Raw genomic sequence first — 72,089 nt, 5'->3', positions numbered from 1 at the left:
CAGTTACTAACTGTTTGCCTTGAACCACCAAGTCAACATATAGGCCAATATATTTCCAGTTTCACTACAAAATAGTTTTATTATTCAGATCTTACTTTCATTTTACAGAACTTTTTTGTTGTTTATTCATTCAGTCGCTTCTGACTCTTCATGACTTTATGGACCAGCTCACGCCAGAGCTTCCTGTCGGTCGTCAACACCCCCAGCTCCTCCAGGGATGAGTCCATCATCTCTATAATATCATCCATCCATCTTGCCCTTGGTCGGCCCCTCTTCCTTTTGCTTTCCACTCTCCCTAGCATGAGCATCTTCTCCAGGGTGTCCTGTCTTCTCATTATGTGGCCAAAGTACTTCAGTTTTTACAGAACTTACAAAAATGCTTTACTACTGACTTGTCTAGTTCATTTTCTCCATGTTACACAATGGCAAATCTTTCACAACTGGCTATTATATTTAGATTATGATTACGACCAAAGAGTTCTATAAAAACAGAAAGAGATAAATGAAACCTCTGCAAACTAAATGTACAATCCATATCCCTGTAACATCATGGAGTAGCTCTTCATGGTAGGTATAGATCTATCCATGGGACAAGAAAATCCCATTCTTCTAAAAGCAAGTAAGTCCATCTTTAGTGCTTTCCTTGGGGCTGCATCTAGTTCAATGTCTTATCTGTGGTTTCCTGAGATTTGGTATTTGCCTTGACCTGAGAAAGTAGACAAAAACAGACAAAGATCTAAACAAAAGTATTCAACATGCCAGATAGCCAAGCAAAAATATAATGTGCATAGAAAGCAGTGGATTTTCTGTGGGTGGCATTTTATTTATTGTTAGTTACTGTTAACCTGATCTGGGAGTCTGGACACTGAATGGCTTCATCTTTTTCATCCCTTGTTTTCTGACTTTCAAACACCAGGTCTCTACTGAATAACTGTATTTGCAGCTTATGTTGCTGAAACTAAGAATTTGCAGGTCAGTCTAATCTGATCTGTGTCAGTGCTGCATATTTTTCCATTCTGCAAAAGAAAAAAGAAAAAAAAATCTGCCTTTGTTGTTCTGTTTCTTAATACACAAAGTATTGTACTTTTGTTTCCTAATACAGAACTTGGTGTTGAAATTTAATTAATGGATACTTTTTAATGCAGTTTCCTTTTGAATATGATTTTCTTAGTAGGCAACTTGCCCAAACTTTTTTAAAAATTGCATCTTTCCCATGTATATGTTCCACTAAGTGACTTTTTGAATGAAGAATGATAGATACTAACAAACTTCATTAACTGAAGTTCCATCCATCTATCCATCCATCCATTCATACTATGAGAGATTCTATTTTGACAAATTATACAATTTTGCTCACACCGAATTTGTGACAGATTTTCTTTTACATGACCAGTTTAACCATATCGTAAGTGTCAATTCTTGACTCACAAAAGGCAAATCATGACTTGAAGTACCAACATTAGTCTTCTAAAGCTCAATTTGTAGTAGTTTTGATCTGGGGAAAAGTCATTTAAAGACTGGTCTATAGATTGCATGAATTGTAATGCATAGAGCAGAGCCAACATTTCTTAAAATAGAATTTTCTAAGAAAACTTCTCAGTTTTAACTTTGCTTTCCTTACATCACCCTGCAACACAAAGAAAGAAGTTGAGCTTGTGACATGTGCATTCTCTACAATCGTTTTGCCGTAGGCACCATTCCTAAAAGACTTTTGAATGATGATAGATCTAGGGCATTAAGAAAGATGCAAAAGATATCAACAGAGTTGCCGCTGCCCAGGTCTATTGGAAATTCACTGGGTGACTTTGAGCTAAGCATTCCCTTTCACCCTAACTTAACCCACAGGTTGTTATATCTGGCATATCCCAACATAAGCCATTTTGATCTCTTGGATGAAAAGTGGCACATACATCACACAGATAAAGTATCAGCAATAAAATTAACCTGGGGAGTGGGGAGAAAGAGAAAACAAAGTGTGCTGCCAACACTTAAGAAAGAACTGGCAGATTTCTCTTTCTGAAGAAATGCAATGGAATTGTTTCCTCCATTCATAAATATAGTGAATAATTTAAAGACACCATTGCACACAGCTCTGTATTGTTATGCTAAATATTTATTTAGTATGAATGCCCTATATTTAATTATCTGGTTTGTGTTGGTCTTGGTGTTTTAATTGCTTTATTTTCTGCATTGCATAATGCACTGAATAACTTATAATGTATGGGTCAAATTAGCAGTATGCATACATTGTTGCAAATTGGACTGCTACTGTAAAGCTACGGCATCCAGTGAGCAATTAGACAGATGGGAAAATGTCAGAGCTCCTCTTTGATAAAATTTCTTCATATAATGTTTTCAGTCAATTGATGAGAACATTCCGTTCAGACAGATCCTACATTCTACTGAGAGCTTCCTGAGAAGTAGTGAACAGATACATCTCCAGGTTTCACTTAACTGCATATTTTTCACAACAAATTAAATATTACTTCCTGCTGACTAGAGGAGTAGTAAATGTATTCAGTACTGAAAGCAATCTAGTAAGAATTCAACATGATTCTCCAATGAGAGTCTCATAATAGACATGACATTGTGTTAATAATGTCCATGCCAAGCCATAGCTTGCAGATATCTTGAAGAGTTGCAGGAATGAAGCCTTCATTTTACACCTTAAAACTCATTTCTTTTCCAGGAATCAGTAACTTCATGCAGGAAAAGATATATGTTTCAAAAGTAGATGTTACAGAATAACAACACTAGTTGAAATGTTTGGATGGAGACAGTATCAATTCGTTTCAGGACACTGCTACCAGAATCCTTAAGAGAACCTATATATTTGGTTTCTCTTTACTTGGAGCATAGGTCCTTAAAGGCCAAGCTAAGACCTGAATCCAAAGGACTAGACTTCTCATAGATATGGGATAAAGAGGCCAGGAAAGTTGGTTGTCATGGCACTGGAAGAATGTTACATCTGAAGAATGTTAACAAGACTTCTCAGGGCTTTTAGGTTTAAATGGAACTTGAGTTAGTTTGGGAACTATAAGGTCATGGAGCTACGTTCACTAAGAAAATGGGGTCCTAGAGGTAAAGTGGACATACAGTACCTGCCAACATTTCTTTAAGATTGGTTTCTTTGGATTTCATACTCTTATTGGAATGTCTCAACAACATTGACTGTAGTGTTTTAGTTTAAAAATAAACAGGATAAGGTCATTGTAGGACGGTGGCAGTTTCTCACTTGATTCCTAATTTACTTATTTTTAAAAGCTGCCACAAAACCATCCACTGGGGACACAAGTCATCCCCAATGAAGATCTAATCTCCCTTCCATACTCTCCTGGATGTTCATACTTAAAACTTTCCATAGCTAGCGGGCAAACTAGGGACATGGTGGACAGCTGGCAGACTTCCTCCAATCTGCAGAAGGTCAGAATTGCACTAATGCATGTATCACTGTAAATTGTGTTGTCGTAAGTTTCTCTACCACAAGTTCTCTCTCCAAAGATGAACATTTTTTACAAAGTTTCTTCACATTTAGGACACCAAACCATATCTGTGCCTGATCATATGGAAAATCGCTGATGAGCATATACTGACACACAGCGTTTTTCTGTGCAGTTGTTGGGGAACCTAAGCAATTGTGTTTCTCCTGTCACACAAATAAGATGTCCAGAAAATTAATTAATGTGTTGGACCCAGGGCAATGGTAAGTCAAGCAATGAGATTTGTCTTTGTGTGTGTGACCCATGTATTTCAAAGGGAACACTCATTAATTTTTACTCATCTCTATTGCTGAATCTTGATACTTAATTAGTAGCTATTAGCAAAGAACTTTGAGAACAATGTCTGCTTACTTTAAAAAATATTTATCTAAGAGAATTCATATAAGCATCTATACTATTTTTAATCTAAATTAGAATGTTTTCCCTAAAATTTATCTAGTCTTATCACTGTGGAAAATTGAACTACTGAAATGGTTCCCCTTCAGAAATATTTTCAAAGATGTAATCTGCTCTTTCTAGATCATTGTCAGAATTCCAGTTGTTGAAATATAACATGTAGTATGAAACAATCCTCTAAATCTAATATTATAGAAAGAAAATATGCCTTGACACTTTTTTGGCTCATTTGTAATGGATCAAGAGACTACTGCATTGTGGAAAAATTTACGTCATTCAGTGAAAACCTCCAAACACAGGTGTGTGGGTTATATTCATGGCAGAAAGAAAATGGGATAAATAATAATAAAGGAATACATGTCACTATAATTTTTTAAACTTCTTTTTCTATGATTCTTAAGGTATTAAAAGAACCTGTACATTAAATTCGTTTTGGGGCTCTTTTTACACATGATCCATTTAAATCTCTGTGTTGTTTTTCCGAAGAAAAGAATAATTCAAGTAGGAAGTACTGCCCATTGGCTTTGGTGAATAGAGATTGAGAATGCACATTATGTGCAAATATAAGCTATGCTTTTTTGAACTTTTTGCTACATATGTCTGGGCATTTGTCCCATTCATTAATTCTAAATGCGTTTACTGGGGCTCTGCCATTGACATACAGTTGTTTGCATATTCTGATCATTACTAGTCTCAATAAATAGATGGACATGAAACTTCCCCATGTGTTGAACAATGGTACAAAGATGTGGGCATCTAGGGAAGGCCTATGGTATGCCTCAGCCATGCTTCTATGTATTGTAGTTTATGACAGAAAGTCTTATTTTCCCTCTACAAAGTTGGTTACCATAGAGAGGGCTCTAGATATATATTTAAGTGCATGCAGCTAAGAAACGATGCCCAGGGTACCATTCATTCACAGAAGCTTTTCTTGGTATCTATTAGGTACTCTGCCCCATCTAACTTTAATATTTTGGGTTAAAATCATTAAAATAAATAAATAAATAAATAAATAAATAAATAAATAAATAAATAAATATATACATACATACATACATACATACATACATACATACATACACACATACATACAGTAAAAGCAGATTTCCAGGTAACAGCATCCTTTTCTTTACAACAATGCTTCAGTAGAAAAATAAAATAGTGATGGCTATCACTTATTGCTTTGCTTGGAAGCTTGTCCCCTTCCATGGTGGAAAAGTGAGGGTGGGGTAGAAAAGACCATGAAACTTCATAGTGAGGGTAGTGTAGAAAAGACTGAGAAACTTCAGTGTGTGGTGGGGATAACAGCATAATTTGCTTTCTGGGAAATTGTTATATCCCCCATGGCAGGCATTTGTGACAGTGCTAATGAGATATCTCCAAATTGGCTCAGTGGATTGTCTACATCTGATGTTTATGCACACATAACTGTGAGTCATTGCAGACAGCCAGGGAGATGACCTTGGAGAAATAATCCATTGGCCATTAGGGAAACCCCAGGTACAATAGAAACACGTGTTAAGTCCAGAAAGTCAGGACATTGTTACAAAAAGTCTCAGAATAGCTCTCACCCCACTCTCTCCCCAGCTACTCCCTGGGGTATAGGAGGCAGGAAAGAAAGACTTTTAAGTTTCTGTTATTATAGCCTATCTCAATAAAATATAATTCTAATCTTCCTGTGGAATCTGTTTTTTGATCTGGTCTATCTTGAAGGGCTGACAGTCATTATAGCATGAGCATGTGAAAGGCCATTTGTCATACTGTCTAAACTCAGGGATGACAGATAAGTGTCTCTGCCATAGAAAGTGGTGTCTAAGGGCTAATCATTATGCTTGATGGGGCTAGAAGGTAGCCATGCAGCTCCACAATCATTCCCATCTCCTCATATCATATTCCTAGTGAATAATCTATAAGACTCATCTTCTAACATATATGATATAAAAGGCAACCTATGAGTATAAAAATGTTCCAGTAAAATTTTAAATCAAATTTTATGTTTTCTCTGCTTTTTTAATATAAGTACCTCTCATTTTGACAAAGGAATTAAAGCAGAATCCATGGGGAAGTTCATGTATAATACAAGGTGTAACTTTTTAATGGTGCATATTAAAGCTTCATAAAGAAGTACATCCTACTTTCCTCACTAGGGGATGAAGTCAGTGATTTTTTCTTCTTCCTTTTGCAAATAGAAAGTGTTACGTACTAAGTCTGATTCAACTATTTTTTCTTTAAAGTTCTCACAATAGCATAATATACCAATCATCATGTCACTTCCATTTATCAATTAATCTGAGTGATTGCCTTTTCAGTGTGGATTCATCACCAAGCTGCAGTTGGAAACCATTGTGTGTCCTGATAAATGAACCTTGACTACAGTTTTTTTAAAGAAGGAGACAGCTATAATTATGAAAACACCTTGTATTCAGAATAATTGCTGGTAGAACATGGTTTCTTTGGGAGCAAATCACTGAATATTAAGAAAAATTGTGAGAAACAGTTTTGGCTATTCCCATACCATACCACACACACACACACACAGAGAGAGAGTGATCAGTTCTTTATTTTGTTTTCCTTTAAAATAGCTACTTCTGCCACAAGTATTTTCAGAAGGCCATTAAGTGACGATCTGGGCTGCATAGATTGATTATCCCCTATAATATTATCCTTCTTTTATAAAAGATGTAATTCTTACATAAAAATACACATGGTATGGTTAAACTAGTGTGGAAGACACTTTTCTCCCTTCAAAATCATCAAATGGAGATTAAAAGAAAGAGGTACCTTTTTTTATTTTACTTATCAGAAGTAGATTTCCAGTTTGGCCAACTATCTATGTCCTTTTATTTGTCATTTTAAAAAAAACCTACATGTCAGACTTTGAAAAGAGCATTTTCCTTCTTTGTCCTTCCCTGGAGCTGTCTGGTGGACATTCTGAGTCACATGAGAGTCCCACCAGTGGGGAACTCTTTAAAGATACAGATACTGCTTTAAGCATGCTAGCTGTTTCCAATAGAAAAAAAGGAAGAAAGAGGATTTTGCCTACCTTTTGATCTTCTACTGTGACCTAAAGGGCAACCACTAGCAGGAGTTTTCACAGTGATAGTCACTGGTTTCAAAATTGCAGGAGCAACTAAATGTTCAATACCCCATCCCTTTTAACATGTATCACACACCTTGCATGCATGTAAAAAGATTCCAGCCTTCAATAGTCCTGTTGTGCCTGCCATTTTGAAGCCAGTGATTGTCACTGCAAAATCCCTGGCCACGAGTCAGTCTTCATTCTGGCTATGGTTTGTCTTACTGAAAATCCTATTCACGAAATTTCATTCTCATCAGGACTTCAGCTAAACTTCCTTTTCATCCCTAAAACTGCTGAAGTTTTTCTTTAACTTTCCACTGAATGCTGGGTTAGATAAGCCTTTGCTATAATACAACAAAATTCTTCCATTCTTAATTTTCTCTTGCAAAACAATCCCAAACTATAATATTTTATTGCAAAAGGCCATTGTTACTGAACTAATATTGGCCAGCAGCTATGAGGATGTGGCAGGGATTATTGTCTAATGTGACCAAACCTTTTTTAAAACTTTTATTTTGTTTTTATTTTTCTCGCAGATTATTCCATGTTGTCTTTTGGTTCTTTGCTATTGTTGTATTCTAAGTTATAATGGATTTCATGTGTATATGCTGGTCTATAACTATAATAAATTATTTCTTTCTTACTAGCCAATGTGCAGGGTCCACTGGAGTTGGGTGGCCAATAAATTAATATCATCATCATCATCATCATCATCATCATCATCATCATCATCTATGGGTTTTACAAAGGTGTATAATAAAATTTTCATGTTGAAACAGTTAACTAAGAGGCAGATAGATTGATTGTGATGATTATATGAAATTCTGTTTGCTCAATTCATAATATTGTACTTTTCTCTCTTGGTCATTTCAAATAACAAAAGTATCCATGTATTCCAGCTATTATGGAATACCAGGAAGCATGGTTTAGTAGTCTCAATCTAGTCACACTAAATCCAACTCAGAAAATGGCTTTATTAAAAATCTCAACTACCAGACTGATATAAGATTTGTTCCATATTTTTCTTATCTGTAGAAGCTCCATGGATTATGTAAATTCTAGCATGTTAAAAGTGCCCTACCCTGGTTTTTTCTAGATAGGAATTCATTTAGCTTTCTCAGGCCAGCTTCACCTAAAAATGGAAGCTGTTCTAACTAGTCGATTATTTCAAAGCTATATGTCCCATGGATTTAAAAATACTCTTCTTCTACCCCCACAACTACCAAGCATCATAGAATTGTTTTTTATAAAATACATGCACTATTTTATTTTATTTATTTATTTCTCACATTTCTGCACCACCCATCTCGCAAGCATAAAAAACATAAAGCATAAAATAACAAAAGATAAAAATCATAAAAACAAGTACATCATAAAAATAAAAATATAAATATAAGATAGAAAATATAGAAAATATTTAAATTTATATAAAATATAAATTCCTTGGGGCCACATCACAGTGCCAGCCACCCCCATGATTGACTATTCCCCCTTCCACTCAAAGCAAGGTGGCAAAACCAGGTTTTCACACCCCTTCAGAAGACCGGTGCATGGATGCATGCCTCACTTTTGGAGGTAACATGTTCCACAGGGCAGGGGCCACAGCAGAGAAGGCCTCCTTTCTTGTCCCAGCCAACCAAAAATCTCTCATGGACAGGTTCTGTAGCATGCCCTCTCTACCTGACTGGGTAGGATGGGTCGATGCAATGGGAGTGAGGGAGTCCCTCAGGTAACCTGGACCCATGCCATGTAGGGCTTTAAAGGTGATAACCAACACCTTGAATTGGACTCAGAAGCAAACTGGCACCCAATGCAGCTCATGTGCCATCCTTACAGCTCCTAAAACTGCTTGCATTCTGAACCAGCTGTAGATTCTGGATGCTGTTCAATGGTAGCCCCAGTGTAGAGCTCATTGCAATAGTCTATACGGGAGATGACTAGGGCATGAGTGACTGACCGGAAGGCTTCCCAATCCAGGAACGGCATAACTGGTGCACAACATGAAGTTGTTCAAAGGCTCCCCTGGCCACGGCTGTCACCTGCTCTTTGAGCAGGAGTCATGTGTCCAGGAGAACTCCCACGTTCTGTACCAGATCTGTCTGGGACTGTGCAACCCTATCCAGCACCAAAGATGGTAAGTTCCTTGATGCCAAGGAGCCCCCAACCCACAGCCACTTCATATTAACGGGGTTCAGCTGATGCTATTGTTCCCCATCCAGACCCCTACAGCATCCAGGCACCAAGAAAGGGTGGTCACAGCATCACTTAAGTCACCCAGGATGGAGATGTATAATTGGGTATCATCAGCATATTGATGATACATCATCCTGTGGCGATGGATGATCTCACCCAGCGGTTTCATGTAGATGTTAAAAAGAAGCATAGAGAGTACAGAACTCTGCAGCACCCCTCAAAGGAGGGGCTGCAGGCCAGATCTCTTGCTCCCTATCAACACCAATTGGGACCGGCCCTGAAGGAAGGAGGTGAACCAGCGCAAAACCACACCACCCACCCCCAACTCCTTGCGCTGACCCAAAAGGATACCAAGGTTGATGGTGCAAAATCTGCTGGGAGGTCAAGAAGAGCAAGGATAGATGCACTGCCCCCATCCCACTCCCACTAATACAAACATTTTTACTTCCTTTCTTCTCTGAGGCACAGTGCTGAAATAATAGTGATGGCTTTTGTGACAATTTTTACTTAAAAGAAAGCAAGAATATCCTAGCATGTAACTGGTATTGCATTAAATTCCAGAAATTTTTCAAAAAACATATATTGCAGGTGATAATTCTTTCAAAAAGAACTAAGCATTTCTTTTGCCATAGGGCAAAGATGGAGAACCTGTAGACCTGCAGATGATGCTGAGCTACAGCTTCTATTATTATTTAGCACTGGCTTTGTTGACTGGATTTACTTAGAGTTAATATTCAGCAGCATCTGAAGTATTCCTGGTTGCCCACCCATGCTAGATGCTGTAAGGAAGAGGAAATGTTTGCAGATCTAGACTGTATGATAAATGGAATCTTGTAAAAAATTATCTACAGTGATTCCCTTTGACAAACACATCCTTTGTAAATGGAAAGAAAGGTACATTCATTCGGAGTCTGAACAATAAATTCAACCTCCCTGGAGCCTTGGAGGAAGGCCAGCAATTGATGCTGTTTAAACTTGTTCCTAGTGGTCTGATTGAAATTCCACACATAGACTGTTCCACAGCTAAACATACAAAAAAGCAGAGTATTACACCCTTCTTTGCTAGACTGCAAAAAAATTGAGAGAGACCATTAAAGGAATCTGCCCGTTGGACTTTTTTTTTTATTTACACTAAATAAAATGACTTCTATTAATTATCTTTTTTAAAATAAAGCTTTATTAAGTTTGTCAACAAATACATAAAACTACAAGAAATAAAATAAAGTATACAAGACAAAAAGAACTAAAAAGCGTGAAAATACAGAAAAATACTAGTACATATTGCATAATATATACATACTAACTTCCAACTTTCTACAAGAAAGATATGAATAATATCAGTCTGTTACTGTAGTTCAAACTGAAATAAGCATTACTTCAATAAAACATTTCCATTTTCAATATAACATTTCCTCTAAAACACAATTTTCCCCTTGAAATGGATACATACATACATACATATATAAACATTTTTATAACATAAAAATTTCCCCCCTTAATAGACAGATAAACAAATCTTATCCTTCTTCATTACAATTTTACTCCTAACCAAAGCATTTATATAGTTAAACATTATATCTCCACCATTACATATTTAAATAATAATGTTATTAATATCCTTTTACCCAAGGTAAATTCATTATCCCAAAAGCAAAAACATCTGTCTAAACCTTTAAAAGACCATCCTAATAAACACAATTAAACAGTTAACCCACTTCAAAGTAAACTAAGTCATTTATACTGTATATGTCAATGTTACACACAAGGCTTTTTGCTTGCAACCTTCAACTTGCCTTGTAAAGTCCAACTCATCTTCAAGGACCTTCTGTCCCTTGAGGCTTAAATCTTGTCTTTGGTCTCGATATTCCCAGAGTGCAGCCGTTTCCGTTCCTTTTACACCCAAAGCTGTCCTTCTTCAAAATTAACATTCCAGGGATGAATCTTCTTCCCTTCACTTTTTGGCTTTGGGACGTTACTCCTTATTTTTTTCTTTGAGACTGGGACCTTAATTTCCAAATAACTTTCTAAGAGATGGTCCAAAGCATAAGTAACCTTGAGGTACAGCTCCTTAAAAATATCTTTAAAATCTTACATATCCCTCCACAGAACATTATGGCACCCTCTAGTGCCTCAGGATATTAGACAAAAGTCTGTCTTTCAGAAAGAAAGTGTTAATCAGCAGAGGTGGAAAAATAAAAGTAAACAAAGCCGTTTCTCAGGGGAAAGCAGATAGATCAAAGCTCAGCTCTGCAAATTCAATGAAGTGGGTAATTCTTTTGTAATCCATCAGACTTTGAAAAAAGTAACAGTAAACAGGCAAAGTCTTTAAATCCAACAATATAATTTAAAAAGAAAAAAGATATAGATATATAGATATAGATATAGATATAGATATAGATATAGATATAGATATAGATATAGATATATAAATAAGCCAAATTAACAAATCAGTAAGTTCCAAAAGTAATGAAAACCACCAAGAGATTCTGCATTTCTTTGTGGCAAAGAGCCTCTCCTTAATAATGATTTTAAAAGAAAAAAAATGGTGTTTTAGAAATGGGGTGGGCAGCTTTTGAGTCCATTTAAGGCTTCAACATGGCTTAGAAAATAATAGCAATCCCTGCTTCCCAGCTGCTAGCTTACCACTCGATCGTGAAACACTGTTTTGCAGTCTTCTGGCTGCTTCCAGCCATCCAGAGGACAAATGGGGTAATTCCTGGGGTTCTCCCTAATCCAGAGAACACTTCTGGGTTCTAGAAAATCCTGCCTGAGCCCAAAAATGTCCATATTGCTGGATCAACTGTGGAGTTAGTGGAGACACGTCTCACATTGACAATCCCCCCACTGGAAGTGCCTATTAATTATCTTGAAGCGCATAATGATGGGATTTTGTCTAAAGGAATAAGCATGCCCTCCGATGACTAGATGATGTTGTCCAATTTGATTTTTATATGCTGACTTTGACACTGAGATGAGACATGGCTTGCTTCAACCATGTTTGTTCAATCAATTGCAGTGACTGCATTCACACATAACAATTAGTCAAAACCAAATAAAGTGTTTTATGGCTTAGTGTGCTATATAAAATAGTCACTGACCTATGTAGTTCGCCAAATCAGATTAGTTTCCCATTCTGCTATTGTGTCACCACATTTTAATTCTGCTGCTTTGCTTTGTTGTGCTTTACTTTGCCTTGTCTTGCCCGGCAATAGATGCACAAACCCCAGTTAGCCTCAGAAAGAATTACGTATATATATTTGCTGGCAGCTATATTTTCAAACCCAAAGCTTCTTTAATGAAGGCTGTTCTGTGCAAACAGAATCATTTACCCCAGGCATTATCTATCTCATGAGGGTGGGGGAATCAAAAAAAGTCAAGAGGGCAGCTGTGACTATGAGATTAAAGGCCCACCCCTTTTTTACAAGCATTACACATGCTATGGATGTCAAAAAGGGGTAGGATTTCATCTGCATGGTTGTAGTGCCATCTTGACTTTCTTGTCTTCACTCTGTAGATGCTCAGATTTGCAATGGATTCACAGCAGATAAAGCTATATGTTTCTCTCTCTTCATTCTCCTTATGTTTTCTTTAGCGCTGAACTGAGGAACAATCCAAACTTGGCATGCATGTCCTTATACCTCGATTATCTTAATAACAACAATGTACATAGAACCAACACGTGATTTTTTTTTTCATTTTCCCTCCTAACGGAATGTACCAACTACCATCTGTTTTATGAGCATTAGATTCTATTTCAGTGACCCTTACAATTGTGATTAAAGTGTGTGACTGTGTTTTACACCTAAGATAGATACATGAGGAAGATCCAGTGACACAATTTCAGAACAGTCAGAGCCAAACATTTAAAAAAAAAAGTGTGGAAGAAAACAATGGGAACCTGACCTTCAAGTAGAGGGTGGATATCGTTTTCATCTCAGGTGAGTAGTAATTCTTCTTTCTCAGCAAATCGTCACTATATTCCTTTGGGAATCCCTGTATTTATTATTGTGACAACTGTATGGCTAGTGAGAATATGTTTTATTTTTACTTTGAAGGTGTCTTTACATAAGCCACTGTTTCTCTGGTGCTAGAGCCCATAGGGAATTATGCTGCAGCTCTCACCGAACCTGACTGAAGTTACAAAAATACTGTTTGAAATTCATTGGCAGTCTTGTTCCTCTTCGCTCTTTCATTTAGAATGTGAATCTTACAGGACAACTAATTAGGACATTTAAATAGTTTCCGGGCAATTTTGCATCATGATTAATCAGATTGCGAGCTACACTATCACAATGGCCTCGCATAGGAAAAGTATTTTTAAGACTTTTCTTGGTTTGCGCACTTTTTAAATCATTTTATTACTTATGAATCTGTTATTCCCACCCCACCCCCCCATTAGTTTAAGAGCCATTACACCAGGAGAGAAATGGGAGTGTACTTTTTATTTTTTTGCATTAACTGTAGCATTGGAGAAACTTCTACTCTTCTTTAGCTCCCCAACAGGTTTGTTTTATCTTTTGGTATCAAAGAATACAAGCAGGAACCGATTTATTTATTTGCTGAATTCAGCCTTGCAGTAGCTGACTTGGCTTCCCTTCCACCCGTCACTACACACTGACAACATTGTCAGAAAGGAAGGGGAGGAAAGTGCTGAAAGGATAAAGTCTTTCTTGTTATCCCATGCCTTTTTAAAAATTAAAAATAAAGCATTGTCACAAACAGCAATAAAGCTACTATATTAATCCAAGCCATGTTTTTTTCTTCTTTTAAACACAGGAGCTTTATTAAAACTGCTGATTACTGTTATTTGCAGAAATAGAGGTCACCCAGCATTTCAGTAAACAAGCTCAGAAATGTAGTAATTGTACCTGCAGAGCAAAGGGCATGCATGGTATTGTTTGGGGAAAGCATTTCTACATCTGAGGTAGAAAAAGGAAATCAATATTAAAAGCACAGTTGATGGCTGAAAAAGGTCAGATCTCAATTTTTGAAGACGGTTTTTTTAAAAATGTTTAAAACAAGGTCTGTGCCAATTTTATTTTACTGACAGCTTTTTCTTTCTTACTGCCTGGACTCTATCCTTAATGGTAATTTGACTGGTAGCTATTAGAGATTTGATTGTTCGTTGTTCATTATCTTCAGGAACAAGACATGAACATCATAAACTGGCCATGGATCAGCATTTTAGTGCTAAATGGCATTCATGGTTCAAGGATGATTACTATGACTAACTTAAGACTGATCAGTCATTTGACTGACTTGTATTGTTTCATAAACAGAGCCAGAAACAAGGCAATGAAAAATCTAAACTTGGACTGCCAGAGATGGACAACCTGGTGTCAGCTCCTTGAGGTAGAAAAGGTCAGGAAACAGATCCTGCAAGGAATATTGTAACTGTACTGCATTGTTGTAGGGCAAGGATTCTCAGCAGTTCTGTACCTTGGACCCCTTTGAGAGTTTGGTTAAACCTATGGACCCCTTTTTAGGAAAAAAATGTATTTAAATGCGTAAAATAAATATACAGATATAGATTACAAAGGAAACCAATTATGCTTAAAGACAATTATTAAAATATTTTAAAACAATACGTAACAAAAAATGCATGTACTGCTTTATTAATCAAATTACAAGACAAGCTAAATTTCAGCTGGAGGTACATAAAAATAAAGGTGAGGTGATATTTTTTCCCATCCAAATATATGGGCTCCCTGAAATCTTTCCACAGATCCTCTGGGGCTCATGGACCCCAGGGTAAGAACTGTTGTAGAATATAATAACAGAATCTTGAAAGCCTGCTTAGTTTCCCTCCGGCCTATCCTATACTTTGTGGAATCAATGTGGGATTATTTTTATACTCTTATTTACACTTATCACTTTCCCAGGTCTGAGATTTGATTTAATCTGTTAATAGTTTTCACAATCCTCTTCTACCTCAGCCTCTCTACCTTTGGCCTGAAAGTTATATGTACTTGTAACCTCTGAGCAACCAAGCTCACGGAGAGATTGTGGCGATTTTTGGTAACATAATTTTTTGCTTTGGAGATGGGGGAGAAAGTGGGGTAAGATAGATGATTTGTCTCCACACTTTACCAACCAACTGTGGTCTTTTGGAGCCACAGAGCAGGTCTTTTGTCCTCTAAACTAGTTAGTGCACATCTGTGCAGGTAAGTTGATGCCTGTAAAAATTGATGAAGGATTTGTTTACTGCCAATCCAATTAATTTCTATTTGTGGAATGGATAAGGATGTCATCTTGCCTTGACCTCAAGGAAAAAAACATTTCAGTGATATTTATTCCTTATAGGTCTTGTCATTCTCATTTTGTTTTCCTCTTCTATCATGTTTGATTTTTAATCAGTTGAGTAGTTTCTAGAATCTTCTAAGAACATCTGCTTTGTCTTCTACTGGAAACAAATGGCTTGCTCAGAAGAAATAAAAACAGTGATATGAATAGCTGCTATTAAATGGTGGCAGCTGGGTTCTTGTGACTACAGGAGACACAAAAGTATAGTTTAGCAACATAAATACAAATCAACACACATGATATAATCTCAAGTTTTGGGTTCTTGCAGAGCAGCTCCCATCAAAGCCAGCCAGTACTGTCAAAATAAAAGGAAACAACGTGTTAAAATATTTATAGGATCTCATGGTGCATCCTGAACCATAAAAGCAAGATGAAAGAAGAGAGCCCAGTAAAATAAATAATTATTTAAAACTCACAGTAATAAACAAGTAGGCCTGGCAGGGATAAATGCATGGTCAGTCTGTGGACAGGGACGGGATGGGCCCTGAGATGAAAGCAAGAAGCTAGATCTTCATCTGGTGCTAAAAGGCAGATAATGTCAGCACCTGTCCAGTCTCTTGGAGAAGGGCAAAGCAAAGTTGGACTGCCATAAGAGAGAAAAGGCCTTCCCTTTGCTTCTCAGCCCTGAATACTGAAAAGCCCCAGCCCCTACCACATGACCATAGCCTATCTGAGAAAGGTTAGGCTTCTTGTTTGCATTTTCTATGGTTCTTTGGCAGGATTCCTTTTCCTTGTTTAGGGTAAGTGGCCCAAAGATCAGAGGTGTGACAGGACTGTCATATTCACCAGAAATCCAAAGTTTCCTCATGATTTCTGTTTCTACTATATAAGCTTCCAGTAGCTTAACTTTTATACTTAGCTCTTTTAAGTTAGTTTTTACCATCCAAACACCCACATCCCTGAACTCTGTTCATCAACTTTATTAATGTTCCTCATGAAAGATCAGCTTCTGGAACATTCACAGATAAAATATATGAAGGCAAAGGAAACCTATTCATTTAAGAAGTCAAAACCAATGAACACAGCACATTTCTTGTCATATTTGCTCTGCTCTATTGGTCTCCATTTTTTAAAGGTGAATTGGATATTGACTATATATCTTAGTCAACAATCTCTCTCTCTCTCTCTCTCACCTGCCCCCCCCCTAGATATAGATATATAGATTCCATATGTCTTTGCTATAGGGTATTATTATTCTCTGAGAATATGTGAAGACAAGTGTTGCATGACCAGAATAGGTCTATTAGAAGTTATGTGATGCTCTATCAACTATAATATTTGTTTTCAAGTAAGAGATAAAACTTGCATGCAATTGCATATGATACCCATTGTTAAATAAGTGTTTTAATTGCAGCATTACCCCACATGAACAAGGTTTGCTTTGAGGAAATTCAGCCCTCTGTGTTATGTAATAACAAAGGATATTATTATTAAATCATTCCAACTGAAGAAAGTTAAGTTTATATTTTCAGTGAGTGCACAGAAACAAAATCTGAATTATGACAATATTTGAATACAGTTGTAACAATAATTGAAAACAACAGTAATGCCAGAATTCTTTGATGTATTTTCTATTTTGTTTTGAATGTATCAATTAATATTTCAGTGGGACCTGACCATAGTTGTACTGGAAAGCCAGGAATTTACTTTGTTCTCCTTGGATGACCAAGAAATGGAGACACTATCAGGAGGATGCAGGAATTGATTGATTGATTGAACTTATATGGCCACACATTTCACTTGCATGTGACCCTGGGTACCATACCAATTAAACTCAATCTAACAATCATCAAATTCAACCATTAAGACCAATTAAAACCAATTAAAAACTACAATTAAAAACTAGTATCAGCTAGTAGATAGTATCAGATACTATATTAGATAATATCAGCTCTCAGTTTTCCTGAAACATAGGAATGGAAGAGGACTGGAAAGAGCATCTTCAGCTATAGATGCCTCAAAAGCCATTGACGCACAGGCATTTTGGTATGGATGGGCCCCTTTTAGAAGCAATTATATGAATCAGTCCTTGATTGATGCCATCTTGCTTGGGGCAGGAAGGGGGGTAGTCAATCTCGGGGGTGGCTAGCACCTTAAGGTGATCCTCATATATTTATGAATTGAATTAGAATGTTTAACTGCCATCTTGATGAAATGTTTTATTCTGTATTTTATATTTATATTTTTTGCACCGTATTTTGTTTTTATTGTATTTTAATCTTTTTAGCTTTATTGTAAACTGCCCAGAGTCCCTCTTTTGGGGGAGATGGACAGTGATGAAATTTGATTGATAAATAAATAAATAAATAAATAATGGTTTTTCTTTTTAGTCATGCTTAGAAATCTTCTAGTAGTTGTTTTCAGGGTTTCCTATCCCCAAACAATATAGCAAATTAAATCTTGCCTTGGTTTTTTAGATGAGGAGGAGGATTTGTTCTATTACCCCACTCATCCCAAGAAAATTCCTAAAAATGCTACTCTACTTTTAGACAGGTTCACAGGAGATGGGTGATAATTTCAGCTCCATGCTTGTCTCCATCTCTCCGTGTATTTTGCCTCTTCAACACTGACATTTATACTGACAAATCACTCTAATCCATATCTTATTTTGTATCAAACCAAGGTCTTTTTAAAAAATCTGGGCACTCATGGTGGTCTTGCCCTTGGTTTTCACTCCAGTTTGGCTGTCTCAGACTGATTCCTTTTGGCCTTTATTTTTTGTGGTCAAGATGTCCTAAGATAATCTTTCCCACTTTTAGGGCTGGCACTTCATCATTGCATCCTGTGATTATTAAGCTCGAGTATTTACACTGTTTGATTATATATGAAACAGGCCTCTTATGGATGGAAGCCTTTTCATCTTTACCTCCTTGGATAATGCAAAGACGAAAGAGGCAGTCTGACCATAATACAACTTTGTCAGCAGCACGTTTCTGATTCAATTTTCATTATTATCAGTATCATAATAACATAAACTAAGAAACTTTCCTCAGTCATGTTTGCTGTCACCAACATGTCTTTCCACTTTGTTTTTGATTCTCTTATGTGAATTGGAAAGTTGGTTAGAATTTTTTTGTAATTCGTAAATGGCCTAGTATTATTTTTCATGGGAGATAGGGTTAGGGGTATACTGTTTGCTATTTATTCTGGTATTATGCAATGTTTAATTCATGTTGTTTTTTAAGAAAGTAAAAGGTTTTGTTAAAGGTAGTTATGGGAAATCAGGAGTCACTTTTTTAAAATGTCAAATCTGTGCTCATGGCACACAAGTCTATGGCTTGAGGGTGTTCATTTTCCAGAAGCAAATATTCAGTATATTACCCTCTAAAAAATTGGAATAGTAATCAGGAATAGCAGTCAAGCAGTCAGATATGTTTTCTTTTCTTTCTTGGCATAACTGAAATCCATTTGGCCATGTTGTCAGTTCAAAACATCCATGCAGTTGACGCAAAAGCAAATCTACTGAGTTTAGTGGGGCATCTAAGAAAAATAATCTACATATACTAGTCCTTATTGTCTGTTTCACATTCATTTTTTTAAGCTGTATTAATTGGCTTGTAATGCATATAAAACACACATGGGTCAGAATGCTATATTTTTAAATATATGTATTTCTATATTGTTTCCCTTTCCACATTAACAATTATCAGGAATCGTGAAAGAAATAGCCAAAGATTTAAGACCAGACAACCTCAGGTTCTGATCTTGGCATTTTGGTTTGTTATTAGGCCTCTGAATGACTGCTTCATGGGATCCTAGACCTTCTGGACCAGATAACATTTCAGTTAAGCCTCATTCCTCTTTCTTTCTCCACCAAATAAAGTTGTGCAGCTGGGATGGATGGAGAATTCTTTGCTGGCCAGAAATATACTTCAGTTAACCCAACAGTTCAGTAAATGAACTGTTGGGTTAAATGAACTTGTGCTACATGGCTCCATCTTAATTGTCTTTTGATAAATGTCAACAGCTGAGATATCATCTAAGAAGGCACCAACCCCAAATGCCTACCTACTGTGAAATTTCTTCTTCTGGGAAACCAAATTCAACAAGATGGAGCTTTAAAATGGAGATAAAGTACTCCAATATGAACATGGCTGACTATGGCCATCTTTGCTTAAGATCTTAAATTCCACCTTCCATCAAGAGAAGTAAGTCCTACCAGATATGCTGGAACTGTAAGAGCACAGGGAAGATAAATTCACCAGCCTTGCATATTCTATCATTCCTTTGTTATTTGTGACTCAATGCATCCAACCTGCTAACAGTTTGGTCATGCTTACTGGAAAAGAAGGTTAGAAGTAGGAACATAAAATAAAGTTAACCAAACTTGTTTTATAGGAAAATCACATGAACTGTCAGTATGGATTCTGATTCACCCAGCGATGAAACTCTAAGACTATTGAAATTTCTTGCAAGGATAGGACACATCCTTGGTGGTCATTGTATTTCACATAAAGAGGTATTATGTAGCTGTTATATATATATATATATATATATATATATATATATATATATATATATATATATATCAAAGCAAATCTTAGGGCTTCTTTCCAAACCAGCTGGCTAATTGAAACTCTTACTTTTATAAATAGATTGTTGAAATGTCTCCATTCATTAAAGTCTGATGATGAAATGTATGATGGAACTTATCGAGCATTAATAACAAGGTTGTTGTTGTGTGGAAAATAGGAGGAAGAAGGAGTATTTGGTATGTTCGCTGACTTGAGTTATTTATAAAAATAATAAAAAATAAAAAATAATAAGGGTGGGATAGAAAATAAATAAATAAACAAACAACTTGGAGATGGGGATGACACATAATTCAAAGAAACTTACTTACCTTATGGGGAGCAAACAAAAGTGTTTTAATTCACTCCATCAGCTAAAATCAATAATCACTTTTCCAGTCTTACATTCATGTCTTCTGTAAGCCCCATTAAACCGTCCAGAGTCCCTCTTTTAGGGGAGATGTGCAGTAACAAAATCTGAATAAATAATAATAATAAATAAATAAATAAAGTGGAACTTTCTTCAGAAGGAACATCTATAAGGTTACATTATAAATTCAAGAAAGCAATGGATAAATTAATCTTCCCTAGCTTTAGTTTCTTGGATTCAGTAGTTGCAATTCATGTTTTTGTATCCAAGTTAGTAAGCCTTGTTACAGACATGATGAGGCAGCTAGCTCAAAGCAGAAAGGACGGCTAGCGGCCGACGGTGCTGGTGGTGAACGGTGAATCCAATGTTCTAAGGATCAACACACCATCGGAACCTGGAATGTAAGATCTATGAGCCAGGGCAAATTGGATGTGGTTATTGGTGAGATGTCAAGATTAAAGATAGACCTTTTGGGCATCAGTGAACTGAAATGGACTGGAATGGGCCCCTTCACATCAGATGACCACCAGATCTATTACTGTGGACAAGAAGACCACAGAAGAAATGGAGTAGCCTTCATAATTAATAGTAAACTAGCTAAAGCAGTGCTTGGATACAATCCAAAAAACAATAGAATGATAATTCAAATTCAGGGCAAGCCATCTAACATCACAGTGATCCAAATATATGCCCCACCACAGATGCTGAAGAAGCTGAAGTAGAGCAGTTCTATGAGGATCTGCAGCACCTACTGGACAACACACCTAAAAGAGATGTTATTTTCATCACAGGAGACTGGAATGCTAAGGTGGGCAGTCAAACGACACCTGGAATTACAGGTAAGCATGGCCTGGGAGAACAAAACGAAGCAGGACATAGGCTGATAGAACTTTGCCAAGACAACTCACTCTGCATAACAAACACTCTCTTCCAACAACCCAAGAGACAGCTTCATACATGGACTTCACCAGATGGACCACACCGAAATCAGATTGACTACATCCTTTGCAGCCAAAGGTGGCGGACATCTATACAGTCGGTAAAAACAAGACCTGGAGCTGACTGTAGTTCAGATCACGAACTTCTTCTTGCACAATTTAGGATCAGACTAAAGAGATTAGGGAAGACCCACAGATCAGCTAGATATGAGCTCACGAATATTCCTCAGGAATATGCAGTGGAGGTGAAGAATCGATTTAAGGGACTGGACTTAGTAGATAGGGTCCCGGAAGAACTATGGACAGAAGTTTGCAACATTGTTCAGAAGGCGGCAACAAAATACATCCCAAAGAAAGAGAAAACCAAGAAGGCAAAGTGGCTGTCTGCTGAGACACTAGAAGTCGCCCAAGAAAGAAGGAAAGCAAAAGGCAACAGTGATAGGGGGAGATATGCCCAATTAAATGCAAAATTCCAGAGGTTAGCCAGAAGAGATAAGGAATTATTTTTAAACAAGCAATGCACGGAAGTGGAAGAAGACAATAGAATAGGAAGGACAAGAGACCTCTTCCAGAAAATTAGAAACATTGGAGGTAAATTCCAGGCCAAAATGGGTATGATCAAAAACAAAGATGGCAAGGACCTAACAGAAGAAGAAGAGATCAAGAAAAGGTGGCAAGAATATACAGAAGCCCTGTATAGGAAGGATAACAATATCAGGGATAGCTTTGACAGTGTGGTCAGTGAGCTAGAGCCAGACATCCTGAAGAGTGAGGTTGAATGAGCCTTAAGAAGCATTGCTAATAACAAGGCAGCAGGAGACAATGGCATCCCAGCTGAACTGTTCAAAATCTTGCGAGATGATGCTGTCAAGGTAATGCATGCTATATGCCAGCAAATTTGGAAAACACAGGAATGGCCATCAGATTGGAAAAAATCAACTTATATCCCCATACCAAAAAAGGGAAACACTAAAGAATGGTCAAACTATCGAACAGTGGCACTCATTTCACATGCCAGTAAGGTAATGCTCAAGATCCTGCAAGGTAGACTTCAGCAATTCATGGAGCAAGAATTGCCAGATGCACAAGCTGGCTTTAGAAAAGGCAGAGGAACTAGGGACCAAATTGCCAATATCCGCTGGATAATGGAAAAAGCCAGGTAGTTTCAGAAAAACATCTATTTCTGTTTTATTGACTATTCTAAAGCCTTTGACTGTGTGGACCATAACAAATTGTGGCAAGTTCTTAGCGGTATGGGGATACCAAGTCATCTTGTCCACCTCCTGAAGAATCTGTATAACGACCAAGTAGCAACAGTAAGAACAGACCCGGTGGATGGATGATATTCTAGAGGTGACGGACCCGTCCCTGGGGGAGCTGGGGGTGTTGACGACCAACAGGAAGCTCTGGCGTGGGCTGGTCCATGAAGTCACAAAGAGTCGAAAGCGACTGAATGAATAAACAACAACAACAATAGTTTTAGTCCAAAGAAAAGGTTTGTGGTAGAGTTTGTATGGGGCCCTCATACCTACAGCATGAAAACGTTGCTGACCTGTTAAAGGAAAATAAGTGTAAACATTCAATACCGCAAGCATTTTAGAGTTTATGCTTAGGGTTTATACCACATGTATGTGGTATAAAACTGAATTCCTTCTCCTTCTCCTTTTGTTTTTTTGTTTGTTTGTTTTAAATAAAGCATAGCCAAATAACTGAAATTTACTGATTTTCCTTGATGTGGACATTCTGCAGCAATTCTGTTTGCTTGAAATCTGCTCATCACTGCACTCTGGTTTAACATGTAATAATACTGACAATCTCAGTCACAAACATAGCCTTGGGGGTGCTGGTAGTGTATAAACGATATTCATTCATAGTTTTGAGCCATTTAAAGCTATCAACCTGACTGAAAGTTGGCTTGTTCTCTTTCTGACATTTGTTTTTCTTTGCTTGCTTGCTGAAGAGGACTGTTTTTTAAAACATAGTATGGATATTGAAGTAATAAATAATCTAGGAACAAGAATCATTCTAAGTCCGCAAGGTGAAGTAATCAGGCCGAGGGAGTTAGAGATCCCTTGCTAATTGCAAGGGTATGTGACTTTTACTCCAAATGTGGCAGAACAGTAAAAAGCTAAATCTTTGTAGAACATGTGCTGTGTTGGATTAAAACCCTGTGCATAGTTGTGATCGTGATGATGACACCGAAGCCCCAGTGGGCTACACATTTAGGGAAAAAAACATTTTATTTTCTAAATAGTTCTTATGCATTAACATCAAACAGCTTCTTCTTCTTCCTAGCATTCCTCCGCTATCACGGGGTCTGCTTTTTGGATCCTGAAACGCTACCATTAACATCAAACAGCATTCCTTTCTGAATTATGCTGCACTTATTAATTAAACCAGAAATCTGGAATAGGCTAATTTAGAGCCAGTGGTGAGTTATTAGGATTATAGGGGATTTCCTAAACTTTTTAGAGTGAACACATGGCTACAATAATGATTTTTAAAATCCACATTAACCTTGACTTTGTTGTATCACAAATATCCATGCCACCCAAATCTCACATTCTTCTAACTCCAAGAGCCTTCTATTTTTCAGCAGCACCCACTCTTTTATTCAAACAAGCTGCAAAATACAATTTCAAATCAGGCACACCCGATCCTCCTATTTCCTTTGCATCTTGTAACACCTGATATTTAACATGTGTTTTTTTCCCCTGCCACAAAAATTTAGATATATCCTTCTGCCACTATTTGATTGGTTCATCAGTTATCAAAACAGGTATTGCCTGAAACAAAAACATCATTCTAAGCAAAATATTCATATTTATCACAGAAATTCTTCCCTGAAATGACAGTTGTAGTTTCTCCCATCTTAACATGTGTTTTTTTAACTTCATTCCATGTCTTAACATAGCTATTTTGAAATAACAAACAATTCATATTTGTCATAATGATACCCAGATATTTCCCTTCTTCTCAATCTTAAACCTGTTTTATCATCAATTCTATTTGATCTTCTATTTTCATATTTTTGTTAATAACTTTGTCTTCTGTTCATTAATCTTGAAACCTACTAATGCACCAAATTCTTTTAATGTGCCCATTAATGTTTCAATTCCCTTTTAAGGAACTTCCAAAACCAACAGCAAATCATCTGCAAAAGCCCTTAACTTAAAAGTTTCTTTCTAATCTTTACTCCCAAAATCCTCTCATCTTGTCTTATATTTCTATTCAGTATTTCAAGAACCAAAATAAACAATACAGGAGACAGTGGGCATCCTGTCTTGCTCCTTTTTGTATCTTATAGGGTTTTGTTAGATCTCCATTAACAATTATTTGTGCTTTCTGTGAAGGGTAAATCAATCTTACCCATTTTATAAAGTCCTCTCCAAAATTCATTATCTTCCAAAACTTTGAACAAGAAAGCCCAGTTCAGATTGTCAAAGGCCTTCTCTGCATCTAAGAAAATCAATCTGGCTTGTTTTTCATTGTGTTGCTCCAAATATTCCAAAATGTCCAACACATTTCTAACATTGTCCTTGAACCGTCTTTTAGATAAAAACCCACATTGATCATCATGAATAAATACTTGCGAAATTATTTTCAGTTTATCAGCTAGAATTGTTGTGGACAACTTGTCATTATTCAATAATGATATCAGCCTATACTGTAGTTTCTTGTTAAAGTCAAATCTTGTCCCTCTTTAGGTATTAATACTATATTGGACTCTTTCCAACTCTCTGGTGTCTTTCTTCCCTGTAAATTGATCATGTTTTTTTAAAGGTTGTAAACTTTCATCCTCAAAACATTTATAATAAAAACCTGATAATCCATCTGGTCCAGGGACCTTTCCTGGCTTCATCTTTTTTTTAGCTTGAGAAAGTTCCCTTACTGTAATAGGTCCATTCATAATCTTTCTCGGTTCCTCTGTAATCCTTGGTAAATTTTGTTTCTTTAAATTTTCATCTTTTTTTTTCTAGAGAAGTGTCACTTTTTTATTCTTTATATAAATTAGAATAATATTGATGAAATGTTTTTTGCATGTCCACACTATCCATTAATATCAGTATCTCCCACTTGTAACTTCAGTATCATTTTCTTTTCTTTTTCTTTTCATAATTTATATACCAACCATTTCCCTGGTTTGTTTGCAAACTCAAAGTTTTTTTGCTTTACATAGTTCATTCTTATTTCCATTTCTCATACTGTTAACATAGATAACTGTTGTTGTAAAAGTTTAATTCATTGAGAAATACTTATCTTCTCTGGAAATTTCTTTATTTTCTTTTCTTTATCTCTTCCAAAATAGTTTGTGTTTTCTCTTGTCTCTTCTTTTTGAGTTCACCATTATGTTGTATAAAATAACTTCTAATAAAAACTTTACTTGCATCCCAAACCATTCTTTAATCAGTGCCTTTACCTAAGTTTTTTTTTTCTTCCTAGCATTTTTCCCACAAGTACAGGGTCCACTTTTTTGGATCAACCAAATGTTGATCCATTGGTTGCAACAAGAATTAACTGACTGGCTTGTCACTTGAGCTTGACATCATGGACTGAGAGACAGTGACTGGCCCAAAGTTACCCATTGGCTTTCATGCCTAAGGCAGGAATAGAACTTGCAGTCTCCTGGTTTCTAGCCTGGAGCCTTAACCACTAGACCAAACTGGCTCAATGCCTTTACCTAAATTATTTTCAAAAAAATTATTTTCTTTTTACAATCCTCCACTATTGCTTTTTTCTGTAGCAATATTTCATTTAGTCTCCATCTAAAACAACTAGATTTTATTTTATGAACCAAACTCACAGGATTATAATCTGAAAAAATGAGATATTTAGTAATATCTCTACTTTAGAAACCTTAGTAATCAAGTGTTTTGAAATCCAAATCATATCTATATCTATACGGCACCGACCGCAACTACCAGGGGGGATATGGGCAGACCTCATCGCCGCCCTGAAATCCAACCCCTGGCTCCTAGCCAACCCTGCCAAAGTTACAATGGAGCAAGACCTAGCATGGGGAGAAGGCAGACTATACGTCCCTGCATCACAGCGACGGGCGATCCTCAGCAGATCGCACGACAGCAAGCAGGCTGGACACTTTGGATTTCTAAAAACCCTGCACCTAACTCGGAGGCAGTTCTGGTGGCCCTCTTTGAGAGAGGACATCAAGGAGTACGTAGCATCTTGCCCAGTGTGCGCGATGGCCAAACAGCCACCGGGAAAACCCCAGGGACTGCTGCAAGCGGTGGCGGAGCCCTCCCAGCCATGGGAGGAGATCTCCATGGATTTTATAGTCAATCTACCACCCAGCCAAAAGAAAACAACCATTTGGGTGGTGAAAGATTACTTCTCCAAACAGGCGCATTTCATCCCCTGTGCAGCGATCCCAACCGCCCAACAGCTGGCAAAACTCTTCCTCGTACATGTGTACAGGTTACATGGATGTCCTGTATGCTTGGTGACCGACAGGGGCACACAATTCACCTCGAAGTTCTGGCGGGCCTTTTTAAAACTGATTGGGACCCAACAAGCACTATCCACAGCCTGGCATCCCCAGACAGACGGAGCCACGGAGATCCTCAATGCCACACTAGAACAATTCCTCCGCTCGTACATCAATTACCACCAGGATGACTGGGTCGATCTACTCCCGTTCACGGAGGTTGCCTACAATAACACCATTCACACGAGCACGGGGAAAACCCCATTCGAGGTGGTGTCAGGTCACGAATTTGTCCCCATTCCAGAGCTGCCGCAACCTCCGGCCCCCCCAATGGGCGCAAGTGACTGGGGACAGAAGATAGCAGACTCGTGGCCAGTAATCACAGAAGCACTGAAAGAAGCGCAGACAGCCTACAAAGAACAGGCAGACAAGCACCGGCACCAGCAACCGACATTCCAGGTAGGAGATATGGTCTATCTCTCTACCAAATTCATAAAATCACCCCAACCCTCTAAGAAACTGGGCCCCAAGTACATTGGGCCGTTCTGGGTAACACAAATAGTTAACCCGGTCACAGTACGCCTGGACCTGCCACACAATTTAAAGAGACTTCACCCGGTATTCCACTGTAGCCTGCTAAAGCCAGCAAGTCCCTCCCGGTGGCACCCTAGCACGCCCCCACCCCACCCCCGGTGATGATAGACGGCCAGCAACATTTCGAAGTGACAGAAGTACTCGACTTGCGCAGGCAACGTGGCACTCTACACTACCTGGTGAAGTGGAAACACTTCCCCCACCCAGAATGGGTTGCTGCCCGACACGTCAAGGCACCGGACCTAACGCGTGCATTCCACACTGCTTACCCCGACAAACCTGCGGGTTAACCATTCGGAAGGGGGGCAGTATGTCATGAGCACCGTTGCGCTGATTGTGTCAGCGCAACGGCACACACAACAATACAAGGAAACAGGGGCAAAGGATTAAAAAAGATATGAAAGCAAAGACAAAGGCAAGCAACAGACACCGGCAACAAGGTAACGACTCCAGCCGGAAAAACCATTCAGAAAGATACATTGTAACAAAGGGTGAAACTGACAATGCCTGAGCACGAGGCACGCCTGGAGCTGTCAAAGAAGCACGAAAGATTATCGCCCGGCTCAAAGTCATCACCGGCCGGAGGAAGAGGATTAAGCAAACGCCCGGGGCAACAGCAGGGGCCCCGCGACCCCTCACCCACTGGCAATGGAACATTCGGAGCTTGGGGCTTACACAACCCAAAGAGGGGGGAGCGCTGACCGCTGCGGGCTATTTAAATCCCGTACCGGCGCGCTCCCTCCACTCTCAGCTTTTCACTAGGCATGCACTATACTTTAATAAAACCAGAACCTGATTTCTCCTAAATTAGCATCTGTATTTTATTGGGTAGCAGGCAGAGCCTGACACTGCTCCTTCGGAGATGTCTAGTTCACAATGAATCCTCACTGGAAGCCCCATTATATAATGTAGGTGTGACAATCTGAACTCCAAGCTGCATATAGTCCCTGGACTCTTTTCTTTGAAAATCTTGGAAGTTTCCTCTCTTACTATTATTATTGTATTACTGATCATCTTTTTTTTCAGGTGGGAAACAAAGCTGTAAGGAAGGCCATAAAATATACTTAAAATAGCTTTAGAAGGGGGAAAAAAGAGAAGAGAATGGCTTTAGAAAAAAGAAAACAGACTTTGTTTAAATGCCAGGTGGAGGATGAGGAACAAAAAATTGTCAGTGACTCCTCTAAATCTGTAGTTATAGCTTCCTTCTGGTCAGTGAATAGTATTTATTGAACTCTCTTCCTTTGGTAGGGGTGTAATCAGTGAATGTCAAGCTGTTAGTCTTCCCTATGATTAGGGTATAAACCTCCCAGAGATTTGAACCAACTAAGAACTAATCTTTATTGTAATTTAAGAAAGGAAACCATTTCAATCACTTGACAGCCTCTAATGTGCAAGAAAGATAAGGTATAGAATATATAGCCACTTCTGCTTCAAATTATTTGTGAGCTTTTTCCATGCTTACTCCTGTGTAGAGACACTTTTGCCTTCCTTTTCCCATGCTACCTCAAACTGTTGAGGGAGTTGCATGTTTACATTCTATTAATTCTTAATCTAAACAACTCCCTGTGAAATTCCTGTTGCTACAGAAATCCTGATAAGGATCCCCAGTGATCAAAAAAATGTTAAATGTGTGTTCTGGCCATGTTTGACAGAAAGGATGGCACTATCAAACGTGTCTATAGACCAAAATAAGTTGCACACAATGTACTTGTCAAGAGTTCCAGTGAAATAATGCTGGCTAAGACAAAATCATTGTTTCTACATATCAATTGTGATCGTTTCTGGAAACAGTTTGCTAATTCTGTATTTGATACATTTCCTTCTCTTGGGCTTCAGAAACAGACAAAACTAAAAGAATTGCCTTTTTCCTTTAGTATGCTTTATTAATGTGACCATTCAAGCATTGAGCTATATAGTGTTGCCACTGCTTATCACGACCCAGGGGCTTCCCAAGATGTCATATCTAATAGCAGTAACAGTTCATATTATAATTTTCATCTAAAGATAACCAGTGTCTTTAATTATGGTTTATCACTTTCTCTATGTGCAGCTGATGGAGCAAAAAATAGGATTAAATTGCTCTCTGTCTCAGAATCAGGGAGGCCTTTGTATTATTAGCAGCAGTTGAATCAAATTACAATAGCATTTGACACCAAATTAAATTACATTAACTTAAAACTAATGCTGTGGAAGAGGAAAAATTTTATGATTTAAACTCCTGAACATTAATAATAATAAAAAATTAATAAAGATATAATGATTCTTCTATTGTGCACTGAAGATGTCAAATACAAATTTATATGACTCTGGTTTGCCTTTAAATCCATTCAACAAGAAATGACCTCGACATAAAAGAAGGTGGAAACCCTTGAAAATCTAATGGCAATTTTCCAAAATCATCTCCTTTCCCTTTCCAATAATATAGTGTCATGAATATATCACAAACTAATTATCTGTTGATTTTTCTTTTCATTGTTAAAACCATAACTGTAGTTATATAGTTATACAAATGATGGCCTCTCTGAACATGTGTATTTTACAGAAAAATTACAAACATTTAAGTTCTTCCATCTGGGCAACTGTCACTTATAGAAAGTCTGTGTGTTTATCTTCTCTCTCTTTTACAGGCCAAATTCATGCAAAAAAGAGAATTCCTCTCCTTACTTATTCGAATGACATATGGATAGTGTCATTGTATGGTTTAACTCATAGGAGGCAGTGAACCTATTTTTAAGCAAGGAATGTTAGAAACTTACTTTTTCCATGTAATAAAAGGATCTTATGTAGCCTTGTGATTGGCTACAGAATCTGTTCTCTGATCTTTCTATTACATGATTTCAGAAGATAAGCTTTAATGCCACAGATTTGTTACAGGAAAAATGTTAGGATAATTCCCTTCTCTCAAAGCCTTCCCTTCTCTCAAAGCCTTCCTCTACAATTTCATTGTATTGCCTACTGGAAAGAAACACTTGCATTCACTCTGATGTGTTCACAGAATTCCACAAGGAAAGAAGGAAGATAAAATGCAGGTAAATAACTTATTTCTGCTATGGGGAAAAGAAGCCAACACACAACATGAAAATGTATATTTAGCTTTTGTGGACAACAGCTATTCTCACAAGCTGAGGATTGTCAGATACCAATTTAACATACAAAAGGAATATAGCTGATGATCACATAAATCAAGAAAACACTGTATGTCAATAGGCTTGAGGTGAAAGCACTGTTGAGAATTTAGAGAATGGGGGTTGTTTCAAAACATATTACATACTTCAATCTCCCAGTGAAAAATCCAAAAGGGATTGACATTTATAGACTCTTCTCTTGGGAACCTGAATACTTTTGGGTATCTTATATGAGCAGACGGATGTGGTCTCTTCTGGCTTAGGTGGGGGCACCCCTTCTGTTTTGGTTAGTTTTGCAATTAAGTTAGCTGTGTAATGAATGCAGCCAAGGTGAGGGATGGTAGCACTAAGAAGCGCATGTTTCCTTCTCTATCTTCAAGTACATTATGCTGTGAAAACTGGGACTAGAATAAAGTCTTAACAAACTGACTACATAGAATGAAACATTGACCTTGTTGGAGATGGGGATCTCAGGGGATAAAGACATATGCCAATAAGTACCATTTCTGCCAAGGACATAAAATCACCCAGAAAAGACCTCTGCTGGAATCATAAGGCCTGGTTAGATTTCAAAAATCACCTATTTACCTAGGGATAATGTTCAGATTATCAGATTACAAAGAGCAAGAACTCAAAAATGTACATACAAATCCCTTGAAGGAAGATAAAAATGGCAAGAATACAAATCATACAATCTGAAAATGAAGAGTTTAACCCACATTCTCTTCCGATTCAGGATTCAGAATAAATATTTATACCCTCAATTTCAAATAAGCCAAAGCTAGGAAGGAGGCCTCTGAAATGATGCATGTGATTTTCAGTGTATTTGGGTAGTAACCTCATAGTAAGGTGTTTCCAGATATGAATATCCAGTAGCTGCAGATTTGTTTTGATAAACAATAAATACATAACAGGAACAGGAAAAAAGGCAGGAAGGCAGGCCTAACACTGTAAAACAGGAAAAATGAGTCAAACCAAATAGCAAGACTTTTAAAGACTAAAAATAGAAGAGTCAAGCATGGAGACAAAAAAGTGTCTCTATAAAAGTGATTGTTGGAGGAAAATTCTGAGAGTGCCTTGGACTGCAAGAAGATAAAACCAGTCCATCCTCCAGGAAATAAAGCCAGACTGCTCACTTGAGGGAATGATATTAAAGGCAAAACTGAAATAATTTGGCCACATAATGAGAAGACAGGACACCCTGGAGAAGATGATGCTAGGGAGAGTGGAAGGCAAAAGGAAGAGGGGCCAACCAAGGACAAGATGGATGGATGATATTCTAGAGGTGACAGACTCATCCTTGGGGGAGCTGGGGGCAGTGACGACTGACAGGAAGCTCTGGCGTGGGCTAATCCATGAAGTCATGAAGAGTCAGAAGCGACTGAACGAATAAACAACAATAAAGTGATATATGACCAAGTGGATAAGATATCAGAAGAAGTGATGTTTTGGTAAGCTGAAGCTTCTGGCAGATGAAGTCAAGCTTCTGTGCTGTGAGAACTGAGAAAGCCTTCTCTGTGCATACCAGTTCTACCAATTCTATCAATAATATGAAAGGACAGATACCATTTGTTCTACGATTTTCTTTACAACATTAAGTCTTCTATTTTCAGAGATTTGCTGAAAGACTCATTGCTGTGCTACTTAGATTGAGCTAATAGTCACGACCTGTCTTAACACGCTATAAACGTGGCCATGTATGCCTGCTTAGTCTATGTGAGTTTAACAAATTGACCCAATTGTAAAAAGTGTCTGTGTTTTACCTGAATTCCCTTTGTTTCAAGGGAAGACAAGCTGCTGTACCATTACAGAGACTATTTACCAATGAAAGTTTGGACCAACTTTAGAGGTGGTCTATCAGCAAGGACATCTTGGTAAACATTGACTAAAATAAATTTGCATTCAGTGCTGAAGTTCCTCTGAAAGAACATAAGCAATGAATACTGAATTTGTTTAGAAGTGCTTGCCACTTCTAAATAAAATTGATATTCATTGCTTACATTCTAAAGAAGCAAGATAACATAGTATATACAGTAGTTGAATGACTCTTTCACTTTTGTTTCTGTTTTCATTTTCAGTATTTACTGTAAATCTCTCGTCTATCTTTTTAGGAAGAAATTGCATATTTTGACAACTTCTTAGCAATCTTCCCTCCCAAAATTATTTTTTTATCCATCTGCACCAGCCAACTAAATAAGTAGAAATCTGTCCAAAATGGAACTGACCATTTTATACCTACCTCCTTGCAACTCCTTTTTTAAGTTCTTAGGGATTTCCTGCCAAGATAGAGACATCTCTTAATTTGCTTTCTTCCAGATTTCCTCTTTATATCTCAAATGTTTTCTATCCTGTTTAGAAAAAAAAAACTGAGTTTTGGTAACTTCTAACAAAGGGGTTAGAAGTGGCTGGAAAAAGCTGAATAAAGTTCTCACTCTTCCCTAAGTATGGACAGAATGGAACATAGAATGGGATGTTATAGAAAGTCCCATTCAGGGAAAGGTGCTATGAAAATATATAGGCAATAATTATTGGGTAAACTAGGCCTGGATAATCTTTTTTACACTTTAGATATTCTCCTTCTTAGGGGCCACATGCAATGTATCAGGTGCCACAAGCAATGTATCAGGTATCAGCATAATGTCACTTGAATGGGACAACAAGGTGTGAATGGAAGTGTTTTGCTTTGCATTTCCACCTTTAATTAACCACCTTGAAATGCCAAATGTTGCCAATTTTGACAGTGTACTAGGGCGCTTTGGAGCTGCACAACACAGACTCTTGGTTTTATTTGAAGGAGATTTGCAGCAGCATAGAAGCTGTGCAGGGATGATGATGATGATGATGATGATGATGATGATGATGATCAGGCTACCTTTCTTATTATTCCCCAGTGCAATGTGCAATATAACAGAAGAGCATCACTACATAGCAATTAAAAAACTTCAGTTAAAATACAGCCATTCACACTAATAATGCAATACTCATCAACTCAAAGAGTCTTGGGGTAATATTATTTCATAAATATCTGAGTGAACAGACAATCAGGTCAACTTTACTTCCCCTGTATGAGAATTCTGTATTTTCACAAATCAGGCCAAGTGACAAGGGTGAATCAGCCCAGCCTTGACTGCAGAGCCAATGCAATATTTTCCAGCTTCATTATTGTGGAAAGAAATTATTGTCAACCTGGGCACATATGTTCCCTCTGCATAAGCATCTCTCTGCATTCATCCCTTGGTGTTAGAATACAGACTAAAGGGCAAGCTATCACAAACTGGTGAGGTTGGCTTCTAAAACTTCTGAATCCCATCTGCAACATCATGGTGCAGTTGTCTTGAATATCCATTCCCAAAGTTTGTAGAATGCTTAGGCAAAAATCATCTCCTTACTATGAGTTGAATTTTAGGCTAATTGATCATCAACATAAACTTACATTTATTTTGAAGCTACATTCAGGGTTTAAGTCAGATGCTTCAGTGCCTTTCACTTATCACGGATGACAAAGGGAGAGTCCTATTTCAATTTTGTCTTGTCCTAACCATGTAAGCTTCTGCTAATTTAGATATGGGCCATTTATGTTTGTGCAGCCCTACCTACAGTTCTTTAGTCAATCCAAATAGGGGTGCATGAGACTTACATAATGGCATCTGTAGACTGAATAAATTTCATGGGTCTACATGTCAGTATATACTGAAGAATGAAAATACTTTGGGAAGAAAGGCTTTGAATAATATGAAAATACAACTGTGAAATGCAGATCGTTCAGCACAAAATGTAATGTCTCCTGTGACATTTCCCATAAATCAGAAAGTTGAGAATATGCTAGGTCTCCTGAATGGCCATCACAACTTTCTCAGTCAAAGAGTCAGATTTAGGGTGGCAACTGTAAAATAATGAGTGCTTTGAAGTCAAAGAGGAGGTACCATATACAGTGCTGCACATTTATTGAGAACAGCATTGTCTTATATTTTATTTAAATGGGTTCAAATAAGGGAGAAATGTCAGCAGTGATTCATTAGTTTTTTTTAAAAAAAACTGTTAAATAAATCATGCATTCAGTTTGATGAGGTCTATATAAAGGGGTCTCCATTATGCTTTAAGCAACTAGCAGAATTACTGTGTTTATATTAATAAAAATCAAAGCAAAGAGAAACATTTGGTAGCAAAAATGCAAATCTTTTGACGTAAATAATTTCTTTAGCATAAAAATCCAAAGAAATAGCTGAAATCTCTGAGGACTTTCTTTGGGTAAAATTGTCCAGAATTCATAAAGAACCATGACCCTCATCCATCCTGGAATATTTTTAAAAACTACTTCAGAAATTAATTCTTTGCCTGTTTACTTTGAAATAAATACCATTGCATAGAATAAAAATAACTGCTAGCAAACTGACAAGAGAATGCTAATCTAAATGGAACATTCTACCCTTATATAGAATTCTAATTTAACTGGAACTGTGTGACCTTAAAACAACATTTTATCAAACAAATACCTGAATGAATGAATGAATGAATGAATGAATGAACGAATGAATATCCATAAACCCCTAAATCATATTTTTAATTCCATTGGTTGTAATTTGGAACTTGTTATTAACATGCCATGTAGCTAAAGAACTACTGTCAAGGGAACACTTTAAACAGGTCCAGATATGTATAGGAGGGGTTTGTAGGAAGAAAACAAAAAAGCTCTTTGAAACAAATATACAAGGTAAAATACAGTTAGTTGAAATCTGTATTTTTTCAAAATACTGTGCTGCTGTAAGCAATGAAAAATAATTGAAGACATGTATTATGTTAGGGAAAAATGCTTGCAGGACATGCATATATTAAGCAAAATTGGGTGCACAAGGCAGGTATCAGGGGAAATGTGGCCCAAGTATGTTCTTATGTTCAAGGAATTAAAATTACATTTGAACTGATGACTGATGGGACAAATCAAATGTAAAATTAGCAAAAAGGAATTGGAGACATCAAACAACAAATATGCAGAGCAGAGTTCCTCTTTCTCCTATTCCACCCTCCTCTCCAAAAGATCTGAAGAAAGAAACAGCACAGGTGGTTAAGGGTCAGCTTCTTTAACACCATATTATGTTGATGGGGCTGAGTGGAGTTAAAGTCCAAAATCCTTGTCCCCCCCCAAAAAAAACAAGTCTGAGCTTGATCATTATGTGACCAATCTAAGGCAGGGTATCTTATCTGTGGCTTCCCAGAAGTTTTCTGTGTCATCATCTGTCTTATCCGATGCTGTCAATTTTCAAAATGGGTTTAAACAAAATTACTGTCAGCCCCACCAGGTAGACCAGACCAGCAATTTTATTCCACAGGAAGGCTAAGATTACTTTTATTGAGAATGGCTATAATAATAGAGTCTTGCAAGTCTGATTGTGCTGCATCACCTCACCTTTTTCTACCAATGTGAATCATGGACCTCTCTGTCTAAGCACTTCTTCATACTTTCTGCTTATTTTGGGCTAAAGATAGGTTTTTCCCTCCCTTGCTTTGTTAACAGATCTTGCCTATCTACATAAATGTCATTTCCCTTAGTTTCTACAATATGTTAAGATTAAATAAAATGGGTTAAGACTGGATAAGATGAGAGCCAATGGATGGGAGAAATCAAGTTGTGAAATCAAGTGGGTGAATTTAATATATATATTTAAATATCCTTTTACTGGGTCCAGTTTCTGAAAAATGGGAATCCCAGAATATTTCATTGTCCTCATGAGAAACTTACACACAGGTCAGGAAGCCACAGTACAGATAGAACATGGTGAAACAGACTGGCTCCAACTTGGAGGAGTGCAACAAGGCTGTATCCTCCCCTTATTTATTCAGTCTATATGCTGAATAGATACTGTATTAAGGGAAGCTGGATTGGAAAAAGATGGGTTTTAAAAATTGAAGGAAGAAAGATCAATAACCTGTGCTGTGCTGATGACATGACGCTGATAACTGAAAATGCAAAGGAACTGCAAGATCCAATAATAAAAGTAAAGGAGCACAATGAAAAACAAATGAGATTAAAATTAAATATAAAGAAGACAACAGGTAGAACAACCAGGCTTAGAATGAGATAACAATGAAAATATCAAAGTGGTGGATAACTTCTGACTTTTAGGATCAACCATCTACAGTAAAGGAATCAGCAGTCAAGAAATAAACCACAAACCAGCAGTTGGTACAGCAGCCATGATGGCCTCAGAAAAGATATCCAAATGTTGTGATGTGTCTATACCTGCAAAGACAGGAATTGTGCAAGCCATGGTATTCCCTGTGACACTCTATGGAAGCAAAAGTTGGACTTTAAAGAAGCAGGATAGGAAGAGTATTGACACTTTTGAACTTTGGTGTTGATGAAGACACCTGAGAATATTGTGGACAGCCAAGAAAACAAACAAATGGATCATTGAACAAATCAACCCAGAGTTCTCACTAGAGTCACAAATGACCAGGCTCAGATTATCCTATGTTGGACACATTATGCAAAGACCTAGCTCTCTGGAGAAGGCTCTGATGCTAGGAAAAATGTGGAAGGAAAGAGAAGAGGATGACCAGCAGCAAGCTGGATGGATTCAGTTATAGTGGCAATGAGTGCACTGTTGGAAGACCTGAAAGATAAGGCTAGGTATCATCATGGAGAAAATCTATCTATGTGGTTGCTAAGAGTCAGCAATGACTTGATGGCACATAACCACTGGCCCTTCTAGATTGTAGCCCCCAGAATTATTATCCAGCTGCTATGTTTGATTTAGATCTCAGCTGATCTTTTTACTTTCTCTCACATTTCTAAAGAACACAACTGGATGGCTTCTTTTACTTTTGTGTATTAGCAATTTATGTTAAAATTCCAATCATAGATTCTTCTGCATCCCTGATTTCCTGAATGGAGCAGGGGTAATTGATAATACTGTATAATTTCAGATGCTTTCCATAACGTATCAGATCCCAGGGGTTGCTTGAGAATCCATTATTTCTTGAATGTTTGTTAAACTTCCATAAAGTTTAGGAATGTAATAAAATAAAGTAGTTAATTAAATGGAATTACAATAGTAAAAGTTAAAACCCCAAGTTAATGAGAAAAACATACTATTGCAAGTAAGTTAGCTGAGATACTACTAGAAGTGTACCATCTGTGTTAGTCTGCATTGTCTGATGAAAGCAATTTTAGTTGACTGCAAGAGGAAATTAAATATGTGACCAAGCATCATAGTATACTGTCATAGATTAAATTTATACCAAGAAGGTCATATGATCTCAGACATTCAAGTTGTTATTTGAACGTAATCACAAAACCAAACTTAACTTTGAATAAAAAACTTTTCCAATTGTCTCTTTTAGAAAATCTCAAAGAAATTAATGGCATGAATTAAGAGTGAGATTATCACATTGTAACTATAAATTAATTTATTCTTACAAAGGCTGAAAGAGAAAGAATGAAATGTGTGTCTTTACAACAGCCTAAACCAGATCTGATATGTGTAATTTTAGTATGCTTGAGTATGACAATTTAATTAGAAACCAGTACACTTATAGTTCTTATGTTGGAAAAATATAATGTGTTAAGAAAAAAGTTATAATTCTGGAAAGTATGTTGGATTCAGCAGACAGTGAGTTCTAAAGATGTTTTAACATTGCTGACCCATTTTACAAGCTATCAATCGCATTGTGATGAAACCCCAGGTAGAGGACCTCCGGTGAGATGGTGATGCAGGACATTGCACATATGTGAGCACCATCTGATAATTTTAAATTTTATACCATAAACATTGCATAGGAGTTTTTAATTGAAGTACACAGCATCAGTATCAGCTGTGATTTGACTGTGACAAGCTAAGTTATTCCAGAAGTGTGGTATGCTGATAACAAAGAATGTAAACTAAAGCTGGAACTCCAAGCATCTTATTTCACAAAATGTATTTTAGCTCTCCCAACCATAACACAGGCAGTCAGTTAATAAAGCTGAGAGTACTCACTGCAGGAGGATGGAAGAATGACTGAGAACATAATGAGAAGGGTAGCTGTTATTATTATCGAAACACTTAAACTGACCCTCACAAGAGGGTGGATATCATTGACTAGGATTAGAACCAGAGACTGGAGTAGCAGAATATGATAAAGGGGGAGAAAGCCAAGCCAAGTTCACAGAATTTTTTTTCTTTCCATCAAGACCTTCACCTAACTTTTCTTTAGACAATGGCTCAATTACCCTATTATCTAAATAGCCTAGCCTACACTTGGGCACAGGATATCTCCATTATGAAATCCTTTTTAGCAGTGTGTAAAGTCCTACTACAAACCTTGATGGACTTGAAGCTTAAAATAATAAATGGAAAAGAACATAAACCAGAAGACACCCCAGTGGAATATCCACCAGCTACAATAGGTCATATTTCCAGTCTTGAAGGAGAGGAGATAGAAATAACAACTGGGAAACAAAAAACAAAAACATCCAAGGGAGGCATTAAACTAAGAAAGAAGGCTGATAAAAAGGGAACTCAAGTCAAGAAAAGTAAAAACATTAAAAGCCTGGAGTCTCGCAGATCAACAAGGAAATTCAAGCTAAACAAGTTGTTGAATATCATGGAAACTGAATGCAAAAAGGAAAAACAACCAAAAAAGTCTCTGAATAATTTAGCAAGAAAAGAGTGCAAATACAAGGAGAATAAAGAGAAACAGATATCACAAAACAAAATTGAAAAGCCCATGTATGCTTCCTGACTGCAAAATTAAAAGGAAGAAAAATACTATGTTTGAAATGCACAGAAGCCAGTGACACCATTCAACTAACACTTGGCCTTTCTGTGCCAGTATTCAGCTCATACCATTTCAAGACAAGCTGCCTCCCTATTCTGTACATGAGATAATTGATAACATTGTTCAAAAAAATCACCAAAGATTGCTAACTAAGGAAACAAAATGAAATCAATCTGATTTAATTTACATGTCATTATTTAGTTAAAATCTGCTTAAGACATTCATAATGTTAAAAGCGTTGAGCAGTGTTGATTAGTCTGAAGAGAGATGATTTCATCTCATATGGGGTTTAAAACATGGACCTGGAAATCCTGGCTAATCACAGAGGCAGGAATGTCCACAGGGTATGGTCAAAAAGTCTATATGGTGGTTGTGACAGTGCAGTTGAAGTTGTGCTTGTTTTTTATGTGTGTTGTGTTATGAGATGTGGATAAAAAACAGGCAGGAAGTTAAACACACTCTTGTGGTCACCATCTTGACTTTTGTTAGCATAATCTGTAAATGCTCTGTGTAGAGGAGTACAGAGATAATTTTATCCAAAGAAAGGAAGCATAATTAGAAGATTAAAAGAGTAAATTAAGTAAATGAGAAAGTAAATGATAACTCAATCCAGGGAAAGGAAGGAGTATGAGAAAGAGACTCCAAATAACACTATCATGAGTTGTTAGTATAAAAGGGGGCAAAAGAAAAGTCTGGCAGACTTTCAGGTTTCTGTTATTATTCCCTACAATCATAAAGGAGCATTCCTAAAATCCTTGCTCTGTCTGTTCCCTGATCTGGCCTACCGCAAAGGGCCTATACTAATCAAGGATATTGATCTGGTCCTCTATATTCCACATGCAATAAGCCAACTGCATTAAGGAGACAGACCCACACCCATTGCAGCTTCAGGCATATAAGACCTATGCCTAAAGAAGCCTACAATAGAAAAATCCATAGGAAGTGATTGGAGGCTTGCCACATCTGAAAGACTTTGGGAAAAAGGATTATAAAATAAGGGGATAGAACCATGAAATTAGGGTTGGATTTTTTCTATTTTCATTAAAAAAGATTAAAACCAGAGGTAGGCCTCAGATTTAATGGTTTCCAATAGGTGTATTACTTCAAATATTAGGCATATATTTGGGTATAGAGACATTATTAAAGCTTTCATGGAATAAACCAGAAGCAGGAAGTACAGTACAGTCTCAGAACAAGAATGTTCCAATCTTTAGCTCAGCCAGCATCAAGACGCCTTCTGACCTTAGTCTACCAAGCACAATAGCATACATTCCAAACTTGCTGTATTATTCCACTCTACCATTTCCACAAAGAACATTTCCAAAATGGTGTAGTGCATATGTAGGGTTGTGTCCAAAGGATGGCAGGTTGGAAGTACAGGAGAGTTTGGGGGTAGAAGTACAGATGATATGGTTGTGTGCTATGTAAGTGCTGTCACTGCAATCACAGCTGTTGTGGTTCAGCAGGTGATAGTGCTCTTTCATTTAAACAAGGAACTTTTTTTCAATCACCATTGTTCCCATGCTGGTGTGACTCATTCTTGCTCAATTCTTCTTTATCCAAATTTTATTCCTCTCTTTTCCTATTGCTTGGTTTAAAAAAAAATCACACATTAATCCATGGGGTGTAGAACCAGTAAGTTCACGTCAACTCACAAATATTGGTTTTCTCAGTCATCCGTTCTAAGCAGACCCCAGAATATTGGCTTATGCCCATATCTCATGCTACAAAATTCTCTAATTTTATCTTTCCAGGCCAAGGAGATACTATTTGCCAAGGTATCTCCCTCTAGTGACTGCTATTATACATACTTTGACTTTCATTAAAGATTTATGATAGTATTTTAGCCATCATGAAATCTATTCCGACTTTCTATACAGAAATAGCATTTCTTTAGCAGCATAAACATATTTGCAGAGAAACAAAGCTATATTCACTGGAAATCTCATTAGGAATTTAATGAGAATCCTGGTCACATATAATAGGCAAAGAAAAAAAAAAGAAAAAAGGTGAGGAAGGGGCCTGAACAGAATATCTGCAGTAAAACTTAGAGTTAACAAATCCTTTGTGCCAAACACAACTTAGCAAACTTTCATCAAACCAATAGTGAAATAAACAATTGCAGTGATGGCTGCAGAGTGTTGTACCATTCCTGAAGATCAGATACTTTAAATCTTTTTTATCTGCAGAACTGCCATAGCACTCAGTCTGCCTGGTAATTATTCTTATCACCCTTCTTTTCAACCTAAAAACTGTGACTCTAATAGAGACTTCAATCCATAATGAATTTACGCCACAGTTATCCTATTATATTCCAATATAAAGGATAGCTAGGGAAGTAATCTTATTGTGAAAGCTGCAACAATTCTAAATAAGCATTTCCTGGTATAGTAGGTGAATGTTATCTTCCTTGAAAAGATTAGGTCCAGGAATCAAAACTCTATTTAAGTAGTTATGATTATCCAATGTTTGTTTTGTATTTGTTCTGAATAGAACATTATTTCTCCCTCTGCTCTATAATAAAGTTTTGAAGTGACAGAAACTTTAAAAGCAGCTTCACAAGGGATCACTGGATAGTCAGTGGTCTCAAAGCTGCAAGAATCCTCAAGCTTCATTTTGTGATTCATGTAACTAGCTCTGTCCAAAAGTGGCAAGGTTTTCTACCATTTTGTTGGTTGAAATATAGGATAATGGCTTATTAAACCCTATTTTAGGCTTTACACATTTTCCCCCTACAAATAGGTACAAAAAATATGTACCCACAAAAAATAGACTATACATTTATGATATGAACCTGTCCATCATTCCATCCATTGCTGTTCTTGATGTCCCCAATAACAAAAACATAAATCTTAATCACTAAGAGGTGTTCATAAAGAAGAGCAATGAGCATGCACACACACATACATGCTATACACACAGAGAGAGAAAACAATTGGTGACTCACGAGTCTTTGGGCTAATGTAAAAAAACCTCTTAATCTTGGGCATGGAAATGGGAATAAGAGTTAGATTGCCCTGAATACTAACTGATTCAAATAACCTTATAGTTTAACATGAAGAAAAAACATGGTTCACTGACAGTAATAGCAACAGTCAAGACATCGGTGATGCTCAGAAGAGATCCAGTAATTCAAACCAGATTTTTGTGAAAACTGTTCCTCAAAGTTTTTCCTTTTATTTCTAGGCAGAAATGTTGTACATTTTTTTTTTTTTACAATTTTCCCCCAAGGCAACTAGAGATTTTTGGGTGGAGATGGGACTCATTATTATCTGTGCAGTTTCCCCTACCCCATGGGTGCCGCAAGTGTGCAGCAACAGTAAGTGTCTGAAAAAATTGTTCTGTAAGTACTAGTGTTATTCCAGGGCATTGTGTAGGAAGACAATCAATACAGTAAATGCTCAAGGGCATATTTGGAGTAAATGCAATAATTTTAAAGAATGGTTGAGAGACAGACATTAGACGTTGCTATTTCAGCTTACTAAAAAACAAAGATTAAAATGAGTGAGATTTAATCATGACAATTTATTTTACTAATTGCAATGAATCTAAGTAAGATGAAGGTTATAAGGCATCCTATTAACTTCTTTCCATCTATACAGATACAGATGCTGTTCTTGATCTCCCCAATAACAAAAATCATAATCTTAACCACTAAGAGGCATTCATAAAGAAGAATAATGCCCGTGCACACACAACACACACACATACACACACACTATACACACAGAGAGAGAAAACGATTGGTGAATTACAAGTCTTTGGACTAATGTAAAAAAACCTCTTAATCTTGGGCATGGAAATAGGAACAAGAGTTAGATTGCCCTGAATAGTAACACCTACATACATATGTGTATATGTTACCCATGTAGTTTCAAAAAAAGAGAAGGGTCTAGTATCACCTTTTCAGGCTAACATATTATAATAAAAGGCATATGCTTTTGCGAGCTACAGCTCACATCAGATGCAATGGAGTGCCTAGACTGATGTAGGATTGAAATTTAAATCCAATTTAAATTTAATTTAAATACATCAATCCCTATTTAAGTCCTACAACAGTTCTAGCCTCTGCATTACATCCAATAAAGTGACCTGTAACTCACAAAAGCTAATGCTTTTTAATAAAATTTGCTAGTTTGAAAAGATGCTATCAGACTCCTTCTGATTTGGGGCTATCCTAGACCAACCAGATTCTTCTCCTGTAACATTTAAAAAAAATAAAAAGTGAAAGCATATAAACATTTTATCCTGCCCAGAATCCTGGGTGGAAGGGCAGGTTGTAAATAGCATTAACTAAATAAGCAAACAAACAAATAAATAAAACTTTTACCTGGAGAGAGATAACGTGTGTACCACCATTTTTTTTAAAACATCATGTACTTTGGTTGTTTGGTTGTGTACTGTTAATTTCTGTATTTCTTAGGATATTCCGAACATATTTACCCATGTTTGCTCAATGCATTTCAAAATAAAGAATGCTAATTTAAGTTGATAAAATACAGTTCTAGGTTGTTGAAGTCCATGTAAGCCCAACCCAAAGGAAAAGGAGAAACATTGTCACACCTGCTTGTTTGAGCCAGCTGTTTAATTTGGCTTTCCTGCCATATTTGATAAGTCAAATAGGCCTAAAGGAAGGGTAGCTTGTATTTACAGGTTTTGTCCTTAGAATTTAACCATCCATGTTCCTTTCAGTTTGGAATGGTTTAGTTCTAATCAGGACCGTGTTGTGAATGACAGCGAAAGACTTCCAACTCTGTGCCTTGGTTCAAATCTCTCTCATACATGGCCTTGTACTCGAGTCTTAGAAGACAGCTCAGTGAGGCACAATGGACAAAAATAATAAACTCCTGAGGTTTTTCAAGGTTTTTTTTATCACTCTGTCCTCCTTCTCACCTAGTTTATATGTAATTTCTCAAAATTCAAAGCAGCTTTATATAAAATAATAAAATAAAATTCAAACAACCGAAACAGTGATTTCCTCACTGAAATAGCAAATCAGGAATTGTTCTTCTGATATTGTTTTGCCCAAAAAACAGAAGTATGCAGAGAGATGTCTGGCACTGAAATTTTTACTGAATATTCCCTAAACTGAATATCAGGTTATCCTTTACATAAGACTGTGCTCTGAAAATAAGAAACACATTTAGGATTAGAAATCCTGGGATATAAAATAAGAAGACTTTTAAAGTTCCAATGGCTGGATGTCAGCACAGAAAGAAACATTGGTGCAATCCATTACTATACAAGTCTCCTTAAAATATTATATTATCATAAATTAGATTTATTCTTAGATAAGTAGACATAGAATTGCATGACATTCTAAGAGGACTTAGGATACACTGAATTTTATCACACTAGTTTCTTTCCATAGAGGCACTTAATTTTTTTTTCTACTACTTGAAGACAGGACTTTTCAATTATTTTCTTTTCTATTACTGTATATGTTCCTCAATTCCACTTACATTTTCTTAATCTTAATACACTGTTATGTCAATTATATAGCTGCATCTTTACATTGGACCATCCTACATACCATTATCCCATCAATGATAATTACATGAACCAGTAAATCATAAGGTCTATTTTTAAAAAGAAATATGAATTGTGTTTCCCTATTTTCTTTCCTTCTAATGTTTGGTACTCTAACACAGTTCTCTGATTGTCATCCATTCTCTTCTTGATGGGATGTGTTTTTCTTTCCATTTATAGCTGAGTGCAATTCTAACATCCTTTAGCAATTTAACTATCATTTCCTAGTCTTCTTCAGTCAATCTTCTTCATGTTTCCAAAATGAAAAAAATCCAATCAATGCATCATTATTCAGATAATATACTGTCATTTCCCTGGTATTTTCTACTATCCTTTACCAAAAGAGCTTAATGTTTGGAGAATATCAAAAGGTATGCAATGTATTTTTAACAGATCCATATTATCATTGAATTATCAAATAATTTCTTTCTTAATATATCAAACTCTTTTAGATGATATATATAATCTAAAAGTGTATACTTTATATTTAAATGCAGGATATTTGAGGAATATGGGTTTTTTTATCTAGTATACCATCAAAATTAATCTTCAGTTTTTAAAAATGCAAAACTAAAATTTAACTTTACTTCTCCTTATGTATTTTTTCCATTGGTCAAGAAATCTTCATCAAAGACCAAAGCAGAGGAAAGTTTATATTTATTTTGTTCTAAAGGAATACTATTCTTTTTATTTCCAGAAAGAAATGATTAATTTCTTTGAAATTAATTTTAAAATCTGAGAAACTATTTACAACCCAGTTAGGTAGCATATAGATAAATTTGGCTGATCTCAAAAAGTTAATCAAGACTGGACCAGGTTAGTATCAGACTGGACCAGGTTAGTATTGCCCAAGAAACACCAGGAAAATAACCTAGACATGGAAAAGAGAGAGAAAAGACATTCCAGAAGAAGACAATGGCAAACCTCTTCTGGATTGTTGTGAAGAATTACAATGACATCCACAAAATCATAAGAGTCATGGTCCATTCTGAAGAGTCTTGGCTATTATTTAATATTTAAATTTCTACTTTGTGCCCGACAGGCATGCTTTGTATAAAATAATTCTGTTGTAGGGAACAAATGAAGCATGTGGAAAGAGAAGTAGAAACTCCTGTTTCAACATTTTTTAAAAAAACTTTTCACCTACAAGAACACACATACACACAGACCATCATTGAACATCATACCTGTCATCCAAATGCTCAGAAAAGAGAAGAAGGCCATTTTATCCCAGACAGTTCCTATTTATAAAATTGGGATGCTTCTTGTGAGTGTCAAGTTTGATTCATTAGAATCAATACTGTTCTCTTTCTCTGCAGTGATTACATTCAGAAATGAGAGGGCAGATTTGTCATACCAAGATTAATTGCCTTTCAACAATCAAAAAGATTTTAGACCAAATTGGTTCAGCAGCATGAGCTGATGCCCCTATTCCATGGTGTTGTAACAGTTCTTCTCAACCTCAAACTGGGCAAAGTGGTTTACACTAGTGTGCAAAGACCCAGACAAAATTATAAATACAACATTTGCAATGAGGAAATAACAATGTTCAGTGCATGCCTATTCTCAAATAGATCCATTTCTTCCAAGTAAGTGAGCATAAAGGACTAGCCTGGCTATGGAAAAAACCAAAGGACACTTGCCGCTGATCCCATAATGCCGTTCACTTAATTCTCTTTTGAACCCTGATCTACCACAAGGTATCAGTTTAGAAATACTGTCAGTGAATAAAGTTATGAATGGACCTACACCATGTATCCCCTATGCTACAACACAAGGTTTTGTTTAGTTTTGTGTTTTTTGCATTAAGTGCCTTGCACTCTAACAGTTACTTTCTTTTCCCTAAACTTCAAAGTGACTGTCTCCAGAAATGAAATCACTTCCACCATCCCTTACTGTTGCCCAGGCTGCCTGGGATCAATAAGCATTATAGTCAAACGAGTGGAAGTAAAGTTGCAGAAGGCATAACTCTGAGCTTATTCTTTTTTACCATTCTTACAAATAAGGTGTTGAAACTTCATTCTGGTATGACAGAGCTTCTCCTTATTGACTGTATAAATAAAAATGAAGCTGCTCAAAGCTACATTGCAAGTCAGAATTTCTCCATAAATCCATCACTGCTTCGGATGAGATATAAATGAAGTAATTGTTAACATTTTTTCAGTGTGTCTGTAGTATAGCTTTTTTAAAAAAAAGAAAAGAAAAGAAAACTGAATTTGAATTCATGAAGGTCTGATTAAATATTCTGGGATGAAGCCATTTGTATCCTGTGGGTAGTGAATTGTGGCATGATCTAGCCTAATGCACAGTATGCATATATTAATGTTTTTTGACGTTAGTAAGATTGATTTAAATTTGTGATAGAACATGGAGGTGTGGAAATAAAATAGGCCAAGGAAGATGTAACTTCATCTTTGAAGGACATCCATTTTATTTTAAGGGGTTTGGGAAACTTAAAAAAACGACTTGCAAAATAACAGGAAACATGTAGAAATGCAGCCATTCCCATGTTTAAATGTGTTAATGTGAATCAAATTTTGGAAGAGAAGTAGATCCCTAGGCTCCTGTGCATCCACAGGAGGCAAGAGAGGGGCAAATGGTAATAATGTCATCAGGTGAATGCCATGACTTTTGTATTTGTGACAGATGTTGGGACACAAGTACATCATGGAGGTATTTGGGTGATAACATCACCACTTACATGCCATAATTTTGGCATCATTGTGACTTGCTGCAGATGCCACTGGATAGGCCCTGTGGCTCCTTTAGATTCAGGTTCTAGCACCCAATCAGAGCATCAAATAGCAGGACCATGTGGTAATCTAGGGCCCCAAAAAGAACTGGGATTTAAGGAACTGGGATAAATCAGGAATTAGAAACAAGTCTTGGGATGAAAATGGAGCCACAATGGCTGAGGAAGGTACATTAACATACTGTAAAAAAATAAAGAATGTGAAATGAACTACAGGGAAAAAACAAGAGCTGGACAAAGAATGGGAAGGCTGATGAACAATAGAGATTGAGATCAGTTGAGGCACTGGTAGGACTATTTGTACATGGCCCTCCAGTCTGGAAGCCAGAGGATGAAGAGCTGGAAGACTTTTTTAATAATAGAAACAAAGTGGGAAGGGCTTAGCAAATATGGGGAGTAATTATTTATTTAAAAAAGGAAGCTGGGAAGGGAGGATCAGGCTTTCTCCACAAGTGGTAGGTTTCAGTCCAGCTGAAGCCACCATGCACTAACCGTTCAATGATGATGATGATGATGATGGCAGGTTCTGCACGTTACATGTTTTGTAGTCTGTTCTACACTAAGTCAATGAAATAGAAATAACTTTAATTAACAGTTTACAAGCTCTTACAAATGATATAACAGCAAGAGTTTGGAAACTAGTGCAGCATGCAGTATCCGGTACAGGAGAAATATATACCTTTTGATGAATAGCTGAAATCTGAAAATTAATGAGTATAGGAATATAGATTGCTAATCACATATTTTTAAAATGGCAGCCACAACGTAAGTTTACATGTTTGGTTGGATGTAGATAGAGGTGATACACTTAGGTCCCACTGAAGTCAATGACATTACTTTTGATTTCAATGGGATCTAAATCATTTAGCTATAGACTATGTCCCATTGCTGTTTATTTTGTGTTTGTATTTCAAAGGGCTCTCCAGATTTTGAATGTTAGGCATATCATTTACTAAAAATGGAAATACAGGAAAATACAAGTCATTCCATTCACAACAGCAAACAGCATTACCAGCTCATATGAATATTGGAATTTTCAGAGTTTAGACCAGGTGTCTCTTTAAAAAAAAAAAAAGAGTTTTACTACTCTACATTCTATTCTGTGAAACATTGTATAGTACTTAACCCAGATTTCCTGACCATGTCTTTACAAGCCACTTGGGAGGCAGTGACATTACTGAACTCTTTGCATATTAAACCACATGTTGAACTCAAAGTAGTAATCCAGCAGATGGAAAAGAATGGCTTTTTAGCTTGCCTACAGAAGCTTTTTATTCCTGAATAGAGAAACAGGGAACTAATTTTGCAAGTCATTTGGAGCAGAATATTAATACCATCCCACGTCTTAAGACCAAATATTATAATACTACAATGCCATTGTTCTCATGAAGAGAAGCAAGGAGAGAGGTTAGATCCTTTGCATCAATTATCAAGACAATATTAGCTCTATGTAGGCATTTTTCTGCCCTGCAGTTAAAGAATATCTGGGTTATGTTTTAAGGTCCTTGAATAATGCCTGCACAGGGTATTGACAGCCAGTATCTCAACTTTTTAAATGCTGCCTGTCTTCAGCTACTTTGAGGCTTACTATCAATTATATCCTCAGAAGACATTCAGCACCTGACTTCTCTTTTTATGTTGGACTGAATGGAGCAAGCCCACTGAGGACTGCAGGGTTACACTAATTGACCCAACCCCTATTTCTGCATATATGATTTCTAAGAACATAATACACCCACTTAATGTTGTTAGTCACATGGAAGGGTCTACCTCGAGCAAAATGCGGTAGTCTTCCAGCATCTGTCTCTGGTGTAGGTCCTTTGCCCTCTCACTTCTGTTCATAGGGCCTTCTGAGGAATCTTCTTGTTCTGAAGGTTGGGGAGAAGAATTGATGTCCTAACAGTCAGGAATCATGCTGAGGCAAGGAGTAGGTCTCTAGTGTTTATTACTGCTACATAAAACAGAATCCTAACAAACTGAAGAAGCGTGGGAAAAACCCAGACAGATAAACCCCAAAAGTTAAGGCGGGTCTGATCTGTGTCTCTTTGAATGGCTGCTTAATTCCTCAGTACTACGCATGCGTTTTCCCCCCTGGATAGAGGCCCCTTCCAGCTGGCCATCAGTACTCATGACACTTACTGACTTTATTGTTGCTTCTGTTACATCCATCTTGGTGGAAAGGGTGAAGTTTCTTTGTTCTTCTTTTCTTTCTAAATACATAGTTTGCCCTAAACTCTCAACCCTACAGCTGCCAAGAGCTGCGTGGAAGAAAGGGGCTGAATTCATCAAGCACATGGCCCTGATAAAGAGAGCAGCATCCATGCTGCCTGTTTGATCAGTTTAAGAAGGGGAAAGAGAGAGAGACAGGAAGTGGGAGTGGCAACAAACAGCTTCCTCAGAGTTCCATTGTGGGACAACTCAATTTACATGCTAATTTACATGCTAATGAGGCATGCTGGATTTGCCAGGACTTCCAACAATTTCTTAGTTTGGTCTACCCAGTGGCTCTGACACTTAATTCTGCTAATTCCACATATAAACAGAACCTTAGTGAGCATACCTTCAAGCTGTAGGTGAAGGTGACTGTCATGGGGGGCTCGGATTCAGAGTCCAAAGATGAAGAAGAGCAGCCAGCTCCTGAATTGGCCTTGGAGGACAAGCAGTCAGCTCTGGGGGTGCCAGACGAACAGCTGCCTGAGCAGGCAGAGGAGGCGGGGCCAGCCAGTGATCAGTGGGGACAGCTGCTGCTGATCAGGGAAGATGAGGGCTCAGAATTGCCCCCGCCCCCAAATGGGAGAGCACAGAGAGCAGAACAGAGAGCAGAACAGAGGAAGTCAGCCCGGACCAGAGAGCTACGAGCCCAAGACGGCTGTTGGAAATGACTGTTCGTTAATTCCAACTTTCTGCACCTTGCCTTGGAGTCTGAGCCCAGACCGGCTGACAGCCTCCCCAACACCTTGGACTCTGGGACTGCCTGAGCGTTCTTGCGCCTGCCCCCTGGACTTTGAACTCTTTCCATAGGCAAGTTGCTGGCCTTGCGAGAACTTGGTTGCCTTTACATGCATGTGTTTGCACACTGCTTTTGTTGCTGCTTGTTATAAGTAAACGTTTGCAACTGCCTCTTGTGTATCTGCATGTGCCTGGCCAGAGACAGGACAGAGACATGGTGGGAAAAATGCAAGTTAGGTTCAAGGTGCATTGGGAGCAATCTGAGAATAGAATTGATTTGTTGTTGTTGTCGTATATTTAGAACATTTGTATAGCCACCCATCTTAACTGGGTGGCTTAAAACCCCAAAATAAAGCAATGTATACAGCAATATACTTTTCTGATGTGGCAGAGTTCCATATGTTTTTCTCTTACACATAGAAATGAAGATTTTAAAAGTATGGCTTCTGTATGTATGTCCATGACCACTGGAACGATTTTTGTAGCATTGCCCATTCCTCTTCATCCACATGCCCCTGACTGACAAATGCTAACACTGACTCCGACAGGTCTGGATTAGGGAGACAAACAGTAGATCAACAGAAAATCTGTCCGTTACACTATATGGTAATATTCTATTCTGTTCTTGCAATTTTTGCTAACAAAGATGCTGTTATATAAACAGCTAACATGAGGAAAAAGAGCTTACACTGAGGAAATTTACATTTTAAAAAAGCCTGTATAGGCTTTTAACAAAGAACAAAGTAAGGTAATTTGCAATTTAGAAAAAAGAGGTTACATTAGGGGAAGCTGGGAAAAAATGAATGATGGGAATGTCCATAGGAAATAATGGGCACTTTCTAAAGTTTCACAAGAAATAATGAAAGCCAAGAATTACTCTTGACATGGCTGAACTCCACTGAAATAATTACAAGCAGCACGTGAGCGATCCCTAAAGGGTGAAATGGATTCTGAAGGAAAGTGGAATGAGCCAAAGAAATCGAGATGGACTGAGATAGCTAACATTTTTTCCTCCTTATTTTTTAACATCTTAGCTTACATACATACAGTTTTAATATTCTCTTCCAAAATATTTAACAACACTAAAATTTGCATCTTCAGTTCTGCTATTTACAAACCCGTACAAAAATTAGAAGTGTTGAACCATTTCTGGAGAACCATCTTGGCCCATTCTGCATAGGACAAACAAAGCACTAAGTGTCCCTCCATGCGGAAAACCTTCTAATATCGGTTGCTTGGGCTTTCCTAATTGTACATTTCTGCTCTGGAAAGGACATAAGATGAGCAGCAGCAGTCTGCACTTAAAAGCCCTCCACGCAACATCCTTAAGTTGCTTCTTTCCCATGCTCAACCCAAATAGTAATGTATCTGGCTTAAGAAACTGCTGTCTGGATTTTAATCAACTCTTCAGCTTTGGCAATGGTGATGGTTATGCATTCTGTCTGAAGTTACCATGGCCTTCCCAGCTGTGCCAGCAAAGCAATGAGATCTTGTTTTTCTTTCCATGGTCTCTGAGGATACAGTATGTGGTTTCCATTGGTAGACCTTTTGAATGAGTCTCTTTCTGTTGATTCTCTCTCAAAGTTGGCAACTTCCCAGCTTCTGACACATCCACTAGTAGACCATGGGCAGGGGAAGCAACACCATAATTTTACTAATCTTCCTGTCACTTGGGCTAGAAGGGAAACCTGTTAGAACTGGAGGAAATCCAGTAGTTGACTGATTGTGTCTAACTAGTTTTGGGTTGGCCTGACTATTACTGGTTGCATATGCAGATAGGAAGTGGTGAATGAGTCAAAAAAGGCTGTGCAGGAAAAAGCTAGTGACCCAAGAAGAGGGGCCTTGCTGGCATCTCCTTGTATGGATTGAATTAAAGTGCAGCAGACATACCCAGCAGAGAAACCTCAGGGAGCTAGTTTTGTGTAGTGACACTGGCTAGAAAGTGGGAGACTGTGAGTTCTACTCCCGCCTTAGACACAAAGCCAGCTGGGTGATCTTGACCCAGTCATTCCACCTCAGCCCTAGGAAGCAGGCAATGGCAAACCACTTCTAAAATCTTGCCAATAAAACTGCAGAGACCTGTCCAGGCATTTGCCAGGAGTCAACATTGACTCAAGGCAAAAAAACAAGAAACAAAGAAACACCACAGCCAAACTTTTGAAGTGGAGCCCAGCAGTATAATTGCAGGCTGCTTCAACACCAGGATAGGGGAGAGCTGAGGGTGATGTCATCCATTCAACCTTTCTCAATGTGACTGCTGAAGTGTTGCCCATTCATTGTTGGCCAGTTGTGCTGAAAAGCTCTTACAGTGTCTTCTACTGGATACTTCCATACTACCACTATTTCTACTCGCCAGTCCCTCCTAACAGAGTTTAAAGATCACCCACACTCCTCCTCACTTCAAATGCAAGGGTTATCATAAAGCCATCACTGTTCAGGATTCAATAGTATAAAGCAAAAAAAATACCATCCTTTCAGTGTCCTGCCCTCAATGTTACCACAGCCTTATTCTACACAAAAAGGAAGTGAAATGTCATGTTTTTTAATACAAGTTGCATTCATTTCTTGAATTCTGCATAAATCAATCAATCCAAGAAGCTAATATGAAGAGAATTTTGCTAGCTGCCAAGCGAGTGTTCTGCTGTACATTTAAAAGCCATGTTGAGTTATGCAAGTGAAATGACAGCATGTTGCAATGTTTGTGTGTGTGCTTGTTTATTTATTTTTTTATTTATTTATAGCATTTATATGTCTGCCCAACTCAAACAAAGTGATTCCGGGTGGCGTACAATATTGTAATAGCTATAAGTAGGGCTGCACTCCTGCTAAGGCAGCTGGATTGGATGATAGGAGAGGTGGGTTCTGAAAAATGGATACAGAGAAGCTAAAAAGAAGTTTTAGCTAAAGGAACGTGATGATGAATGTTGGGATGATGAACACTGAGAAAGAAAAGAATGGCTACCTTGAATCTAGAAGCCAGAAGACACTTACAGCTTTGTAAATCCATAGTAATTAAGGGGGGGAGGGGGAAACACACCAGAAAAGAGGCTTAAATGGCTCCCCAGTAGAAGTGACACCATGATATCCCACTGGACCTGAGTGACCACAAATATTTTTTAAAAATTAATTTCTGTAAAACAGATTTTAAAATATTCTTATTGCCTTTGCCCCTAAAAAATTACTAGTCTTTAGTAGCAGTTTTATTGTTAAAACAGTGTGGGGTTGGGTGGGTGGGTGTATCTCATATTTTAACTGCCTTTTCAAAGCATCTGCATTCATGTAAAGAAAGAGTGATGACCTTTACTTCAGCTCAGTGGGCAAGCAGAATATCTTAGTGAGAATAGGGTGACCATAAGCCAAGTCATTTTTAGCACCATATAAACATTTGCAGGTTTGTTTTCCAGGTCAAATATTATGCTTTGAATGCTTGAATGCTCACCAAATTAAGGGCCAACAACTTAATTAAACTTATAGCATGGATAATAATTACAGACTCAATCAAGATCAGATTTCTTCTGAATAGGTATGGGGAAGCCAGCATGATTGCATGGGTGCCTGCATGTTTCTTCAAAATCCTCCAGCTATGTATGAATTCATTGTCCATCAGACATGCTCACTACCACCTTCTGTAGGACCAGCCATTTACCCACAAATGTATTGACTTTTAGGAGGAATTCTTTGAACTTACTAGGGAATGGCTTATTTAGAGATAAAGTGACCAATAGCTCCAGCTCTTCCTCCTCCTCCTCCTCTGCTAGAAGTATACTGTACTACTACTATTTAAAAAATAGCCATTTTTTAAAATGGCACCTTGGTTGTCCTCAGTAATCTGGCGTCATTCCCTTCTACTTGGTATAAAAGGTCTGTTGGGAATAATGCTACATTATGATAGCATCAGTTCCATGAATAACTTCTCAAGCATTTTCAATATTTCAGCTGTAGAAGTTGCAGTTGCAGGATTGTGGGAGTTTATACACACTTACAGCCAGCCTCTGATAACATACTCGAAGTAGTAATACAGAGCCCATGGCAGACTGAAAGCTTTCTGCATGAAAAACAGGTACAAAAGTTAATTTTTGCAAGAGTCCAGAAAGATAAATCTTATGTTTAGGAAGATGCAGCGACAATGTATAGACAGAGTCACAGGAGGAATTTGTCACGAAGAGCCAATCACAAAAGCTGTCTCTTTTATCTAGTCTATCAACTTGACTGTCTGAGCCACCTTCTTTCTTACACATGGATAGTTTGACTTATTTTGCTCTTCTTTCTTAATTTGCAATACATTGCAGGGATCAGGACCTTGCCTGGCTTAGGTTCCATATGAGTTAACTCAGTCTGTATTTGTGTCTCCTCAGGTGCACTGTCTTTAGCTAATATCTGTGTGCATGCTGAAGACTCAGACTGATCCCTAATAGTTTGGATGAAATGTAACTTCTCCTTGCCATGATCTGGAAATAATTTTCCATCCAAAGTTGGTGTTTGTATTTTAAAGGATGCACTCATGGCTTTAGAATCCAAATTAGCAAATTAATTTAGTCATGCAATTAATCTAAATCTGGGCTCTAAAAATCCAGATAGCCACTAGATGGAAGCAGAGTGATACAGAAAATAGCAACCCTTTGCTGCCATCTAGTGGTCATCAGAATCTTTGTAGCCCTAATCAATAGCTGTCTAGTTAGGTTCACAGTACCACCCCTTCCCTTGTTTCTTATTGGATGACTATTCCCAGAGAAGGAAACTGAATGATATGGCTACACAGAAGTTCAGCAGAATAATAGTTATTTACAAAACAAAGCCAACTTAAATGACATTTGAGACAACATGGTATTTAAGACTAATTCAAACTCAGGCTGTATACAGTTTTACAATATTAAGAAGATTGCTCAGTCCTATGCAGATAACAAAAGGAAGAAGAAAAAGACAACTATCATAAGAAATATAGTTATTAAGCTATTAAGGCTGACTTAATAAAAAAGTGACAGTCCAGGGCTTGTTAAGCATGATTTTGATATACCATATTGATGTGGGAAACCAAATACATCATTTGACACACTTATACAACTTATACAAAAAGAAGCCTTGTGTGGCGCAGAGTGCTAGGTGACAGTATTGCAACCAAAGCTGTCATGAGTAAGGACAGAAGCTCTCCCCATGACCTGAGTTTGATCCCAGCAGAAGCTGGATTCTCAGGTAGCTGGCTCAGGTTGACTCAGCCTTCCATCCTTCCGAGGTTGGTAAAATGAGTTCCCAGCTTGCTGGGGAAGGTGACGACTGGGGAAGGCAATGGCAAACCACCCCGCTCTATAGTCTGCCAAGAAAATGTCGCAAAAGCGGCGTCCCCCCAAAGGATCAGACATGACTCGGTGCTTGCACAGGGGACCTTTCACCTTTTTTTTTTTTCCCATACAACTATAAATTGCCTTTTTGAAATAAGATATACTGGCTCACAGAAGTGAATATTTAGATAAAATAATGCATAGTCATCATGTTGTCTCCAGCCCATCAATGAGACAGATTTAAATTGTGTCCTACAGATTCCAATAGTGTTTGTCCCCTTTTTCCAACACTGCTCCAGGATAGCCTCAAGATAAGTAAAATCTTAGGTTTTGTCACATATTACCTTGAAGGGAAGTAAAGTGAGTGGCAGTGATTGGGAACAATGGCAATAGAAGAAAAATGGAGCAATAGAGACATCACATTTCATGTTGGGGTCCTGAAGAGCTACTGTACTATTTATACATTCATTGTCAAATATAAAAAAGAATGTCAAAAATAAGTATTTGGGTCAGTTTGTGACATTATTGTGATTCAAAATAAATACAAGACAGAAAATATATAATTATAAAAGAATGGGGACATACAGCGATTGCTGAAGTAGCAGTAACATGGGTGACTTAATTACAACCATGTGCAAGAAAACTGTTCCTTTTATTGCTAAATGTAGCATGATGCTAATTAGGCTTCAAGCAAACTATTCATAATTTCACAAAATTCCCACAAATATTTTTTTTCATGGCTTGCATACAGTAAGTACTGCCAATAGATTAGTGGGATTGTTTGATAGGCCTGCCAACAAGCAGCACCTGAAAAAAATGAGTCAAAATAATGCCAGTTATTTTGGGTGACCCATTCTGTGTCTGTGTTTTTCATCTGCTCAATGGCCTGTTTGAAAGCCAAGGTAAAAAAACAATAATCAAGCCAACCACTGAGGATTTTTTTTTTAAATGCAGTTTTAAAAACTTGATCATTGCAGACCCAAAAAGGACACCCTTGAACATTTTTTTAAAAAGGAAAAGAATCAACTAATGAAAAAGAGAACTAGAAACAATAACATTTTGGATCCCCTAATTAAAAAGAAGATCTGTTTGAAGCAAACTTATTTCAGTTCAGTATGGCTTAGACTGGCCAATAACTTCATAAAAATAAGATCACTGAACACAATACCCATTCAGTATCTAGGGTCTACCTTCCTTATATATTCCTGTATGTAGGATGCATACATATTCCCTATATATTCCAGAATATAGGATTCAGTATAGAGAGCACAGTGCTGTCCTAGTATATGGGATATGGTGTGTGTATGTCTGTAAAAGGGAGACAGACAGACAGACATTGATCAGACACTTTTGGAAAAGTCCTTGGAGGAGGAGAGATGTAAAAATCTCCAGTGCAAGTATTGCAGCTATTTTGTGAAATCTGAAGCATTATAGCCATTTGTGCATTGGCAAAAAGAGCAAGAAAAGAGGGCACGATCTGCATACAATTTACTTTAAAAAAAAAATACAAATGTAAAAGTAATTGAAATAGGCCACATTCTTCATTTATAGAAGTTACTGCCATCAGATGAAGTGACAGCTAATAATGTAGATTTTTTTAATGGGGAAGTAGAAAAATTCAGGAAAAACCAGATTATCAATGGCTATTAGTCTGTGATCAAGTGATCACATGCCTGAACTGCTCGAACCGGTTTTTAGACATTAACTAAATGGGCAACTTCATGACCCCCGCTATCACTGCAGTTACATGTTAACTTTAATCTGGACTTGGACTGGATAGCTCTTCAAAGAGGATTGTTCTCAGTAAAGTACGACATACAACAAATTTAGTAATATAGATCACAGAGAAGTGTTGACGTTCCTTAGATTAAAAGACTCCTTCACCCACTACCCCAGCAATGTGCGGCCTATGTCTTCCTCCTTCTGACAGTACTGTTTATCAATGTTGCAAACTCCAAGTTTTGAGAGGATCAGCTAGGTTGGCCTGACTCTGTCTACACCCCAGCTTTTTTCTTCATCATGTGCTGGCACTGTTCACACAGACTTGAAGTCTCACGTAATCATAGGAGGAAAGGAAAGACAGACTGCCACAGTGTGCATGCCACTAAGTTAATGCCAGAAAAGGCTTAATAAAAAAACCTTAACATTAATTGTTTTTTAAAATGTAAGTCTGTTTCAATGCTTTGTCTCTCTCAAAAATAAAGTGTCAAAATACCATTTTAACAACAAAAAAGAGAACAGAGGCTAGTAATGACAAATCTGCCAAAATATTCTACTTTTTAAAGTGAGGAAATGTATATGCACGCACATGAGTACTACTGATCAAAGTTGCATGTGAAAAGGATTTACTTATTATAGCTAAAAATATAAAGTAGTTAAGTTTATTTGCAGAGCCTTACATTTTTATACATGTGTTACACATCCTGGAAAATGGGAACGTTGAATTTCAAGGATTGAATCTATTGACACCACCTTAGGGATCTCTGGAAATTGTGTCTTCATTGTAATTCAATATAACTAAACACAATACTTAATAAAATGTGACACCACCACAGGAGGTGGATCGGTGGAAATCAATTTTCCCCTTCTAGTTCCACCCTCCAAATTTGTATGTGTTAGACCAGTGCTGCTCAATTTTATGGGAAATTAAGAAAATTACCACCAGCTATACCATTATAATTATAATAAATGTGCTACAAGGGAATGATTTTTTACTCTTTCTCTCTCATTCTGTCTGTTGTTTTAAGGACACCATTTAAGACCAGAACCAGAAAAAATGCCGAAACTGAGAAATTTAAAACCAGAACAAGATGAAATGCTGAGACAAAAGATGCCTTGCAGCAATTATACTATATTCTCTCACATTCTAGAATATAAGTATAAAGCAATCAGTTGCTAAAAATCAGCTGTTTAAATGAATAAAAAATAGTTTGGGATATATATTTAATATAATCAATTGTAGTACTATCTTATTTTATACCACTTTTAATGAATACATATATTGGCCAACACATATTGTCCATCCTATCTTCTTGTGATGTGTCACTTTTATATATATATCAGATGCAAGAATCAATGTAAATTACAGTTTTCACCAGAATTACCAAGCAAATGAACAACTGACCTGTTTTGTTTGTTTGTTTTGCTTTTGCTTTTAACTACTTCATTTCATTCAACAAGGTAAGGACTAGGTCTGTAAAATCTTGATTCACAGGATTGATCCAAAAGCAATTTGAATCTCCTAATTGAGTCAACTTTCCAAATCAAGCTAAATCATTTTTTTTAATTAAATCAGGTGCCTCCAAATTGATTTAAATACTTTGGAAGCACCTAACTGGGTTTTCCTAAAACAATCTGGAAATCCAAATTAAATCAATTACATTTATTTCAAATAGAAACAATTATTTGCATGGCTCTTCCTGGGCTTCCCAGTGCACCTATAAACACAAATGCAACATATTCCTTCAGAAGAAAATACAGACATTTTCTATGGCTACCGTTGGAAAAGGATTGAAAAGTTATTAAAAAAAGGCATGTTTTGCATGCTTTCCCTATCCTGTTTTTATTTCTGTTTTTATTTCTGATTTCTGAAACAGTGTTTCAATATACCTGTGGTGGGACAGACAGATGCTCTATGAAATAGACAACATCATATCGGTTCTAGCTTACATATATGAGTGGATTAAAACTTCCACCATCAAACTTTACTTTTATACCAGTAACAGTTTGCTTAAATCTTGATCCTGTCCCAAGATTTCAGGTACAGGGGCCCACAGCCCACTCTGCATAATGTAGCTTCTCTAATCCCATTTCAGTTGTGACATCAGATGGCATTCTGATTTCCTGTGGCTTTCCTTCATACTGCTCCTAACAGTACAAATTATTACATTTACTTTCCAATAAGTTCTTCCTAAATCTCTTTTTTTTTCAATACACAATAGAAACAATCATTGATTAATGGATGCAACCAGTTTTCATAACCTCATAAGACCAAAAATCATAACTGCTGAATTATGAGCCCCTCTCACTGTGATAATTAGCATATGAAAATACTTAGTACTGACTGCAAAAGACTCTCACACCACTTATAAAATCAGGAACTTATTTCAAATGAATGTTCTTAGTACAACTAGAAGAATACAATAGATCTTTTCTTCTGCATTTGGGTTTAGGAGAAGGTACAGTCAAGAGGTGATACAGATTGATTGACAGAACATGAATTCTTAGGGGACTGTAATTTAAATAATTATTTTTACATCCCTTAAAAAAATTAGCATTTTGCACTACCAAGACCAAAGGGAAAAACTATGCAAATTGCTACTTGTAGATTCTAGAACATGAAATTCCATTGAAAAACATGGCAGATAGATGCAGAGATGCCTTGCTGTCATTTTTCAAATATAATAAATAAATCTTCAAAAGCATCTTACCACTTTCTTCCGTTAGTAGCAGCAATGTAGCCATTGCTATAAAAGAGTACTAATTACTGCGTGCTTCACAAGATGGCAAAGGCAGTTAAGCAACATGGAAATGATATGTACAGTATATTCAACCACGGCTCTTTTTCGTTTTAAAGAAACAGGATTGTGCAGATCTCACAGTAACCCTTCCAGAAGCCTGTTGGTTGCATTCTGAAGTTCTATTCATTCTGTGATAGCTGCAGCATGTAATGAAATCTCTCCATTTAATTCTTTGGAAATGAAAGGTCAATACAACAGATGGAATAGACATTTCACCTTCAAATGGTGATACAAGTTTATTGTATTCACACCTCCCAGGATGATAGGAGAATCAGATCACACATTCAATTTTCCATTTCCTCTCTTCCTTCAATTTACTCAGGAGCTACTGAACTTGGACAGTCCTCACTGGAATGGTATATTATTGGAGGAAAAAATAGCTTTATACACACATACACACACTTCTAAATATCTTGGAAATAGTCCAAGTATGTTGATCACTTGTATTGATCCCCCCCTTTTTTTTTGGCACCAACCCATTCAATTACTTAATAGTTCTCACCTCTATAGACTTGCCCTTTGATTCTCCCCTATTAGCTATTTCTTGGCTTGGATCCTTTGAAGGAATAAATTGTGCTTTTATATATCCCTAAATCTACTAATAAGACTATCTTGTGAATAGGCAGCACTGCTTTGGCTACAGAAGCATCAACACTGATTCATAAACTTGGAAAATAGAGCAAATAACTGCAGAAAAATATAATAATTGAATTTATCCCAATATGAATGGGTGCATATCTCTTGATGGAACTGAAAATAAGGGGAACAATCATCTATTTCTAGGACTACTTTGGTTTGGATGTGTAATTATGATAGATACTTCTATCTAAAATATTGTTTGAATGAGCCGTGACTGAATTGGTTTATGATACAGAAAGTATTCTTGCATTTTCTTCAATTCCTCAGAAAGGTATATATAGGAAAAGTTTAGTGCATTTAAGTTATGTTTAATTAATGAAAGACATAGGCATGTTAAAACTGGAAGGTAAATGAGCTGGAATAAGAATTAATCCTATATTTTAGGCACTCACTGAATGAAGTTCATTCTTTTGGATTTAGATGATGTCAAGATAACAGCACAAATCAGAAATATTGGACAGAAATCAATCAGTACTTATAAGATCTGTTTGCTATGTATGTTTCATATACTGTATAATACTGGCTGCATATACATCTGACAGACACATTACAGCACCATTAGTACTCCCATCTCATCTGATGAATTCCCAGCAGAAAACTATTTTTATTGCAGTTTTTAAACTATATTTGATCAAAGGCCTATAAAACATACTGTAGTTAGAAAAGTTCTCTTGGTTCATATAAAAGGCATAGCTACATTTCTGATATTAGGTCATTTGATTTCATAATTCAAAGTCAATTAAAACATGATGTAAGATTTCACTATCTTTGAAATATCCTTGTTCTTCATTATCTTGTCTAATCTTGTATTCGTTTTCTTCCTGGGACTAATCAGCTCTTTATTTTCTCAGCACACTGTCCATTTTTATCTATTCACAAGCTCAAGAAAATAAACCTTCACCATCAGTTGTGAGTTCACTAACCCTGCAGGTGTTTAACACTTTTAAAGATAATATAAAATAACAGAAGCACTTACATTAATTTTCTGTAAATACTTACTGTGTGGAAATAATAGATGAAGATAAATATAGATATATAGAGATAGATATAGATATAGGTACAATATATACATTTCTGCCTTTAATAATATCATAATGGAAGTCTGATATGTCTCCCTATTCTTAATTGCAAATTGTATCTGTCCCTCTTTAATTCCCTAATCTGCCACATATTTAGTGAATACTTTGAAAAGAGAATTATATCACTCTAACAATCTATATTTCCAAAGGCAACCTGGATCTATAGAGATGGATTTGGAGCATCTAACAGGTTAGAAACTCTTAAAAGTGGAAGTCTTGATCTTCCATGGAAACTCAGGTGTGGCTAGGTACATTCTCTCCTTTCATATAAAAAATGGAATGAGCAAATATTGGGAGCATGGCCACAGAGGCATACTAAATCATAGAGAGTGGTGAGTCATATGTCCCTATAACATGACTGTTGACTCACAAAGAAATTAACCCAATTCAATCCCCTCCACAGGATTACTTTTACTTGGGGAGTGGTAATTTAAGAAAGGTAGGCCTCATTTGTTGAAGAAAATCATACAATTAAAGCTTTACTACTTCAATAAGTCAGTAAATAAAGAAGCCCCATGTCAGTTTATTACCTTATGGCTGGAGAGTTGGGAATTTATTTCAAATAAAGAAGCTGTTATGGGCAATGCCCAGTTATTTTGCCTAGTGTTGCAAAGGAATATGCTAAACAAAAATGAAAGAAGTTCCAGATGTCTTCCACTGCCCAATATAAAGAGAAAGAAATATAAACAAGAGATAGAAATATAAACAAGCAAAAGAAATGTAAAAAAGTCCCAGAACGATAATTCATGGAAACTGGAAAAAAAAATACATTTTGCTGCCTTAAAACATTTAAAAACTATTTTTGTGGCTGGGATTTGGCTGCAGACTTCAAAAAGTGAACATCCCACATTTGGTAAGTTACTGGAATGTAATTACAGAGACAGTAATAAAAATAGTATTCTAAATCAACTCACATTCCCCCAACACATTGAAATAATTTGTTGATACCATATGTTGCTACAAATCTGTCTGTTTGCATTAAGTATTTATCACAGTTTCAAACAATTAAAGGCTATTAATCCCCATTTGCTTCAGTCCTTTGAGAATACACATTTAACTGCACAGCCACATCTTATAAAAGGAAGGCTAAATAATAATATAAAGAGTCCATTATCATGCCTTATTCTATTAACCTTTCAGTTTGCTCAATATAAACTTTGAATGACCAATGCCAATTACATCTGGAGATTTGTGAGCCATCTGTTAATTTACTCACTTAAATTGTTTACATTTTGTATGCACGTAATGTTTGTATCTGTGTGTCTGTGTGCACCTACATAAGAATCCACATGCCTGTTGGTTGGAAAAATATATGCATAAAGACTGCCCATTACATCCAAAAACTATGTGCACTGTTTGTGGCAAAAGTGAGCAATTCATAGGCCATATGTAGCTCCCACTTTATATGACTCCTAAAGTACCTTCCCTCAATTCTAATGGAGCATTAGCATGTGACTGTGTTTTACAAAGCAAAGCTCCAAATAGTTAAGTTTTTAGCAGACACTTATACAAATGGGGGGAAAGGAGGACACATTAACTGTTTAACTTGCTTGGCATCTATGCAAAAATTACAGTGAAAAACTGCAAAAAAAAAAGTGCTTTGCCCTACATGTATATGAAATAACTTTTTCCAGCATCAGAAAGACTGGTTTTTCAATTGCAGGAATGTGCTACAGCTAGTTAGGAGGCAAAAGCCTTCAGTGTGTAACTGACTAAGGTCTTGTCAATTGCAGGCAGCAGGTCAAACAGGTGGGAGGGTACTAATCAACTAATTAAGATCACAGAGCAGAGCTTGTTAACTGAAGGTTAGCACTTCTTATGGAAGCACTGAGCCACAGTGAAAAGCTACTCAGGAAGAAATACCCCCAAAGCGAGACAATATTTGATTTTAAGGCTACGCCTACCATATGGAGGACATGGGGACAAAAAGGTTCTCAGATATCTGGTCACCAATAGTGGGATGCACATTCCTGACCTACTGCAGTGCAAAGAAAAAAACTGTGACCTCTTGTTGGATATATCATGCCCATCCACCACACTGTTCTTTTATGGTGCAGAATAGAAGATCAATTACTCGGTGTCCTACTTCCATATCTAGTTTGTTGCCATTACATACATAAAAAGTTATGGTTGAAACAACCAAAGCCCACTCCCTTTGGGACATTCCATCCTACTTATCCAAAGTATTGTTTCCAGTGGCAATGGAAAGTTCTGTCTTTTTGATATAATTATACAGAGATAAGGTAAAGGTAAAGGTAAAGGTTTCCCTTGACGTAAAGTCCAGTTGTGTCCGACTCTAGGGGGCGGTCCTCATCTCCGTTTCTAAGCCTTGGAGCCGGCATTGTCATAGACACTTCCGGGTCATGTGGCCAGCATGATGACTCGGAACGCCGTTACCTTCCCGCCGAAGCGGTACCTATTGATCTACTCACATTTGCATGTTTTCGAACTGCTAGGTGAGCAGGAGCTGGGACGAGCAACGGGAGTTCATCCCACCGCGCGGTTTCGAACCGCCGACCTTCCGATTGGCAGCTCAAGCTTCCGTTTAACCCGCAGCGCCACCGCGTCCCACATACAGAGATAAAGATAATGTAAATTCTTGCCTGTTGTTCATCTCTCTCTTTCTCCCCTGTCTCCCACCCTGCTTTTGCCTGCCTGCCTCCCTTTGGATCAATTTTGCCAAAAATCATTGTTTTATGTTTGATTTTGTTTAATAAATAAACATGAAGCTATATTTTTGCTAACTGAACTGAGTGTGGGGTGTGCTTGCTGTGATGCAGGAACTGACTGGAAATATGCCTGGTGAAGCTTAACTGGAAATTCCCCCTGACTTTTCCAACACCTCTCACCTCTGAATGTATACTTCACTCTGCAATTATAATGAGGAAGCAGGTATTGTACTAACAAGAACTATTTGTCAGAGATTTCATACATCTCAGATTCAGCTGTTTTGTCTGGCTGGAAGTGAGCATGAGAAGAAGAGAATGGCCATAAGTATTATTTTGATTCTGCCTTCTAACCCCTTATTCTGAGGTACACACTAAAGGCAGGGAAATTCAAAATGGACATCTCCATAAAAGTAACTTCCTCCTTTGCCAAGGCCAACAATAGATAACTTTTAAGTATCTATGGTAGTCTTTTACCCAAACCGGTGCCCTTTCATAATCCATGGCTAAAATTTAGGCACTGGCTCAGAATTGTGGGAACTAATTTCCAAAGTATCTGTTTTTTGACATTTTTGACAACTTATCAGGTGTTAAGTACCAACAATTTTATTTTCACATCTAACTGTAGTATAATGCATTTTGCATTTTGGTCTTTGAGCATTAATAAACTTTAATTTTGAATATTGAGGAAAGTGAAAATGTTTTTTTTTAAAAAAATAGAATAAAAAATTAAAAGTATAATCCTTTGTATATCATTTTAAATTTATACCAATATATAATGCAGAGACAAAAAATTCAGGAGGATTACTTGCTTAGCTTGACAACATACTGTCAACACACTGTTTTTTCTCAGCCTTTGTAGTAAGTGAGAGAAAAAAAAATCCACAGGAAACTGTGGGTATATGCAGCATGGATCATAGAAGGTAATATAGGTGGAAAAATAGCTGAGCAATAGCTGACAGCTATAAAGTACACTTTGGTGTGAATGTGAGTATAGAGCCACATCTAGTTTTATTGTTCATCATTTATTCAGATTTTATGGTGTATTTATCCTTGGGCAGTGTAGAGCTTCCAAGAAGTACTTTGAATTGATAATGCTTCATTTGAAATGTCCCTTCCAAAGAAAGGGCCAAATAAAAATGGCTACCTCACTTCAATCCAGATAAAAGGGGATTCTGCAAATGTGCTGCAGAGATCTCTTAGTGGCTGATGAAGCTGATCTGGTCCTGTTTCAATTTTTCAGTTTGAAACATTGAAACAGAACAACTGGATTTTTGGATTTTCTGAATTGAGGCACTTCCCAGTCACATCATTATGATGGTCCATATCAAAGCAATATCATGAAGCAGAGTGAAGCTGCATCTCACAGGGCTTTATACTATTGGGAACTATTTCCCAATCTTGCAGGTGATATCACAACTGCTTCATATAGAATTCTGCTTTGTTTGATTTAAGTGTTTATTTTCAAAGAACAAGTAAATGAATATATATCACAGTGGTAGCTGGATTCCATGATTTTATCAGGTAAATCAAATCCTATGCAGTGATATATTTTTGATACTGGTGGTGGCCCTCAAATTGCTAATCAAGCATGAGAATTGTATATATGTCTGAGGAGGGAAGGGGAACGGAAAGGGGAAAAGAAAGGAAAGGTATGGTAAGGTTTATGGAGACATCTTTCCAAAGGGAAAGAATATTTTGACAAGTTGTTCTCCATAGGAAAGATCCAAATTATAAATAAAGCTAATGTGAACTTTCTTTAAAATTTGCATTCTCATTTCCCCCTTGCCCTTTCCCCATGATAACAATTTTCAACCATCTACTTAATTCCAATGCAACCTTGAATTATTTGTTACATTTCTGAATAGCCATCAAAATAAAATAAAATACAATGCAATACAATACAATACAATACAATACAATACAATACAATACAATACAATACAATACAATACAATACAATATCCCAGATGGAACAGCAAAATGATTCCCACACTCATTCACTAGAATAAGAATTCCGCTGTAGCCAAGTGCTATTACAATGACAGCACAGTCAAGATTTATTAAGACTTTTCTTAAATGTGCTTCTATAGAGCCCATCACAAAGAATTTATGTACTGTAAAATTGCTAGAAAGGTCACTTCAGAAGCAGAAGTTTAATTTGAAGTATCATGTTATGTCATAGTTCTGCTACACTCAATGTTTGATTAAACAAATAGCTTGAAGATACTGGTCTCCAAATGTGTGGATTATGACCTTCAGCAAAATATTTTTAGTTTAGTTTTGAGAGATCTCTCATTTCTTCATGTTTGCCCATGCATTATTTGATGGTTATAAATATGAATAAAACATGTATGTAAAAACAAAACACAGAAACAATTTTCAGGAATTATTACCAAGTTAGAAAACAGCTTAGCATACTGTTTTCATGACATTTTATTTATATATATTTATGTATTTAGCCACAAAGACGTAGGTTGCAAATTTAAGGAACAAGAAATCTCAGAACTCACAGAAGATTCCTAAATAAAATGCATGCTTTTTGTTAAGTGCATTATTTCTTACAGAGAAAAACAAAACTTGCTATTAACACATAATTAATATTTTGATGTGAATTGCTGTGGTTCTTTCTTTTTTTATCTTATATTCAACTTTGGATGGAAAGTTAAATAATGTTATATTTGTAATACTGATATCCCAAATGGCAACTGATACTAACAGAATATTTACTTTCTTCTTATTATTTTCAACATTTTAACCTTTTTAAATAATAGAATGTTAATAACTTTAAATCATATTATATACACATTACTGCATTGAAGTAAAAAAAAAAGTATCATGATTTACACCATTACAATAAAAGGAAAAAAAAACTCACTTCAAGGGCAACATGCTATGAAACTTGAAATTAATCACAGAGCAAAACCTATTCATTAGAAAGAATTTTAAAATATCTTTTCAATTTTTATTTCTGCAATACTGGGACTTCATTTTCTCTTTTTCTACAGGCTGTCAATTCTGTCAATCACACAGATTCCTTTTGTCAAATCAAACCGTTTAAAGCAGCTGTCACTAGGTGTTGAGTCATCAATATTGCAGGTATAATGCATGCACTGGCCTTGAAATTCCATTATTTGTGTGAGACAAATAAACAAAGAATATGCCTTAGGCAGTGTACAGTGAAAACTATATGCATCTAAAATATGATATTTTGATACTGAATATTTGCATTAATTTCTGTAATACCTCCAGGCTACTGGTTCCATTAAAACAAAGGAAGACATTAAATTAAGAACTCTTTGTTAAAAGTTGACAATGTATGACAGCTCCTCAGTTGAGTCATCTACTGTAGTTAATATAGAGTTCTCCACAGGCAAAAAAACAGATTTTATAAATACAACATTGAGAAAATCAAAAGTCAAGCACTGCTAAGAACTGGAACATGCATTATTGAATTTATAGATCAAATGTATTATTGTTTAAAATAATGGCTTTCTATACAGTAAATTCCATGTAAATCAGGAGGATGACAGGGAAGAAATGGGAAAATAAGGATTTTCAGGGCCCAAATCAGTATAAAGATCAAAAAGAAAATAGCCACAGATCTCTATGGAAGCATGTTTATGAGCTCTGCCATGGTGAAAATTTTGTTATTCACTATGGCAAAGACTACAGCATGGAATGAAATCTTTTAGCATCCCTCAAGATGCTTGTGAGACATCATCCCAAAAATGGTCATATATTTTTGAAAAATGCATATAAAAAGGGATAATTATATAGAAAAAATCTGATCTCAGGTAAATATCTTTGCAAAGCCAGCATTGGAAAAGATATATATATTAAAAAGAATGTCAGGTAAATTTTCATTAAAAGGTTATCATTGAGAGATTTCTATTTTTAAAAAATGTGTATAAGGCAAAGGTACATTCAAAATCCCTTATGTTAGGTAAAAAATCCATTAAAATCCAGCAGACATGAATATTTTCCTGTCTGTGATAATATAAATGCATTATGGGCTTTAATTATATTTTAATAAAAATGTTCCACACAAATAGATGTCTTAGATATGGTACTGAAGGTCCCATTCTTCACACTGCTGTAAAGACTACATTATGATGCTTGGTAGAGGAACAAGGAAATATTTTTTTCTATTTTTTTTTAAAGGTTGTATATTTTATCTTGAGGATAAAACAGAATGAATATAAAATAACCAGAGGCAATGACCAGACTTGAAGATGGAGATCCATAATAAAATGATTTAAGTGAATAGAGAAGGGCTTACATATTATTTTAAGCAGGAGAAATCATCTTGGTTCAGCCAATCAGGCAGAGAAAGAATGCCTGCAGAGGTTGATTCCCCCTACCTATGATGAAAACAGATAGAAAAATAGTTGATGGATGATGGAGCTGATGCAATGGATAACCATGGGTACAGTCAATTAATTTGAGAATAATTTGATTAAAAATGGGTACCACCTCCAAATCAATCAATCAATGAGGATCTTCCTTTTGTACACTTTGTCATACTGTATTACTAGGAATCCAGACATCAGTATGGCTATTTAAACAGTGCAGATTAAATATTTAACTTAGTCTCTCCCTCCCTCCCTTTCTCATATGTATATGTATATGTATGTTTGTGTGTGTCTCTGTGTGTGTGTGTGTGTGTATGTTTGTGTGTGTCTCTCTCTCTGTGTGTGTGTGTGTATTCTCTCTCTCTCTCTCTCTATATATATATATATATATATACATACAGTATACAGTATACACTGTACAGTGTATAGTGTACAGTATACAGTATATATATGCCATCACTCTCCCATTTTATGACCTTAAAAATAAATTTAATAATTCAGATCATTTAAACGTCTGAGAAGATTATTTAAAGGCCTCCAATAACAAGTTATTCCATTGTATAGGCCAATGATAAAAACAAGAGGTGTCAATATTTTCACCCCATGCAAAAGTGCCTGTTAAAGATCTAATATTGCATTTTCAATTTTTACTTATTTAATTACATATTTTCCCTCTGTAATAACAATATAAGGTCAGTGATCTGTTTGCACATTTCTCAATTCCGGGCTTCTTCCAATAGAAAGATAATTTTTAAGCACCTTCTGCCAACTCTGCATAATTTCTACAATACATTCATGTGTTTTTGCCATAGGATTCTTCTTCTGTTTGTTTATTTTAAACAAAGTCATTTAAGAGATTACTTAGTATCCAGAATATAATATATTTTGAGGATTAAGCTCATATGTAATATCCTAAAATGAAATTATATAGAAATTATATAGAAATTATATACTTGAGGCCCAAGCCTCAAGTATAGTAATGATTCATTTACAGGAGAAAAGTAATGTATTTATAGGGTCTGTTATAAATTAGCAAGAGAAGGGCTAATTTCACATGAACACATATTCAATCAAATTGCTCAGCACTTGGTGAATGGTAACAGACTAACACTCCTGTATACTTATTTTGAAGGAAGCCTCAATAAGTTCAAAGGAATTAAAAAGTAGCTAGGCTTGCTAAGCAATCTTTTCGAATCTGACATCTTCCAGATGTTATGAGGTATAATTCCTAGATACAATGGCCATGCTGAATTTGGATTATCAGAATTATGATTTTAATGCACCCAGAAATAAATGACGATGGATTCTTTTTGTAAGCACTGCATTTGAGGAAGCACAACATATTTTCCACTCCCAACATAGTCTGTCATTTGATCCTTCAGAAATAAGTTCTTAATTCCCCACATATTTTCCCCCAATACTTTATATCCAAGGTATGCAAATCTTTGTTTCCAAGATGGTTCAATCAATTCATCCCTTTGAGTAGAATCATCTCACCAGATCACCAAATCAGTTTGGAGCAACAGGTTCAAACAAGTGCCTCTGAATCTGTTCAAAGATCTTATATTCTCTTGTACATCGGATTATACGGAGACTGAATCTTCAAATCGATTCAGCTTATTCCAACTGAATTGAATTAACCTCTTGGAACTATATCACTCTCCGATTTGATCTTGTCATAAATAATGTTATTTGCATTAGTTTCATCATGAAACTGATGACAATTATATAGGTCACATGCAAATGACATGAATTTCTTGCCTTGCCCCTGCTGCGATGCCCATGTCTGAGATGGAGGAATAATTGTTTCCTGTAGATCTTGGGTAAAAAAGGTAGGAGGGAATATTTCTTTCTTCCCATTCTTGTCTTTTCTTGAAAATTCATCTGACCAAAACTTTTTGTGGGTTGGGTGTCTGATGGGAAAAACAGAAGCTTTGGAATTTATGGATCCAAGGTGCCTCCAAAGTATTTCAGTTGTGCCGCTTTTCCCCCACTGGCAATGCGTCTGCATTCATGGTACATGTATATTGGCAGAGTTTTCAACCACCACACCAGGCATTCTGGGGCTTACGATACTTTCGAAGTAACACTTCTGCAGGATTTGACAACCCACTGGAGGACAGAAGAAAGGCTGCAGAACGGCACGCTTGACTTGTCTTAAAACCCTGGAGCATGTCATTTGAGTCACAATCAGAATAAAAGGGAGAAGAGCGAAAAAACCAGAATCATCACTCAGTTTGGCTGTGAAGAACAAGAATTTCCCATATTGAAATACAGCATTCAAACCTTAACTGAGAATGAAACCTATTAATCCTTCCCAAGGGAACTTTTCTTTTCCTTTTGCTGTAAAACATATATTATGCATGCTTTGCACATGAAGAGTTACCCCCTCACTCACACACAAAAGCCATACAAAAGAATTTGGGCTTTAAATCATTCCATAGCTGTGGAGCTGCACCCAAAACACTTCTCATGCTTAAGTTCTAAGTGCACATTTTTCTTGTTTGAACACAGATCTTTAAATACAGGCTTTTCCTACATTTTCTTTAGCACTTTTATTTGAATATATACAAACATAACTGATTGCACCATCTGCGTTCTCTCCTCTCAAGCATTAAAAATAAAATCTACCACATATGCACATAATCTACTATTCAGATTGTCCCAACTACTAGTTTTACTTTATGCCAGTAATCTTTGCAGAATCAAAACATACAAGAAGTTAAAAAAAAACAAAAAAACCCTAACATCTGTCTGACTGAAATGCTTTAGTAAAGGTTTACAGGCTCCGCTAAATGAAAAGCCATATAATTCCTGTATTAGTGCCTTCTGTTTTCCACTGCCTTTTGTCCTTTGAAATGCATTAAAAAAATAATAAATAGAGTTCAAATGTGAACTAGTAGAGGAGATAGAATGCCTGGGGTGGCAGGAGAAACAAAGTGATCTAATTGTTTTTCCTATCCTACAGTGTCAAGTGCATCTTAATCCATTTAGGTACTACAGAAAACATTTGTCATGGATTCCAGGTAAGACCGAACACAGCAAAAAGTTGTGGGAATAAAATAAGGGGAAAATATAAACTAGTTAAAAGTAAGTTACCTACCTTTAAAAA

Source organism: Candoia aspera, chromosome 8 (assembly GCF_035149785.1).
Source record: "Candoia aspera isolate rCanAsp1 chromosome 8, rCanAsp1.hap2, whole genome shotgun sequence".
In the NCBI taxonomy this organism is placed as follows: domain Eukaryota; kingdom Metazoa; phylum Chordata; class Lepidosauria; order Squamata; family Boidae; genus Candoia; species Candoia aspera.
This window is presented reverse-complemented; position numbering follows the sequence as displayed.